The 72,089-nt window shown below is 41.2% G+C and overlaps 2 protein-coding genes and 1 pseudogene across 3 annotated transcripts; all 3 read right to left on the reverse strand.

Moving 5' to 3' along the window:
* The window catches only part of LOC122748218, an 18,693-nt pseudogene extending 13,661 nt beyond the window's left edge, over positions 1–5,032 (reverse strand).
* A 10,295-nt stretch (positions 5,033–15,327) lies between these two features.
* On the reverse strand, positions 15,328–33,695 carry LOC122751038 (cytochrome P450 2B6-like). Its single transcript, XM_043997956.1, has 9 exons — positions 33,519–33,695; positions 23,960–24,122; positions 23,559–23,708; positions 22,642–22,802; positions 22,141–22,317; positions 19,361–19,502; positions 18,692–18,879; positions 17,343–17,484; positions 15,328–16,162 (listed from the first exon to the last, which is right to left on the reverse strand). The coding sequence occupies exons 1-9, from the start codon at positions 33,693–33,695 to the stop codon at positions 15,981–15,983; spliced, it is 1,482 nt and encodes a 493-aa protein (XP_043853891.1). The 3' UTR covers positions 15,328–15,980.
* A 16,332-nt stretch (positions 33,696–50,027) lies between these two features.
* On the reverse strand, positions 50,028–68,672 carry LOC122747857 (cytochrome P450 2B6-like). Of its 2 annotated transcripts, none has more exons than XM_043993668.1 (9): positions 68,554–68,672; positions 62,708–62,870; positions 62,307–62,456; positions 61,572–61,732; positions 61,075–61,251; positions 55,299–55,440; positions 53,983–54,170; positions 52,704–52,845; positions 50,028–51,337 (listed from the first exon to the last, which is right to left on the reverse strand). In XM_043993668.1, the coding sequence occupies exons 2-9, from the start codon at positions 62,733–62,735 to the stop codon at positions 51,156–51,158; spliced, it is 1,170 nt and encodes a 389-aa protein (XP_043849603.1). In that variant the 5' UTR covers positions 62,736–62,870; positions 68,554–68,672; the 3' UTR covers positions 50,028–51,155. The 2 variants fall into 2 exon arrangements, with proteins under 2 accessions (XP_043849603.1, XP_043849602.1); XM_043993667.1 differs by lacking the exon at positions 68,554–68,672 and adding an exon at positions 66,578–66,780.
* Between the last annotated feature and the right edge of the window lie 3,417 nt (positions 68,673–72,089).

Consider the following 72,089-nt stretch of genomic DNA (forward strand, 5'->3'; position numbering starts at 1 on the left):
CTCTCTTCATTTCTGCATCTGTCCCTGCTATCTCCTCTCCTCACCCTAGGATTTCCAGAGCTCCTCAACCAGGCATTGAGCTTCTATCTTTATCTGCTCTTCAATACTCTTCTTTCCCATCCCAAAGTCCCTAAGGGTAGTGATTGAGAATCTTCGAAGTGCCCTCCATTGTTCATTGGTAGATAACCCTGGGGGAGAAAGAAAGGAAGAGAGGATGGGAGGGAGGGAAGGAGCTCCCCCACTCACATAATCAATGTATCCCGTAGACAACCCTTAAGTCCATGCCCTCCAACATATCTTCCCAGATAACTCCTTTTTATTCTTAACACGTTCCTCACCCCCACAATTGTCTTCCCCCATCCCAATGTCCCCTTCTATTCTCTTTTCCCAGGTTACTCTTTTCCAGCTTTCTCTCCTTTTTCTCCTATGTCCCTCCCCCACATGCCTCAAGCACTACATTATTGCTCCATGACTCCCAATCACCCTCCTCCCCTAAGCTTCTCTCCCTAGTATTTTCCTAGATCCTTTCCTGTAGCTCATCTCCCCCAGGTCACTGCTCCCTGAACCTCTCTGACTTCCTCTCCTTCTGTACCTTGAGTCCCAACCTGATGTTGGTCATCATCCCACTGCCTTCCTTCTTTTTTCTTGTTTTTTCTTTCTTTTTTGTGTGTGTTGTAGTTTTCTTTTCTTTTCTTTTTTTGTTGTTTTGGGGGGTTTTGTGGGGTAATGAGGGTTAAGTGACCTACCCAGGGTCACACAGCTAGTGTCAAGTGTCTGAGGCTGGATTTGAACTCAGGTCTTCCTGAATCCAGGGCTGGTGCTTTATCCACTGCACCACCTAGCTGCCCTCCACTACGTCTCTTATTTCCTGATCCTCATTTTCTCCCTTCCCCCCCACATGCACATACATAGTATCCCCACCTCCTGCTCACCATGTCCCTGGAAGACTACATCAGCTATGGCAAGGCTCCCATGGCCACTGAAAACTTTTGCATTCTCCACCACAGCCTCCTTCACAGCCTTTGCTCCACATATGACAACAACTGGCCTGGTACTCATGTAGACAGTAAACATATCCCCACACTTGTCTCAAAACTGTGGGGAAGATCCACCCACTCTGTCATACTCCAGCCACTGATGCAGTCCTGGGTACCCCAGGGTCTCAATTCTCTGGCCACCTCTGCTCTGGGCCCTAGGCCCAGAGCAACATTCCATGACACTCCTTTAAAACTGGTGTCTTAGATAATACGGTCTCTAACTTCTTTCTGGGATTAACGTCCTCTATTCTAAGGTCAGCTAAGTGGTACCATGGATAGAGTGCTGGACCTGGAGTGAGGAAGACTCATCTTCCTGAGCTCAAATCCAGCCTCAGACACTAACTAGCTATGTGACCCTGGGCAAGTCACTTCACTGCATTTGCCTCAGTTTCCCTATCTGTAAAATGAGCTGGAGAAAGAAATGGCACTCCAGTGTCTTTGCCAAGAAAATCCCAAATGAGGTCATGAAGAGTCAGACATAACTGAAAATAAATTCTAAGGTCCCTTCCATTTCTGGCATCCTTTGTTCTATACCCAGAGACTCATAGATCTCATAGATCATTTGGCCCAGAGGTATAAAATTCTTGGCCCACTGGCCAAGAGTGTGGCCTGAACTAGGTTGAAATGTCACTGGGAAATGTTTAATAAAATAAATAGGGGCAGCTAGGTGGCGCAGTGGAAGAGCACTGGCCCTGGAGTCAGGAGGACCTGAGTTCAAATTCGACCTCAGACACTTAACACTTACTAGTTGTGTGACCCTCGGCAAGTCACTTAACCCCAAATGCCTCACTAAAAAAAAAAAAAAAAAAACAAGTAAATTTGCATCACAACAGATAATGTTAATTTGAAGTTTTCTAAGTTAATGTGCACCACACAGGGATCTGTTTCTGTATGAGCCTGACACCATTCATCCAGTCCAACCATATTCCAGATGAGGAAATGAAGGCCCAGATAGGCTGTGATTTTCCCCAAATTACACAGCTGTAAGTCAAGTAAATAAGCACTGATTATGAACCTCCTGTGATCCTGGCACTGAGTGTGTTAAGCCAGATTTGAACTCATGAAGCTGAGTCTTCCTGACACCAAGCCCAGTCGTCTATGCACTATGGTGCCACCTAGCTGCAGAAGGGACCTTGGAAGTCACCTAGTTGATCATCATTTTATAAATGAGGAAACCAAGGCAACTGATTTGCCCAAGGTTGTCTTGGTAATAGGTGGCAGAGCTGGGATTTGAACCCAGCTCTTCCAGATGTCAAGCCCAGTGCCTCTATCTTAAACACCATACTCACTCTTACTTCTAGAGGCCCATTCCTCTGGGGACCTCTCCCCCTTTATCAACAGTCTAATCTCCCACCTCTCCCTCATTAATCAATAATTTCAGAGGACCTAATCCCAGGGAAGCAGACATAAGACCCAAAATTTGGAAGGTATCCAGAGTTCCCCTGCATACTCCTCACCCAGGTTCCCTCCTCTTCAGGAGCATTCCTCTCATCAGGAGAGGAAATAGAGCAAGCAACTCTATCACTATACGGAACCCCAGCACTGCCCTGGCCCAGGGAGGTCCTAGATCCATTCGGTCACCCAGACAAAAAGGCAGCTCACTGCCAAGAAGGATGGGAGAAGGCCACGGCAGGAAATGTGCAGCAAATGCTGCAGAGGCAGAGGTGGGGGCCCCAGAGGGAGGTTGCCTTTTTGGGGTCTCTGGGCTAGAAGCAGAAGGAGCCCCAGGATAACAGCCAGTATCCATGGCCTGTCCTCTGATGGTCCAGTTGACTCCTTCTCCTGCCTGCTGCCTGGCCTAAGCCTTTATTCCAGCCAGGGAAGGCAGCTCTACCACCTCCACTCACAGAATGGTAATTATCATACCTCCAGGACTGGTTCACCCCCTCCCAGATGTCAGGCTGAGACAACAAACTTCCACAGGACCAACCAGTCTTTCCCTGGTCCCATGCCTAGGTAGGAGGTTTCTTTTCCCTTCAGGAGACACCTGGCTCTCCCACGGCTCCTGGCTGACCCTTTTTCTCTTCTTTTCCCAAGAGGACAGTCAAGAGAAGGAGGAGGATGCCTATGTGCCACAGCCTCCCTCAGTCAACCTGTTTCCATTTTCAGTTTGTAGGCCCACCCCACACCCAACGCACATAATGGCTTTACAGGTCCCTTGTTGGTACAGTCATAATGGTTTGAGTGTTTACTAGGTGAGGCTGGAATGGCTCATAATTTTCCCTAGCTGCTAATGGAGGCAGCTAACCTTTTTTTAGAGCTGACCTATGGATCTGGAGGACTGTGGATAAGAGTGAAGCCAGAGCTCAGACCTGAGACAAATGGCTTTGAGGCTGGGGATGTAGAAAGGCCTCACTTCCACCACTTTAGGCTTGGATCCAGCTGCTGTCCAAAGGTTGGATCTGAATGAGTAGTCAGGATAGCATAGGTTTCTTGGGTCCCTATTATAAAAGTATCAATTGAAGGAACTGCAAATACTTAGACTGGAGAAGGAGACTGGTGGGCAGTGACAGAGCATGCGATAGATGTCTTAGAGAATTTAAAGGCCCATCCTATGGAAGAAGCATTTGATGTTTTTTGGTTAGGCCCCAGAGAGACCAATTTCCCTAATGAATATTGATGCAAAATTTTTAAATAAAATACTAGTAAAGAGATGACAGCAATATATCACAAGGATCATATACTATGACCAGGTGGTACTTATACCAGGAAAGCAGGGTTAATTCAATATTAGGAAAACTATCAGCATAATTGACCATACCAAAAACAAAACCAACAGAAATCATATGATTATTACAATAGACGCAAAAAAGCTTTTGACAAAATACAGCACCCATCCTTATTAAAAAACAAAACACTAGAGAGCATAGAAATAAATTGAGCTTACCTTAAAATGATAAATAATATTTATCTAAAACTATTAGCAAGTATTATCTGTAATGAGGACAAGCTAGAAGCCTTCTCAATACAATCAGGGTAAAGTAAGGATGCTCATTATCACCTTTATTATTTAATATTGTGCTACAAATGTTAGCTATAGCAATAGGAAAGAATAAAATAAATTAATAGATTTAGAATAGACAATAGAAAAAACATCATTCTTTGTGGATGATATGATGTTATATTTAGAAAATTCTAGAGAATGAACTGAAAAACAACTTGAAATTATAAGCAAATTTAGCAGGATACAAAATAAATCCATATAAGTTATCAGCATTACTATATATTACCAACAAAATCCAGGAGCAAGAGGTAGAAATAAAAATACCTTTTAAGATAACTGTAGACAACATAAAATGTTTGGGAGTCTACCTGCCAAGACAAACCCAGGAACTATATGAACACAACTATAAAACACTTTTCACACAAATAAAGTGAGATCTAAACAATTGGGGAAATATTAATTGCTCATATAAAATGATAGTTCTACCTAAATTAATCTATTTATTTAGTTCCATATTAAATGATCAAAAAATTATTTTTATAGATCTAGAAAAATGATAACAAAATTCATCTGAAAAAAAAAACAAAAGCTCAAGGATATCAAGGGTATCAATGAAAAAACTCTAAAAGGAGATGGTCTAGTCATACCAGATCTCAAACTGTATTATAAAATAGTAATTATCAAAAGATTCTGGTACTGGTTAAGAAATAGAGTGGTGGGGGCAGCCAGGTGGCGCAATGGATAGAGCACCGGCCCTGGAGTCAGGAGTACCTGAGTTCAAATCCAGCCTCAGACACTTAACTTTTACTAGCTGTGTGACCCTGGGCAAGTCACTTAACCCCAATTGCCTCACTTAAAAAAAAAAAAGAAAGAGAGTGGTGGATCACTAAAATAGATGTGGTGAGTAAAACTATATGTAGTCGCCCTATTATTGTCCCAAGTGTTAGAGAATTTAGCTGGGATTTATAATATATTTGTTACTTAGAAATTAGAAGCTACAGCACCAGTTTGGGGCATTAAACATTTATTAAAGCATATTAAATATTAGTAAAGAGAGTGCACATGGCTCTGAAAGATAGCTAGACATTCCCAAAAAAAGAAAAGGACTTATTTGTGCAAAAATATTTGTAACAGCTCTTTTTGTGGTGGCTAAGAATTGGACATCAAAGGGATAACCATTAATTGGGGAATGGCTAAGCAAGCTGTGGTATATGATTGTAATAAAATATTATTGTATTATAACAAGGAGGATGATTTCAGAAAAACCTGGAAAGACTTATGTGAACTGATTCATAGTGAACAGAACCAAGAGAACATTGTATACAGTAATAGCAATATTGTTTGATCATGAATTGTAAATGACTTAGCTACTGTCAGCAATACAATGATTCAAGACAATGACAAAGTGCTAATGATGAAACATAATATCTAACTCCATAGAAAGAAGTAATAATATTTGAATATAAACTGAAGCATGCTATTTTTCAATTTCTTTCTTTCGTTTTCTTTTGTTCAAGTCTTATCCAAAGTGACTAATACGGAAATGTTTTACATAATTAATTGCACATGTATAACCTATAGCTGATTGCTTACTGTCTGGGGGGGGGGGGGAGTGTGGGATAGAATTTAGAACTCAAAACTTTAGGGCAGCTAGGTGGTGCAGTGGATAGAGCACCAGCCCCAGAGTCAGGAGTACCTGAGTTCAAATCTGGCCTAAGACACTTAACACTTACTAGCTGTGTGACCCTGGGCAAGTCACTTAACCCAATTGCCTCACTTTAAAAAGAATTTTTTTTAAACTTTAAATAATTTTTTGAAAAAGGAACACATCATAACAAGAAATTATAATGAGAAGCACCGGTTGAGTAAGGGAATATTGGGGAGAGTATTTTGACTTGACCACACATTTGCCTACTCCTTCCTCCCCATGATTAAGGATAGTGGCTAATCATTCAGGGAGAAAGTCACTGAGGTCTGACTGGGAGCCCACTGACACACTTTTAAATTTAAAGTGAATCATTAATAGTTCTTAAATCTAGAAAATCAACAAAACAATAAATCAAGTCCTGATTTGAAGCATTTGGCAGTTTCTAAGCTATAAATGCTTATACTGAAATTTTAACAATTAGCTTTCAAGAAGTTGCTCCGGCACATCCCTGGTAGTGAATATAAGGATCAGCTCTTTTCAGGTGATCCTATTGCCCAAATAAGTGTCAATATGGCAGAGACAGAGAAGAAGCAGCTAGGTGGCATAGTAGATAGACTTGAAGTAAGGAAGACCTAACTTCAGATCTTGCCTCAAATATGTAGCTATCAGTATATCAGGAGCTGTGTGAGGTGTCAAATCATTTCTGCCTGCCTCAGTTCCCATCCCCAACAGGGATAATAACAGCATCTTTCTTATAGGGGTGTTACAAAGATCAAATGAAATAGCATATGTTTTATAAACCTTGAAGTGCTGGGGTAGCTAGGTGGTATGGTGGATAAAACACCAGCTCTGGATTCAGGAGGACCTGAGTTCAAATCTGGCCTCAAAGACTTGACACTAGCTGTGTGACCCTGGGACTGTACCTCCTTTTCCATTTGATTTTTCAAGCTGTTGACTTTTTTCTCACGTCTTTCCTGCATCACCCTCATTTCTCTTTCCATTTTTTCCTCTACCTCTCTAACTTTATCTTCAAAGTCCTTTTTGAGCACCTCTATGTCCTGAGACCAATTCTTATTTTTCTCGGAAGCTTTAGATATAGGGGCCCTGATGTTGACATCTTCCTCTGAGGGTGCCCCTTGGTCTTCCTTGTTACTGAAGGAACTTTCTATGGTCCTCACCTTTCTCTGCCGGCTCATCTTGCCTTTCTTTTACTAGACTTTTAGCTCCTTAAAGTGGGGCACTGTTTCCAGGCTACAGTATCCCAAGCTTAAGAAGTCCCAGGTGGTATGATTTAAGGAGAATCAGGTTCTTCACTTGCCTGGCCTGTTTCCTGGTCCTAGATAACCCCAGACCAACTTGCTAATCAACCAGCTTTGTGTGTTGTGGTTGTTAGCTTTAAAGAGCCTGAACCCCTCCCCCACCTGGGCCACTGCTACTTGAGCCTACCTCCTGGTTCTCAGCAGGGGTGTAAAATCCAAGTTCTATCTTAGCACCAGCATAGACCCCTATAGTGTCTCCCCTGCCCAGGGCTCATCCCACTCACCAGACTGTGATCTTAGTTCCAGACAACACCGGTGCTTCAGCTGATTCAGAGACTCTGGGGGTCTCCTTCTCTGGTGAAGACTTCCTGAGACTGGATCTGTGTCAGGGTGACTGTGGGGTTGGTCCCGACTCCTGTATGAGCACAGCAGCTCCCTCCTTCTGACCTTCCAAGCCGTTCTTGGTTAGAAGATGATTTCAGCACATTCTTCTGTGGGTTTTGCTGCTCTGGGCATTTTCCTATGGCGTTATTTGGATGTTTTTTTGGAGTGATCGTGTCATGAGTTCCAACAATTGACTTTCAAATACAAGACCCTAGAGAAGCATAAAAAGGTAAACAGGAAAAAGAAATTAAGAGGGATATTAAAAGGTTAAACTGTTTACATTCCTACACGGGAAGATTATACGTCTAACTCATAAGAACTTTCTCAGTATTAGGGCAGATAATAGAAAAAAAAATTTAGACAGAGGGCACAGGTGGGAATTGATTATGAAGGGATGATATCTGTAAAGTAGTTATTTTTTGTTTATCTTTTTTGTGGGGTGTTTGGAGTTGGATGACATGCCTGAGGTCATGTAGTATGTGAGTGTCTTATGTCTGAGGTTGGATTTGGGCTCCAGTCCTCCTGGGTCCAGGGTGAGTTCTTTGTCCACTGTGTCACCTAGCTGCCCCATGATGACATCTTTAGGATAAAATTGAGGGGTGAGAGGAATGTACTGGGGGAGAGGGAAGGGGAGAGGTAGAATGGGGTTAAATCCCACATGAAAGAAACAGGAAAGGACTTATGGAGTGGGGAGAGAGATGAGGGAGGAGTAGGGCAGTAACCTTATACTCATCAGAATAGGTTCAAAGGGAGGTATTAACATATACACTCAATTTGTCAGAGTAATCTATCTAAACTGGGCAGTAAATGAGCCTTACACTCATCAGAATTGGCTCAAAGACTTTAATCTCATGAGAGATCAAGGAATAACATACACACTAAATTGGTTGGAGTAATCTATCTAACCCTACAGGAAAGTAGGAGGGGAGGGGTAAAAGAAGAGAAGGCATATTGGGGGAGAGGGCAGTCAGAAGCAAAACACTTTTGAGGAAGGATAGGGTGAAAGAAGATAGATAATAGAGTAAATATCATGGGAAAGGGAATAGGATGGACGGAAACACTTCACAATAGTAACTGTGAAAAAGAGAAAAAGAAAAAATTGTACAAAAAATATTTATAGCAACTCTTCATGGTGGCTAAGAATTGGAAATGTCCATCAATTATGGAATGACTGAACAAGCTGTGGTATATGATTGTGATGGAATATTATTGTGCTATAAGAAATGACAAGCAGTATGATTTCAGAAAAACCTGGAAAGACTCATATGAACTGATGTATAGTGAAGTGAGCAGAATCAGAAGAACATTGTGCACAGTGACAGCATTATAGCTCTATAAGCAATTGTGAATGACTTAACTACTCTCAAGAATACAATGATCCAAGACAATCCCAAAGGACTAATGATGAAACATACTATCCACCTGCAGAGAAAGAACTGATATTGATTGAACACAGACTGAAGCATGCTATTTTGTGCTTTCCCTTTTTTTTACTTGAGTCTTTTTTATGTAAAATTACTAATATGGTAATGTTTTACATAATTGCACATGTATAACCTATACTTTTTGCTTTGCAACCTTGAGGAGGAGGGAAGGGAGGGAGGGAGGGAATGAGAGAGGGATAGAATTTGAAACTCAAAATTTAGATAGATGATAGATAAATGAATGAATAAATGAATAGATAAATAGATGAATAAATAAATAGATAATTTTTAATAAAAGTATTTTATTATTTTCTGGTTACATGTAAGGATAATTTTCAAGATTTGTTTTCATAGGATTTCTAGCTCCAAATTTCTCTCCCACCCTCCCTTCCCTCCCCCTCTCCAAGACAGAAAGCAATCCAATATAGTTTATATATGTACAATCACATTAAACATATTTCTGCATTAGTCATATTGTGAAAGAAAAATCAGAGTACAAGGGAAAAACTTCAAAAAAGAAGGGGAAAAAACAAGCTCCAAAGTAGAAACAGGGGGCAGCTAGGTGGCTCAGTGGATAGAGCACTGGCCCTGGAGTCAGGAGAACCTGAGTTCAAATCCGGCCTCAGACACTTGACACTTACTAGCTGTGTGACCCTGGGCAAGTCACTTAACCCCAATTGCCTCACCAAAAAAAAAAAAAAAATTCAAAGTAGAAACAGTATAGTTCAATCCACAGTTGTTTTATCTGGATGTTGAAAACATTTTCTATCATGAGTTCTTTGAAATTGTTTTGGATCATTGCACTGCTGAGAAGAGACAAGTCTATCACCATTGTTCATCATAAAATGTTGCTGTTACTGTGTACAATGTTCTCTTGGTTCTGCTGCTCTCAGTCAGCATCAGTTCATGTAAGTCCTTCCAGGTTTCTCTGACCTCCTACTCATCATTTCTTACAGCACAGTAATATTCCATTACATTTATATACCACAACTTGTTTAGCCATTCCCCAATTGATGGGCATTCCTTCGATTTCCAATTCTTTGCCACCACAAAGAGAGCTGCTATAAATATCGTTGTTCATGTGGGTCCTTTTCCCTCTTCTATGATCTCTTTGGGATACAGACTGAACAATGGTACCATTGGATCAAAGGGGATGAACAGTCCCATATCCCTTTGGGCATAGTTCCAAATTGCTCTCCAGAATGGTTGGATCCATTCACAGCTCCACCAACAATGCATTAGTGTTCCAATTTTTCCACATATTCTCCAACATTTATTATTTTCCTTTTTATATAAAAAATAGGTTTTTATTGAAAATAAATTTTATATAAAAATAAATAGATAGATAGATAAATGGATAAATTTTAAAAAACAATATGTCAATGAGCTTGACTTTGATTCCTAGAATAATTCTAGAACCCATCTTTAAAGGGATGGTTTGTGAGTCTGTTAATTTGGAAAGGGAAGCAGTGAGCCCCAGTGGCTTCATCCACAACAGGTCAGCCCATACTCACTTCATTTCCTCCTGACAGGGTCAACAGACAAGAAAGAGATAACATGGCATGGTGCATAGAAGGCTAGCCTTGAAGACAGGAAGATAAGTTCCTTTACTACCATTGACATGTACACTGAGTGACTTTAAGCAAGTCAAAACTTCTAATCTCTCCCAGACAACCCCTCCCACAGCTGTAAAATCATAAAACAGGACCAAAACAGACCAAATATACTGCCACATCATTGATATTGATATCAGCCAAGTATTTAACCAAGTCTCTCTTGATATCCTCGTGAACATGCTGGAGCATCATGGTGGATTCACAGCTGGCTGAGTAATGGGATCTGGTCACTAGGATCACACAGTGTGGAGTTGTGGAAAAAAAATATTAGATCTGGAGTAAGATGACCTGAGTTCAAATGCTGCTTCTGCACCACACAATCTCTGCCACCTAGGGCAAGGCATCTGACATTTTGGGGCCTTGTAAAAATTAGTGGGTTGGGGAAAACATAAAAATGGAATATTGAGGGCAGCTAGGTGGTGCAGTGGATAAAACACTGGCCCTGGATTCAGGAGGACCTGAGTTCAAAGCCAGCCTCAGACACTTGACACTTATTAGCTGTGTGACCCTGGGCAAGTCACTTAATCCTCATTGCTCTGGGAAAAAAAACTGGAATGTTGAGAAATCACAATCAGGAAGTGTTTAATTAAATACTTCTTCCATTTACCAGTCTCTGTGCTAGACACTGGGGATACAAAGGAGCTTACCTAATGACTAAATGTGGTCTCAGAAAGAGTTATGAGAATATCTCTCCCTCCCTTCTTCATAGAGGAGGGCAACTACGAGTATGGTACAATGAGAGTACTATGAGACTTTGGTTGATGTGCTAGTTAGTTTGATGGAAGTGATTTTTTTTCCCCTTTTCCACTTTGTTATAAGGAATAACTCTCTGGGTAGGGGAAGAGAGGAGGATATATGGGGAAATGCAGGTGATTTTTAAAATAATAATAATAATAATAGTTTTAAAATATCACCTACCAGGGGCAGTTAGATGGCACAGTGGATAAAGCACTGGCCCTGGATTCAGGAGTACCTGAGTTCAAATCCAGCCTCAGACACTTAACACTTACTAGCTGTGTGACCCTGGGCAAGTCACTTAACCCCAATTGCCTCACCAAAAAATATATATATATAGCACTTACCATGAAAATTTAGATTAAGGAAGATAAGAAGGTTGGCCCAAATGTCCCTGATGTCCCCTCAGGCTCTAAATCTATGACTTTACTTAGGTTCTTTGATCACTGGGCCTCAATTTCCTCATCAATAAAATGAAAGTTTGGAATCAATGACATTTAGAGTCCCTTCCAGCATTAGATTTAAGATCTTTTTTTTAACAGAATCAATATGCCATTCAGTATGTTGGGGGGCAAGGTACAGTGTGTCAGACAGTGTCCACAATGTATATATAGCATATATATCATGCACACTATGTATATATAATGTATATATAACAGTGTGCATATACATACATATACATGGATACACAAACATATATATACATATATATGTATGTGTGCATGTGTGTGTGTATGAAACAGACCTAGTAGGGGGTATGTTGGGTGAAGGAGAATAGGCAGTTTAATAACTCTTTGGACATAATACCAGATTGCCTTCCAAAATGGTTTGATCACAGTCCAAAATAATTTTAAAGAACTTCATGTCAGAAAATGTTCTCAACATCCAGAAAAAAGAACTGAAGTTTATGAATGCAGATTGAACCATACTGTTTCTACTTTGGGGCTGGTTTTTTTCTCCTTCTTTTCTGAGGTTTTCCCCTTGTGCTCTGATTCTTCTTTCACAATATGTCTAATGAAGAAATATGTTTAATGTGATTGCAAATATATAACCTATATCAGATTGCTTTCTGTCTTGGGGAGAAGGGAGGGTGGGAGAAAAATTTGTAACTAAAAATCCTATGAAAACAAAAACAAATATATATATGTAATACAAAATGGTTTGATCAATTCACAATTCCCCTAACAATGAATTAGTATCCCAATTTTTCCATATCCACTCCAACATTTTTTCACTTTTGCCTTCCATCATTTTAGCCAATCTGGTAGGTATAAAATGACATCTCAAAGTTGTTTCAGTTTGCATTTATCTAATAAATAATGATTTAGAGCATTTTTTCATATGACCATAAATTGTTTTGATTTCTTCATTGGAAAACTGCCTGTTCATATCCATTGATCATTTATTAATTGGGGAATGACACATATACATAACTTATAATCACGACCCCTATGGAACCATATCAAACTGATTAATACTGATTGGAAGAGAGTAAGGGTTCAAATGAATTCTTTCTCACAGTATAAAATACCTGGCAGTAACCCTACCAAAACGAACCCAGGAACTATGTAAACAAAAGTATAAAAAACACTTTTGTTACAGGTTGGACAATTGGAATCACCACAATACTGTCTAGAATTATTTTACATGGGGTACCTTTTACTATCTCTTCTTGCAGAGTTTGGTTTGTGATGTATAGGAATGCTGATGATTTATGTGCATTTACTATATATCCTGCTATTTTGCCAAAAATATTAATTGTTTCAACTAACTTTCTAGTTGAATCTTTGGTATTTTCCAAGTATATCATCATGTCATCTCTAAAAAGCAATCGTTTTGGGGGAAGCTAGGTGGCATAGTGAAGAAAGCGCCAGCCCTAGATTCAGGAGGACCTGAGTTCAAATCTGGCCTTGGACATTTGACACTTACTAGCTGTGTGACCCTGAGCAAGTCACTTAACCCTAATTGCCCCATTAAAAAAATTTTGAAAAAAAATAAAGAGAAAGTTACAGGTAGAGTTTATTGTCTTTTTAAAAGATAAAGCAAGAGATTTGGGATTTCTATGCAATCCTGTATAACTGTATTATATTGCATAGGAAATATTCATTTCATTATGTGTCAGTTAAATTCAGAAGTTTTTTAAATTAAATTAAAATAATCATGGGATATAATGGTGACCTGAAAGGCCATCTGATATTACCCTCTCCTTTTATAGATGAAACTGAGGTGCAGAAAAGCCAGTGATTTTCCTAAGACAGGGGACAGAAATGGGATTCCAACTCAGGTCTTCTACCTGCCTAGCTAGCATACTTCTTATGATACCCCCATCATCTTCTGGAGCAGCAAGGAGGGTATGCACCAATCTCCTTCCCTTGGGGATGGGCAGTGGGGAGGAAGGGGTGACCAGGGTACAGGAGCAGAATTCTACCCAAGCCTTCAGACAATCTACGAGTTTGAGGGCTTTGCTTATCTTTTTCCTTGGTCATACTCATGGAACATATTGGTTTTATAGGAGGGTTTTCTTTTGCTGTTTTATTTTTTCAGTCGTAGTAGTGAGTTTAAGGGAAGGGGAGGGTTGGTGATAGGGTTGGTTTAAAAAAACACACACAGGAAAAGACCTTGGTTGGGACAAGAAGCCACATTTGGAAATAATGTCCAACTAATTCAGCAATAAATAAACATTATTAAGTGCCTACTATGCGTCAGACACTGTATTTAGTGCTGGGGATACAAAAAGACAATGCCTGCCCTCAAGGAGCTTATAATTTAAAAGACATCAGTAAAACGTTTTAATGTTTTATTTACAGAGCAAAATGTAAAGTTCTTGAGGGCAGTAACTAACTTTCATTCTGTCTTTGTGTGTCTAGAGACTAGCATAGTGCCTTGCATACAGTGGGTGATTAATAAACACTTTTTGAACTATGAATGCTTCTTGCAGTGAAATGAATTGAAGTGAAATCACATCAAGTGAGTATAGTACACTGTCAGGGTGTGCTGGTAAATTGGGGGTGGGGAGAGGGCGGTGTGCCTAGGGCGCACAATTTTAAGTTAAATTATGATTATTAAGATTTGCTCCGTCCTTTTCTGTTGTTGACCATCCACAAAACAAAGACTTAATCCCTGAATTGTGGTATTCACTCTTTCTGAGGCATGAATGCTCACACAGAAAAATTAACAATATGGTTCTCATGAGCCAATTTCAGTTATGTCTAGGACACCTCTGGACCAGGGCATATCTAATAGTCCCTTCCACTGTATAAAGGAGAACACCCTTCCAGTTACTTTACAAAGTCCTTGCTGAACTGAAAAAATAATAATTGACATTTATAAGACATTTAGAGGGTCCACATCACAGAGCAGATACAGAGCTGGCCTAAGAGTCCAGGAGAGCTGAGTTCAAGCCCCACATTGGCTCTTCCAGTATATGGACCGGAGAAGTCACTGAACTCAGATCCAACCCCCTCATTTTACAAATGAGGAAACTGAGGCCTAATACAGTGAAGTTATTCCCTTAAAGTCCCCTAGGGAGTACAAATCAGAAGCCCGACTCAAACCCAGCTCTGCTGACTCCAGAGCCAAGGTTCTTCCCACTGCCCCATATTACCTCCTGGAGAGGAGATGAGGTCATGCACCACTGTCATTTCCTTGGAAAAGCAGAGGACCCTTGGTGTGGAATGTCACAGATATGACCCCTGTGTCTCTTGAATTTGCTTGACTCATTTTCTTTGTTACAAAGAAAAGCTCATGAGAACAGGGGAAGGGGAACAATATTCAGAAATCACTAGGATATAAAAGCAAAAACTAAACATTACAATTTTAAATGTTTTATTTGAAGAGTACAATGTGGGAAGGAAGAATCATCTTTGTAGGTCCAGTGCCTAGCATAGTGTTCTGCATACAGTAGGTGCTTAATGATCACTTTTTAAATCAAAGAAGTGAATCAAAGTCAAGTGAGTAGAGTGGACTAGTTCATTTCTGAAAGGACTTCCCCCACTCCCAATGAACAGAAAACCTTTCAGCATTCTACTTTGCAAGACCCCTTCTGACTCAGAATACTGGAATCTGATGTTTATATAACCCTCTCATAGAAAAACTAGCAGAATGAGAGATGGCCTCAAAGACTCTGGTCTCAAAACCCATCTCTGACCACTCTGGCAGGGTCACTCCAGACAAGTTGCTGGAGCTAAGTTGTTCCTGCACTTCCCTGAGACCATTTGAAACTGAAAGTACCTGCAGACTTGAGGACCATATCAGGTGATGCCTTCAGCCACAAAGTCAAAGGACCCACCAAGAAAAAATCATGATGCTTTTCATGCATAATCACAGTTGAGTTTCAGAACATCCCCATGAGATTGGTACCAATGATATTATTATCTTCCTTTTGCTGAGGTGCAGAAATTGAAGGGACTTCTTTCTCCCTGGCTGCAAGGCTCAGTAAGTCAGGGTCACAGGATGGATTTAAAGCTAGGTCTCCTGACTCCAAACCCAACACTCCATTTCTTTGCCATCATATGGTTTGATTCCCCACTCCTGGCACAAGGGATTCATGATCAACCAGTTGAGACCCAAGAGCAGGAAGGGTGCTTCTGACTCCTTTTATGGGATAGGCTGAATATGCAGCAGGTAAGAAGGAAGTTAGAATACAGGGGGAATATTCGGGGTAAGAGGAAGTTTGAGTCACTTACTAAGAACATCTCCTCTAGATTTGGAAGGGACCTTGGAGGCAACCCATTCATTTTATCAATGAAGAAACCAAAGGTAGTTCTAATCCCATCTTGGCTCAAGTTTCTTTCATCTGAGGGTGGTAAAAGGTGCTATGTCCTCTCCAGTCTCTGCTCAGCCTGGTTGACCTGTGGCATACTATGTTTGGTGACAATAGGGAGATTGGCCCAGTGCCTGCTTTCCCTGGACTTGACCTTGGCCTTGGCTCCCTTCAGCGGGGGAGGAAACGAAGCTGGTAGATGGGAGGCACATTGCCTAACCCACTCTCCCTGGGAGTCAGGTCAATGTCTTCAGGAGCACTGGAGGAACTCAGGGAGAAGTTCTGCAGGATGGTGGTGAAGAAGAGGAAAAGCTCCATCCGGGCAATGCCCTCTCCCAAGCACACTCGCTTCCCTAAGGATGCAGACAGAAGGGTCATGGAGGTCATTGCTAAGAGGACCCCACCTCCCAAGGACCACTTTGGAAGTGCACAAAATACTGTCTTCACAACCACCAAGTGAGATCAGTAATGTAAGTGTGTTCTCCCAGGCTCCCAGGATCAGAGGGTGAGACCTCAAAAGGACCTCAGCAGCCATCTAGTCCAAGCCCAGCATCTTACAAAGGAGGAAACTGAGACCCAAGGAAGTGAAGTGATTTAGGATCACAGTTCTTCAGCTGGAAGGCACCTCAGACATCATCTGGGTCAAGTGAAAGAACTGAGGCTGAGAGAAAGGAAATGCTTTGCACACGGTCATTTCAGAGGAGGGGGAGGAAGATGAGAAGACTGGAACTTAGGCCAGCAAGAAAGCAAGAGGGAGCGAGAGATCCCAATACAAGGAAGCAAATTTTGATCTCATGGGGACACTAAGGCTTAGAGAGGAGAAATGCATGGCCAAAATTGTGATATCAGACTGGCAAACTCTTATGATAGGAGTCAGAAAATAAAGGAGAGACTCAGGGTGGAGGGCATTTGGGTGAAGATCAACAGAAAGAAAAAGAAATATTGTTTCCTCTGCAAAATTCTTCCTTTTTCTACCTTGATTAAAGGTTGGGATTGGTTGTTGTCCTTCATGCTCAAAGAGGACCAAAATGTAGTCATTATGTTGGGAACAAGGTATAGTATGTCAGACTGTGGCTGATCTGGCTACAGATAGGGCACAAATAGTCCATGTGAACATCTGGAGTGGAGATATCTCTAAATTTGTACATCACATGTTTCTTTTGAGCTACTCCAATTCTGCTTTCCTCATAGAGACATGATAAAGGAATATAAATATAAAGAGATATTTATATTACATGTATTACATGATGTATAATATACAGGCTTAATATGTTGTATAATATAAATTATATACATCAGATATATTTATACATAAAAAGAAGCACAGTCTATATGGAGGGAACATCTGTGGACCTTGAGGTTCCAGATAATCCAATATCCCCCATCTTTACCAATGGCCCCATAGCCCCTGGATCAGCCTAAAATTTTTGAAAGACTATAAACAGAGAAAGCCTAGGACTTCTTCTCTTTAACTGGCCCTTGAGGGAAGGGCTCCCAAGGAGAGTCTTTTTGGGTCTTTGGGACACTACTTACCTGAAGAGAAGGGAATAAAGGCCTCGTTCTTCTTCAAAGATCCCTGAGCATCCAAGAAATGATTGGGGTCAAAGGCATCAGGTTTCTTAAAATACCTGGGATCATGCAGCACTGTGCTCAGGAAAGGGAACACTTCAGTGCCCTGCCACAAGAGAGGAGTATCAACAGAAGTGGAAAGTGAGCTCTACTAAATCTTCCCCATCATCCAAGGACCAACCATCAGAACCTTCCAGAGCCAGGTCAAAGCCTGAGCAAGCAGAATCAAGCCAAGGCAAGGCACATGTAGCTTGGCTTAGAGCCAAGGGCACATGAGGGCTGAGATTTGCAGAGATGCTGGGCCAAGCCACAAGGGACTGTAGGCACCAGGAAGGCAGATCACCCTGAGGCACAACAGAGCTTAGACCCTTGGGGAAGGAGGCAGGGACAAGAAGACTGCCTGATTTTCCACTTTTCCCACTGTTTCCTCAGTTTCCACTGACCAACAATGGTTGGAGTCTGGGATTGTAAAATCGTAGGCATAGTGCTTATCTAAATCCAACAACTCTATTGTCGAGATGAGGCAACAGAGACATAGAGAGGTAACATCTGTGTCACTGGATTCTGCTTTGTCTACCCTTCTAATATTCTGTGTTTAAAACCTAAATTCTGGCTCTGGCTCTTGCAGTAACATTCTATATATATATATATAAATATAAACATACATACATATCTATATACACATACATACAAATATATATGCATATAAAACATAACAACCAATTACAATAAAATATATAATCTATTACATCACAAAAGATATAATATTATAAGACAAAATATTATATAATAATATATCTATATTAAACCAATGAGAGAAAGCAGTTTTTAAATGGATACAATCTTACTGTTAAATTCTCTTCCCTCCAGAATTCAATTTCTTCCCCTATAAAATGAATGCCACGGAATGGATCTCCAGGATTCCCAGCAGTATCAACATTCTATCTTTTCTTCTTTATGAGTTCTCAGAATGCCAACATTCTATTTTCAATGAGCTTTCTAACTCTGGAAATCTATATACTCAATAACTAAAGAACTCTCCAGATTCTAGCATTCTCTTTCTTTGTTCTAAGTTTCCTTTCAGCTCTGCCATCTTCTGTTCTATCTTCTCAGAGCCCTTAGAATTCTAATATCCTATTTTCTGTGTCCTAAGCATCCTTCCAGGTTTGACATTTTGTGTTCTAAGGGACACAGACAGGCCCCCTCAACCTAGGATGGAGTCCTTTAACCATGGTTTCCATGGGATCTTGAGTTCCTTTATAAGAGTTAGAAGTGAATAGCTCAAAAGATCCTGAGGATGCTATTGGTCTCACCTTGGGAATGAAGTAGCCCCTGAAGGAGGTGTCCTGTGTCACACAATGGGGCACACTCAGAGGGAGGAGGTCACTGAATCTCTGGACCTCGTGGATCACAGCATCTGTGTAGGGCATTTTGGCTCGATCCTTGAGTTCTGGAGGACGGTCCTTCCCAATGACCTGGTCAATCTCCTCCTGGACTTTCTCTGGGGCAGAGGAAGAGACATATAAAGGCAATTCATAGGAAGGGCCCCAGAAGGAAAACTACATATGTGTGTGTCTGTATATGTATATGCACACACATGTGTGTGTGTCTGTGTGTGTGTATGCATTACATAACAGTGAATTTATCCATTTAGATGGGGGCCCAAATAGCTGTAAGGAATCCTTAAATGATACTTTCCCATGGGGGAGATTGAGCTGATGAAAATTATTCATAGCACAAGAGAACAATCAGGGAAAGTGACCATATATCACTCACCCCTTGACTCATTCCTCAGAGTCCTTTGCCAGAGATAGAAGCTTAGGAACTGCACCTGAAGAAAAGTCCTCTCTGGCCTATCTCCTTGTTACCAATTACAACAGGCTCCTTCCTTCCATCTGATCTCCACCTTCACCCAAAGGCTTTGCTTGGATACAATCTCTGGGCAGAAGGACCACTCCCTGGAGCTGCCCCCATTTACCCACCTGCCACCCAGGGGTATTTGAGGAGCAGGAGGTAGCCATAGCGCAAGGTGGTACTGGTTGTCTCAGTGCCCGCAAAGAACAGTGACAAGACAGTGAGGATGAGGTTTTTGTAGTGGAACTCAGTGCTAGCAACTCCCTTTTCCTAGGGAAAAGAAGGAGGAAGGCAAGGAGAAAGATAGTTAGAGGAGCAGGAGACTACAGATTGTCCTCAGAGCCTCTCCTTCCATATGCCTGAGTCTCCCTGTCTCTTCTCATCTATCACTAAAGCTCAGTCTCTAGATATTTTGATCTCTCTAAATCCCCCCATCTTGGTCTCTGTCTCTTTCTCTCCTTTTTTCTTCCAATCTCCTCCTCCTTCTTTCCCCCTCTTTGTAACCTCTTCCTTTGTCTCCATCCATCTGTCTCTCTGATCCTTTATTTTTACCTCGTTCTGACTCTTGGGTTCTCCTTTGCTGTCTACACACACACACACACACACACACACACACATACATACATACATACACATACACCATGTCCCTCTCTGCCTCTTCTCTGTTTTCCGCTCCTTATGCCTTTTCATCTCCCATTGTGTTCATCTTTCCCTGGCTCCCTCCTTTTCTGTCTCTTTGCCCCCACCTGTGGCCCCTTTATTTCTAGTCCATAGGTACTAAGCAAGAAAGAACCTTAGAGGGCACTTAGTCCCAATCCCTCAGCTTACATGTGACAAAACTGAGGCCCAGAGAACCAAAAGGACTTCTCTTTGCTTACACAGGTAGTAAATGATAAAGGTGGAATTTTAATCCACATCCAATGCTCTTTTCAGGGAACCACACTGCTTCTCTCTCTCAATTGAATTCAAGTAGCATGAATTGTGCTCAAAAAGTAGTGAAAGACATCATGTCAGATGCTGAGAATATCAAGACAAAAACAAAACAACCTCCTTGGGGAGTTTAGATTCCACTTGGGGATAAGAAGGATAGAACACAGACACAAATAAATAAAAACAAAGTCTATATACAAAGTACTATGAAGTAATTTCAAGAAGGAGGTAGCATAAACAACTAGGGATGGAAGGCAATCCCTCAAGTAAGAATTAGCATCTGAACAGGGCTATGAAGCTAACTAAGGCAGAGGAACAGAGAGAAGGCATTCCTGGCATGGTGGACAGCTTGAGCAAAAGCAAGGAGGCAGGATATGGAATCTGCTGTGAGCATGAAGAGGAGAGTTTGAAGGTCAGGTTGACTGGAATAGGAAGTTCAAAGGGGGAAAACGTAAGAGAAAACTGAAAAGAGAGCCAGGCTGTGTAGGGATTTAGGTGCCAGACTGAGGGTTGTGGTTTGTTTGTTTTTTGATGTTTGGGTTTTTTTTTACTTTATTCTAATGTCGATAGGAAGCCCATGAAGGTTTTTGTAGAGAGAACAGAGTCAGATCTGTTTTAGGAATATCAGTTTAGCAGCTGTGAAGGTCCATTAAATGGCAAGCTCCTTGCGAACAAGTATTATATTTTTGCCTCTTTTTGTATCCCCTGTGCTTAGCACAGTGCCTAACATAGAGTAGGTACTTAATAAATATTTATTGACCACTGACTGGAGGCTAGATTAGAGAGATGGGAAATTAGGAGTAGGGAGGCTAATTAAGCAGTCATTGAACTAAACCAGATAAGAGGTGCTAAGGACTTGAACTAGAGTAGAGACCATGTGAGTGGAACTTAGTACTTAGTTGCCATTGAGGGTGAAATGACCAGACTTGGAACCTGATTGAACAAGAGGTGCAAGGAAGAATTAAGGGTCAAGGCTAACTCTAACACTGGAAACAGGGATAGCTGGAAAGTGATGATGCCATCCATAGAAATACTAGAGATTGGAGGATGGATAGGTTGGGAAGAGAGAATCCAGGATGTGAAGTCCTTTTTTGATATCTTCATTCTTTTATTGAATAAACATTTATCAAGCACCTACTATGTGCCAGGCACTGTACTAAGCACTAGGGATACTAAAAGAGGCAGAAGACAGTCCCTGCCCTCAAGGTGCTTACAATCTAGTTGAGGAGCTTACACTCTGAAGTGCCTATGGGATCATAGCTGCAGAAAGAGCTGTCCAGCAGGCACTTGGAAATGTGGCGCTGGAGCTCAGAAGAGATTCTCTATGAAGAAGTGGTCATTTAACCTTGGGACAGTAATAGAGCAGTTAATTAAAGCACTGAGGAGGAAAGGGAGAGGAGGAGAAAGGTGAGAGAGGGTGACTCAGAACAGAAAGATCCTTGGGAAAACCCTCTGTCTGTCTTTTTCCCTCACTGCATTTATCCCTTCTTCCTTTTCTCATCTCTGTTGCTCATTCTCTGTCTTCCTTTCCTTCTATAGCTCCCATTCTTTCTTTTTTTGTGATGCAATAGGGGTTAAGTGACTTGCCTAGGGTCACACAGCTAGTAAGTGTCAAGTGTCTGAGGCCAGATTTGAACTCAGGTACTCCAGATTCCAGAGCCTGTGCTCTATCCACTGTGCCACCTAGCTGCCCCTCTCCCATTCCTTCTATCAAAATCTTTTCACCTCTCTCCTTCTCTCTGTCCCTACTCCACAAGGAGAAGGGGTAGTGGCCACCAAATTTCACCAAGAAAACATTCAGATTTCATTTTCTCCCTATCCCTCCCTCACCCCCCATTCTCTTCTCTCTCTCTCTCTCTCTCTCTCTCTCTCTCTCTCTCTCTCTCTCTCTCTCTCTCTCTCTCTCTCACACACACACACACACACACACACACACACACACACAGAGTACTTGGAGGGGAGGGAAGGGATTGCTCACCTTCTCCATACGGAGCAGGTAGACATCAATGAAGTCTCGAGGGGCATTGGGGTCCAAGCTCTCTTTGTGCTTCTCCACATTGGCAGCAATGTAGGCATTGATGAATGTCAGGTTGTTGTGGGCCCGCTGATGGGGACCAGGAATGAACTTCAGGAAACCTGAGAACAGCTCAAACAGCTGATGTGGGGGAAGAGGGAAAGATAGAATAGAATGAACCCCCACCCTGACTTCCACAGGCCCTGAGCCACCCTCCCTCTGTTACTCCTGAAATGTACCTGCTCCCTATGTCTTCCCCCTCCCTATTTGCTTGTTCCCCCTCCTTCCTGTATCCCTAACATCTGTTTCCCTGTTTTCCTTCCCCTGTGTCCTCCCTCCCTGTGTCCCTTCTCCATGTCCCTGTGCTCTAATGCCCTCAAAGGCCCTCTATTCTTCTGTGTCTCTTCCTGGGTCCTCCTCTCTCTCTCCCCAGTGTCAGCCTCTCCCTGGGGCCCCAAGCCCCACCTGGCCCCAGGCAGAGCTTGCAAGGGCAAATGTATCATTGAGCTTTTCCAACAGCATCTGGAACTGGTCATCATGATATGAGAAGCGTTCACCAAACACAATGGAGCAGATGATGTTGGCCGTGATGGAGTGGTAGAGGAAGGTGGGGTCCAATAGGGATCCTGGGGAAAGAAGAGAACAGAATAGAATGGAGGTGGGGCAGCTAGGTGGCACAGTGGATAAAGTGCTGGCCCTGGATTCAGGAGGACCTGAGTTCAAATCGAGCCTCAGACACTTGATACTTACTAGCTGTGTGACCCTGGGCAAGTCACTTAACCCTCATTGCCCCACCCAAAAAAAAAAATTTCAAATAGAATGGAAGGAATGGGAGAGGAGTGGAGGGAAGAGGTTCAGGGGGACAGTGAGAAGCTCCTGTGTCTCCAGTGTCTCTGCTTCCTCTCTGTTTCCTATTTCTTCCTTTTTCCATGTTTCCACCTCTGTATATTTGCTATGCTTCTAAGATTGTGCCAGCCACTACCACCACCACCACAATCACCCCCACTCAGCATCTGGGGAAAGGAAGTTCCTTCCCTCCCCCAGGGTCCAGCCCCAATCCTTTATGCTTCCCTGGTGGTCAGGTTCTGTTTTGTTCTTTTATTCAACTTTTCTCTCTGGGCCAATCCCTGCTGCTCTCATTATGTCTCTCTGGATGTTTCTCTCTCTCTCTCTCTCTCTCTCTCTCTCTCTCTCTCTAGTCTCTTTGACTATCTCTATGTCTGTCTGTGTGTGTGTGTGTGTGTGTGTGTATGTCTGGCTATTCCTGACTGTCTCTGTCTCAGTCTCGGTCTCAGTCTCTCTCTCTCTCTCTCTCTCTCTCTCTCTCTCTCTCTCTCTCTCTCTCTCTCTCTTTCTACTTGTCCCTGCATCCTTTTTCTCACCCTGGGAACTCCGGAGCTCCTCAACCAAGCACTGGGCCTCCTCTTGAATCCGTTCTTCAATGCTTCTCTTCCCCATTCCAAAATCCCGAAGAGTGGCCAGGGAGAATCGACGCAAGGTCTTCCATGTATCACCATTGGCAAAGACAACCCCTAAAGGCAAAAGGAGATGGAGTTTGGAACCCTGCCCTTCTCACACCCTTCCTTCCTCAAATCTCTCTTCCCTTATTCTCATTCCTCTACATTCTAATCTTCCTCCTCAGCCTACCCTGATCCTCCTCTCTTTATCTTCAGCCCCTACCTATCTCCTTCTCTGATCCTCAGAGTCTGAAGTCCCCCTTCCCTGAGCCTTACCACCACCTTGTCCCTCTTCCCCAACCCCTGTCATGGCCTGGCCTACTCACCATGCCCCTGGAAGACTGAATGAACTATGGCAACTGGTCCTCGGCCACTGAACTCCTCAGCCTTCTCCACCAGGGCCTCCTTCACAGCCTCAGGCCCACATAGCACAACCACAGGTCGGGAGCCCAGGTAGACAGTAAAAACATCCCCGTACTTGTCCCGAAACTGTGGAAAAACCCCAACCCATTAGATCCCAGTTGACATAATGCATTCCCCCACTGTATAAGAGGGGTATATATTTAAAATAGAACCTGTATAAGGCCCCTTTTAGCTCTAAACTTCTAAGTTCTATGTTCTAAGGTCCCTCCCAGATCTCACATTCCATGTCTTAACATCCCTCCCAATTCCTGACATTGTTTGAGCCAAGGTCTCATCCAGCTCTGAAATTCTATTATCTACCTTCAAAGGGCCCTTCTACATCTGGCATTCTATGTTTCAAAGGCCCTTCTAGCTCTGATTTTCTATGCTTCTAAGATTACCCTTGAATAACACCCCTAGCTCCACCCCACCCTGCCAACTGAGCATCAGTGGCAGCCTTCCCCAGGCTCTAGCCCAATGCTTCACTGGTAGTCAGGTAAATTGTTGATATCTGGTCAGACTTATAGGAGGAGTTCCTCAAAAAGTAGGATAATCTTCCTTCCCTCCATCCCTGGCAGCTCATATCTTCTCCTAACACATAAGACTCCAATCTCCCATTTGCTTTGATTTCACTTCCTTAGGAAATGACAGTGACATTAAGAAAGAGACAGGGCTCAGTTAATATAATAAAAATGACAATTGTACTTAAACTTAACTCCTTATTCAGTATCATTCTGATTAAACTATAAAAAAGGATTTTGTTGAACTAGAAAATATAGCAAAACTTATTTGGAAGAACAAAAGTTTAATAATACCAAAGGAATTAATGAAAAATGCAAAAGAAGGAGTACAAGGCATTAAACTGTATTTTAAGGTGACAATTATCAAAACTATCAGGTACTGGCTAAAAAATAGAATGACAGATACTGGAATAGGTTAGGCATACAATACAAGCTAATAAATATCTTGTAAAATAAACTTTGAAAAACATAAAGAACTAAGATTTGGGGATAAGAACTCAGTACTTGGCACAAAGTTGCTGAGAAACCTGGAAAGCAATTAGGCAGAAACTAGGTATAGACAAATGTCTTACACCATTTACCAGGTTGAAGTCAAAGTGAATACATGACCTAGCCATAAAAGGAGCTATCATAACAAAACTAGAAGAGCATAGAACATATTACCTATTAGATTTATGTATAAGGGGAAAATATGAACAAACAAGAGATAGAGATCATTATGGGGTGTAAAATGGATCATTCTGTTTACATTAAATTAAAAAATGTTTTGTATAAACAAAACCATGTGGCCAAGAGTAGAAGGAAAGCAGAAAATTGGGAGGGGGGAGATTTATAGCCAATTTCTCAGATAAAAGCAGGAATCAGTCAAGCAGAATCAAAAGAATGAAAAAATAGAAGAAAAGTGAAATACCTCATTGGAAAGACAACTGATCTGGAAAACAGATCCAGGAGAGACAATTTGAGAATCATTGGACTGCCTGAAAGCCATGATCAGAAAAAGAGTCTAGACACCATATTTCAGGAAATTATTAAGGAGAACTGCCCTGATATAGAATCAGAGAATAAAATTGTCATTGAAAGAATCCACCGATCACCTCCTGAAAGAGACCCCAAAAGGAAAACTCCAAGGAATATTGTAGCCCACTTCCAGAATTATCAGGTGAAGGAGAAAATACTCCAAGCAGCCAGAAAGAAGCAATTTAAATATAATGAAGCCACAGTCAGGATTGCTCAGGACCTAGCAACTTCAACATTAAAGGATCTCAAGGTTTGGAAAATGATATTCCAGAAGGCAAAGGAGCTTGGATTGCAGCCAAGAATCTATTACCCACTAAAACTGAGCATTCTCTTTCAGAGGAAAAGATGGACAGTGGGGGCTTTCAAGGTTTCCTGATGAAAAGACCAGATCTGAATAGAAAATTTGATCTTAACATACAAGACTCAAGAGAAGTTTAAAAAGGTAAACAGGGGGAAAAAAGGTTTCTCAATTGGGTAAAACTGTTTACATCCCTACACAGGAACATAATGCTTATAATTCTTGAGAACTGTATATGTATTTGGGCAGACAGAAGGATTATACACAGAGGGTGTAAATATAAATTGTCTTTGATGTGATGACATAAAGGAAATTAAGGGGTTAAAAGGGGAGTTTATAGGGAGAAGTGGAAAGGGGAGGTGAAATGGGGTGAATTACATCATATGAAGAGATAAAAAAAAACCTACTACAATAGAGGGAAAGAAAGGAGGGGTGAACATTGTTTCAAACCTACTCTCATTAGATTTGATTCAAGGAGGGAATAACATATACGTTCATTTGGATAAAGAAACTTAGGCTATTCTTTAGGGAAGTAAAAGGAGAAAAGGAAGGGGGGACTGATAGAAGGGAGGGGAAAAGCAAGGGAGAAAAGGGTAAAGAAAAGGGAGGGGGTGATAAAAAGGGAGGGCAGATTGGGGGAGGCAGGGGTAAGTAGCAAAACGTTGGTTAGGAGGAATAGGGTGAAAGAAGAGGGGGAGTACAAAGGGGGTAAATAGAATGGAGGGGAATAGACAATAATAATAACTGTGAATGTGAATGGGATGAACTCTGCCATAAAACGGAAGCGAATAGCAGAGTGGATTAAAAACCAGAATTCTACAATATGCTGTTTACAAGAAATACATTTAAAGCAGAGAGATACACACAGAATAAAAGTAAAAGGCTGGAGCGGAATATATTATGCTTCAGCTAAAGTAAAAAAAAAAAAAGCAGAGGTAGCAATCCTTATCTCAGACAAAGCACAGGCAAAAATAGATCTCATTAAAAGAGATAAGGAAGGGGCAGCTAGGTGGCACAGTGGATAGAGCACCGGCCCTGGAGTCAGGAGTACCTGAGTTCAAATCCGGCCTCAGACACTTAACACTTACTAGCTGTGTGACCCTGGGCAAGTCACTTAACCCCAATTGCCTCACTTTAAAAAAAAAAACAGATAAGGAAGGAAACTACATCTTGCTAAAAGGTACTATAGATAATGAAGCAATATCAATATTAAATATGTATGCACCAAGTGGTATAGCATCCAAATTCTTAGAGGGGAGAAGTTAAATGAGTTACAAGAGGAAATAGACAGTAATACTATACTAGTGGGGGATCTGAATCTTCCCCTCTCAAAATTAGATAAATCTAGCCACAAAATAAAGCAGAAAGAAGTGAAAGAGGTGAATAGAATACTAGAAAAGTTAGACATGATAGATGTCTAGAGAAAATTGAATGGAGATAGAAAGGAATATACCTTTTTCTCCTCAGTACATGGCACATTTTCAAAAATTGACCATGTATTAAGGCACAAAAACATCATAGTCAAATGTAGAAAGGCAGAAATAGTAAATGCATCCTTCTCAGATCATGATGCAATAAAAATTACATGTAAGAAAGAGCCATGGTAAAGTAGATTGAAAATCAATTGGAAACTAAATAATTTCATTCTAAAGAATGAATGTGGGGGCAGCTTGGTGACGCAGTGGATAGAGCCCTGGATTCAGGAGGACCTGAGTTCAAATCCAGCCTAAGACACTTGACAGTTACTAGCTGTGTGATCCTGGACAAGTCACTTAACCCCAATTGCCTTTTAAAAAAAAAGAATGAATGGGTCAAACAACAAATCATAGAAACAATCAATAACTTTATCCAGGAGAATGACAATAATGAGACAACATACCAAAATCTATGGGATGCAGCCAAAGCAGTTCTTAGGGGAAAATTTATAGCTCTAACTGCTTACATGAATAAAAAAGAGAAAGAGGAGATCAATGAATTGGGCATGCAACTTAAAAAGCTATAAAAAGAACAAATTAGAAATCCCTAATTAGATACTAAACTAGAAATCCTGAAAATTAAAGGAAAAATTAATAAAATTGAAAGTAAGAAAACTATTGAATTAATCAATAAAATTAAGAGCTGGTTTTATGAAAAAACTAATAAAATAAATAAAATATTGGTTAATTTGATTTAAAAAAAAGAACAGAGAAAACCAAATTACAAGTATCAAAAATGAAAGGGGTGATGTTACCACCAATGAAGTAGAAATTAAATCAATAATTAGGAATTATTTTGCCTAACTGTATACCAATAAATTTGACAATCTAAATGAAATGGATAAATACTTACAAAAATACAAACTGCCCAGGTTAACTGAAGAGGAAATAAATCCTTAAATAAGCCCATATTAGAAAAAGAAATTGAACAAGCCATTAATGAACTCCCTAAGAAAAAATCCCAGGGCCAGATGGGTTTACAGGTGAATTCTACCAAACATTTAAAGAACAATTAATAGGGGCATCTAGGTGGCACAGTGGATAGAGCACTGGCCCTGGATTCAGGAGGACCTGAGTTCAAATCCAGCCTCATACCCTTGACACTTACTAGCTGTGTGACCCATGGCAAGTCACTTAACCCCAACTGCCTCACACACACACAAAAATTTCTTTAAAAAAAAGAACAATTAATTCCAATATTATACAAATTATTTGGAAAAATAAGTGAAGGAGTCCTACCAAATTCGTTTTATGACACAAATATGGTGGTGATACCCAAACCAGGCAGAGCCAAAACAGAGAAAGAAAATTATAGACCAATTTCCCTAATGAATATATTGATGCTAAAATCTTAAATAAGATATTAGTAAGGAGATTACAGCAAGTGATCACCAGGATAATACATTATGACCAGGTGGAATTTATACCAGGAATGCAGGGCTAGTTCCACATTAGGAAAACTATCAACATAATCAACCATATCAGTAACAAAACTAACCAAAATCATATGATTATCTCAATAGATGCAAAGAAAGCTTTTGACAAAATACAGCACCCATTCCTAATAAAAACACTAGAGAGCTTAGGAATAGGTGGAGCTTTCCTTAAAATAATAAGCAGTATCTACCTAAAACCATCATCAAGCATTATATGTAATGGAGATAAGTTAGAGGCCTTTCCAATAAGATAAGGGGTGAAACACGGATGTCCATTATCATCTCTATTATTCAATATTGTACTAGAAATGTTAGTATTAGCAATCAGAGAAGAAAAAGGAATTAAAGGAATTAGAATAGGCAAGGAGGAAACAAAACTATCACTCTTGAGGCAGCTAGGTAGCGCAGTGGATAAAGAACCGGCCCTGGATTCAGGAGTACCTGAGTTCAAATGCAGCCTCAGACACTTGACACTTACTAGCTGTGTGACCCTGGGCAAGTCACTTAACCCTCATTGCCCCTCAAAAAAAAAAACACAACAACAACAAACTATCACTCTTTGCAGATGATATGATGGTATACTTAGAGAATCCTAGAGAATCAACTCAAAAATTACTTGAAATAATTAACAACTTTAGCAAAGTAGCAGGATATAAAATAAATCCACATAAAACAACAGTATTTCTATCCATGACCAACAAAGTCTAGCAGCAAGAGATAGAAAGAGAAATTCCATTTCAAGTAATGGTAGATAATATAAAATACTTGGGAGTCTACTTGCCAAGGCAAACCCAGGAACTCTATGAACACAATTACCAAACACTTTTCACACAAATCAAATCAGATCTAAATAATTGGAAAGATATCAATTGTTCATGGATAGGCAGAGCTAATATAGTAAAAATGACAATTCTACCTCAATTAATGTACTTATTCAGTGCCATACCAATCAGACTACCTAAAAATTATTTTATAGAGCTAGAAAAAATAATTACAAAATTCATCTGGAAAAACAAAAAGTCAAGAATATGAAGGGAAATAATGAAAAAAATCACAGGAAGGTGGGTTAGCTATACCAAATCTGGAGCTTTACTATAAAGCAGCAGTCATCAAAACTATCTGGTACTGGCTAAGAAATAGAGTGGAGGACCAATGGAATAGGCTAGGCACAGGAGACACAGTAGTAAATGACATTACTAATGTAGTGTTTAATAAACCCAAAGACTCCAGCTTCTGGGATAGGAACTCAATATTTGACAAAATCTGCTGGGAAAACTGGAAGGAAGTTTGGCAGAAATTAGGCATAGACCAACATCTTACATCTTATACTAAAATAAGGTCAAAATGGGTACATGATTTAGACATAAGAGGTAAAACCATAGGTAAATTAGGAGAAAAAGGAATAGTCTACCTTTCAGATCTTTGGAAAGGAGAGCAGTTTATGACCAAACAAGAGATAGAGAATTTTATGAAATGCAAAATGGATGACTTTGATTACGTAAAATTAAAAAGTTTTTGTACAAACAGAAGCAATGCATCCAAAATTAGAAGGGATGCAGAAAGCTGGGAAACAATTTTTATGGCCAATACTTCTTTTTTTTTCTTTTTTTTTTGTGAGGCAATTGGGGTTAAGTGACTTGCCTAGGGTCACACAGCTAGTAAGTATAGAGTTTCTGAGGCCAGATTTGAACTCAGGTCCTCCTGAATCCGGGGCCGGTGCTCTATCCACTGTGCCACCTAGCTGCCCAGGCCAGTACTTCTGATAAAGGTCTCATTTCTAAAATATATAGGGAACTAAATCTAATTTAAATGAATCCAAGTCATTCCCCAATTGAGAAATGGTCTTTCTGGTGAAGAAATCAAAGCTATCTATCCTCATATGAAAAAATGCTCTAAATCACTATTGATTAGAGAGATGCAAATTAAAACAACTCTGAGGTACCACCGGACACCTATCAGATTGGCTAATATGACAAAAAAGGAAAATAATAAATGTTGGAGAAGCTGTGGGAAAATTGGAACACTAATGCATTGTTGGTGGAGCTGTGAACTGATCCAACCATTCTGGAGAGCAATTTGGAATTGTGCCCAAAGGACTATAAAGCTGTGCATACCCTTTGACCCAGAAATACCACTATTGGGTCTTTTTCGCAAAGAGATCATAAAAAAGGAAAAGGACCCACATATACAAAAATATTTATAGCTGCTCTTTTTGTGGGGGCAAGGAATTGGAAATTGAGGGGTTGCACATCAATTGGGGAATGACTGAACAAGTTGTGATAAGAAATGATGAGCAGGAGGAGTTCAGAGAAACCTGGAAGGACTTGCATGAACTGATGATGAGTGAGATGAGCAGAACCAGACGAACATTGTTCACAGTATCATCAACATTGTCTGTTAATCAACTGTGATGGACTAGATTCTTCTCACCAATGCAATGGTACAGGAGAGTTCCAGGGTACTCATGATGGAAGGGGATCTCCAAATCCAGGGGGAAAAAAGAACTGTGGAGTATAGATGCTGATTGAACCATACGATTTCTTTTGTTTTGGGTGCTGTTGTTTTTCTATTTTGAGGTTTTTCCTCATTGCTCTTATTCTTCTCTTATAACATGACTAATACAGAAATATGTTTAATGTTATTATAAATATAACCTATATCAGATTACCTGCTATCTAGGGGAGGGGAGGGGAGGAGAGGGAGGGAGAAAAATCTGAAATTGGAAAGCTTTTATAAACAAATGTTGAGAACTATCTTTACATGTAACTGAAAAAAATAAAATACTTTTTTCAGAAAAAATAAAAAGAAAATTAGAAAAGCATAGAACATATTACATATTAGATTTATGAATAAAGGGGAAAATATGAACAGACAAGAGTTAGATATCATTATGAGGTGTAAAGGGGATCATTCTGTTTACATTACATTTTAAAAGGTTTTCTATTAACAAAACCATATGGCCAAGAGTAGAAGGAAAGCAGAAAATTGGGGATTGGGGGAAATTTATAGCCAGTTTCTCAGATAAAAGCTTCATATCTCAAACGTTGGGTGAAATTATAAGAAGTTGAGTCAGTCCCCAATTGAGAAGTGGTCAAATGATATGAACACGTAGTTTTTGGAAGAAGAAATCACATGTGGTCATATCACATTGGCTAAAACAACAAAAGGGCAAAATGACAAATGTTGGAAGGGATGTGGGAAAATTGAGTACTGATGCAATTGGTGGAACTATGAACTGATCCAACCACTTTGGAAAGCAATCTGGGATTATACCCCAAAATTGTGTATATCCTTTGACCCCAGCAATACCACTATTAGGTCTGCTTTCCAAGGTGATTAGGAAAAAGAGAAAAGAGTCTCTTTATTCTAAAATATTTATAGCCACTCTCTTTGTTGTGACAAAGCACTGGAAACTGAAGGAATGTCCCTCATTTGGGGAATAGCTGAATAAGTTGTGGGAAGTGATTGTGACAGAATACCACTGTGCTGTAAGAAATGACAAGCAAGCTGGTTTTAGAAAAACATGGAAAGACTTGCATGAACTAATACAGAGTGAAATGAACAGAACCAAGAGAACAGTGTATATAGTGACAGCAACATTGTTTGAACAGTAACAGCAAATGACTAAGCTATTTTGAGTGATGTGATCTTTCCTATAAAGGGCTTACGAAGGAAAATGCAACATATATAGACATATGCTATATATACATATATGCTAAATATATACATTTAGAGTTGATCTTCTCTAATGTGTTGGGAGGAAGGGAGGGAGACAATTCAGAACTCAAAAATGTAGCAAAATTAATAAATATTAAGAGAATCAATAAAGCATTTAAAAAGAGAAGAAAAAAGAGAGATTGAAGGCTCTCTTCCCCTCCCTACATTTTCCTTCAAACTACCTTGTTCCTGGATCCCCCAACAAGGACTCTGGTTGGGGTGGAAGGACAGAGCTCTAGGGACCATCCCTGGTGGACAGTGGGAGGGATGATGTGGAATCCAGATGTCACTATGTCCATCCCCACAACACCCCCCCTCCCATCCCTATGGAAGGCACAGCTGGAAGTCTTGTAGACAATGCTTCTAACTTTCCCCAGAAGCAGCAGGTAGTGCAGATACCCTCCACCCTCCCTTGAAAAGCTCATAGAAACATAGACCCTGATTTCCCTTCCCTCTGAAAGGGAAAATGCACCCACATTTGGTTTCATTTTGTTTTAAGAAGCAAGAACAGGGAAACTGAAGAAGAGAATGAATAGGACTCTCCTCTTCACACACACCCCAATAAAAACTCTCTTCCAATTCCAATACCCACATACCACTCTGAATGATAGAACTCAAAGTGTTTATCCCTCACCAAAGAGCAGGTAAAAAAGAAAACAGGAGTGATTCAATTCTCTACCCACTTTACTTCCCCACTTCTAGAGGGTCTGTTCCCTCCAGAAAGAACCTTACCCTTCCTTCCCACAATTACTGAACTTTTCCCCACATTTCCAATCATGAGTGATCTCAGAGCATGTATTCCAAAAAAAAAAAAAGGGAGTTAGGAAGGACACTTCCCTCAGACCCCAGGGAAGGCACTAGTTCATTACACTCTCCCCTACTTCTTTTCCAGTGAGTGATTTCCAAGCACACATCTCTCATTATGGAGAGATGTTAAGGAAACTGAGGCAGACAGCATCACTCCAACCTCCAAGTGCTCACCCAGGCATGCCCAACCACATAGTTCTGTTGGTCCTCACCGCCAGAAAGGATTTCAGGAGGCCATGATGATCCAACTGCAGCAAGTTGCCCAGTAAAGGTAAGGGTCTTGGCCCTGGGGGGAGGTGGCCTCTCCGGGAAGCAGCACGATCCCATGCCAGGAGAAGCAGGAGCCCCAGGAGGGCGGCCAGAAGAAGAAGGAGCCACCCGGAATCCATGGCTCTAGCTGTGACTGGCATTGTGCCCTAAGTCTTTAAAGCTGGTCCAGGAGAGAGACTCCGCCCTAGTTTGTCCTCTTCACACACCGACTCCTGCCCGGTGACAGCAGTTCCGCCCTCCCCCCAGGTAAGTGACCTCTCTCCCCATTTCGGTCCCTCCCTGGTCCCCTGACCTCCTTCCACCTCCTACCCTTGGCATGTGAAGCATCACCATGTAATAGGATCCAGGAGCCTCAGCAACTGTCTCTATCACACCCCCACTACACCTGCCCTTGTTCCTGCCCAATTCTGGGACAATAACTGCCACTGTCTCTCCTCTCTGTCAGTCTGTCTGCCTGTGTCTCTTCCTGTCTCCTTTACCCTTCTCTAACTCTGTCTCTCTTATTGTCTCTCTTTGTCCCTTCTCCACCACTCCCTCATTCTCTGTTTCTTCTTTGTCATGCCTTGGATAGAGATCTATAAAAAGTAAGCTGATAACAGCTACACTCCCTACACTCTATCTGATTCTTAGAGTCACAGGAATCCATGACAGGTCAACTATGGGCAGGAGGAACCTTCCTAACCCAAATGGAGCCCTGCCCTCACCTCCTTTTGCAGCATTCTGTTGTGTGTGTAGCAAGGTGGATCATCCTCTCTGGGACCCATCTATACCTCAAGCCTTCCTCCCTCCCCCTAGGCCTGTCCTAGTACAGCCTTCCCCTAAAGCTTCCACACAGAAAATAGACAAAGGGAGACACAGAGAAGGGGGGAAGTGGGAGACAGAAACATATCCAGAATATGACAGGACTTAGAGAAGCAGAGGTGGAAAGGAAGGGAAAGGGGAGAGGGAGAGCAGGAGGATGGGGAGAAATATTTGGGGGTACAGAGAGAGAAATAAGGACCAGAAGAGACCAAGAGGGACACTGAAAAAAAGACAAAGTGACACAGACGTCCAGAATCACAGATTTAGAGCTGGGAGAAGCCTGGGAAGTCATCTAGTCTAACCATCTCTTGTTACAGAAGAGAAAAAGAAGTCCAGGGCAGTCGAATGACTTTCCCAGAGTCACATAGGTAAGTGGCAGAACTCAGATGGGAACCTGAGTCCTCTCACTCCCAAATTCAGCACTGTACATTGAACTACACTGCCAAGAAAGAGTAAGAGAGAGAAAAGCAGGAGGAAGGGAAGGGGGAAAGAGGAGGATAAAGACATGGGGGAAAGAGAATGGAAAAGAGAAGTAAGGAAGAGAAATTCAAAGAGGGGTAGTATAGAAAGGGAGAAAGAGAGGGGAAAAGGAGCAAAAGAATAAGGAAGGAGAGAAAAAGGAAATCAGGCTGAAAAAAGGACAGAGAGAGATCAAGTGGAAGAGAGAAAGGAGAGATGAAAGAGACAGATGGAAAAGGAAACAGAGAAAAAAAGACAAATAAAGAGGAGCAGAGAGGCTGAAAAGGGGGAAAAAACAGAAATGAAATACTACTTTTCCTTGGAGGCTTGGAGACAATAGTGAGTTCCCAGCTGCAGCCCATGGAAAGATACACAGATAGGCAAACAGGTTGGAGGAAGGCTAAAGATAGAAAAGAATATCTTCCAGGGGCACCAGGATAGATTTCAGACAGACTTTGTCTCTTCTGCCTATCAAGAGGCTAGGTTGGGGGCAGCTTGGTGGTGCAGTGGATAGAGTACTGGCCCTGGATTCAGGAGGACCTGAGTTAAAATCCAGCCTCAGACACTTGCCACTTACTAGCTGTGTGACCCTGGGCAAGTCACTTAACTCTCACTGCCCCTCAAAAAAAAAGAAAAGAAAAGAAAAGAAAAGAAAAGAAAAGAAAAGAAAAGAAAAGAAAAGAAAAGAAAAGAAAAGAAAAGAAAAGAAAAGAAAAGAAAAGAAAAGAGGCTAGGTCTACCATACCTTTGAAGAACACTTTATTTCTTTTTTTTTTTTTAAGTGAGGCAATTGAGGTTAAGTGACTTGCCCAGGGTCACACAGCTAGTGAGTGTCAAGTGTCTGGGGCTGAATTTGAACTCAGGTACTCCTGAATCCAGGGCCAGTGGTCTATCCACTGCACCACCTAGCTGCCCCCAAAGAACAGTTCATTTCAATACTTTATAAACTATTTGGGGAAATAGGTGAAAAAGGAGTCCTACCAAAGTCTTCTTATGACACAAATATGGTATTGATACCTAAAGCAAGAAGAGCCAAAACAACAGGAAAATATAGACCCATTTTCCTAATGAATATTGATGCAAAACTTTTAAATAAAATACTAGCAAAGAGAATACACAGCAATACATGACAAGGATCATCCACTATGACCACGTGGGATTTATAGCAGGAATGCATGTCTAGTTCAATATTAGGAAACCTAATAACAAATAACAATAACAAAACCAACAAATCATATGACTATCTCAATAGATGCAGAAAAAGCCTTTGACAAATATAGCACCCATTTCTATTAAAAACACGAGAAATGGCAAAATGTATGGCACCTGCTTTGCTGGACTATTGTGAAGAAAATTCTTTGTCAAGTTTAAGGTACTATATAAAAGTTATGATGAACAGGATGCTATCAGAAAAACCTAAAAAGACCTACATGAACTGAAGCTGAGCGAAATGTACTATATACAAAATAACAGCAATAGTATAAGATGATCTACTGGGAAGCACGTGGTTCTTTTCAGCAATGCAATTATCCAATATAACTCTGAAGGACTTATGAAAATTGAAATCCATCTACAGAGAAAAAAACTGATGGTATCTGAAAACAGATTGAAGCATAATTTTTTTAGACAGCTCCTTAATATGAAGTTTTGTTTTTGCCTGTTTTCTCTCACGACCTAGCTAACGGAAATGTCTACCATGACTACTCATGTATCTTGAATTGCTTGAGTTCTTGGGGTGGGGTGGGAAGGGAAGGAGGAAGAGAAGTTGGAACACAAAGTTTTAAAAAATTGATGTCAAAATTTGTTTTTACATGCAAATTGGGAAACAAAATTCTAAACAGAAAAAACACGAGAGAGCATAGGAATGGAACTTGGCTTAAAATGATAAGTAATATTTGTCTAAAACCATAAGCAGCCATTATCTGTAATGGGGATATGGTAAAAAATTATTTGTGGTAAAGATATATCAGAAGTTTTAGCTGAATCATTTGAGAGATTGCATAAGGGTTATTGAACCCTATTGCTTGATCAATCAATGAACATATTGAATATTGAATCTTGCTGAAGATGAGTGTCTGCACCAAGGAGGTGGTTGTGGGAGTGGAAAGAAAGGGACTTATACAGGAGATATTGTGAAAATGGAAATGACGGGGCGGCTAGGTGGCGCAGTGGATAGAGCACCGGCCCTGGAGTCAGGAGGACCTGAGTTCAAATCCGGCCTCAGACACTTAACACTTACTAGCTGTGTGACCCTGGGCAAGTCACTTAACCCTCATTGCCCCACAAAAAAAAAATTAAAAAAAAAAAAAAGAAAATGGAAATGATGAGATTTAACACGAGATTAGATGGAAGGGCAAGCAAGAGAGATTGCAAAATCCAGGAAGACACCTAGACTATGAAGCTAGTTGACTGGAAGGATAGTAATTGGGAAGAATTGAGGACTGAATGAAAAGAGAATGGAGGCAATTTCAGTTGAACGTTGAGGCTGAATACGAGAATGGAGAAGCTTTAGAATTCAGTGAGAGAAAAGAAAGTAGGAGCACCTAATGGAGATGGCTTCTTGGAGGTTGGCCAGGAAAGGGAGATGAGATGTAGAATGATAACTAGCAGGAATGGTCAGAGCAAATGAGAATTTTTCTTTTTAAAGAATGGGGGGGAAAAAGAATGGGGGAGAGGGGCAGCTAGGTGGCACAGTGGATAAAGCAGTGGCCCTGGATTCAGGAGGACCTGAGTTCAAATCTAGCCTCAGACACTTAACACTTACTAGCTGTGTGACCCTGGACAAGTCACTTAACCCCAATTACCTCACCAAAAAAAAAAGAATGGGGGAGAGATGAGCATGTTTGTAGGTAGCAGGAAAGCATCAAATGGATTGAACGACACAGGAGATTGGAAAAGAAATGGGATGATAGAAGGGGCGATCTGCTAGAGAATATGAGATGGAATGGGTGGAAGAATGTATACAGAGGAAGGTGCTTTAGCAAGGAGTAGGGCCATCTCTTCAGGTGAGGCAAGGGTGAAGAAGATATTGGGGGAAGACATTTAAGTAATGGGAAATGGGGAAGAAGGAGTTCTCCAAGAATAGCATCAATTTTTTTATGAAGTTGCATGAGGAAAAATCCTCAGGTCAGAGAGGGGAAGAGATGCCATGGGAGGCTTGAGGAAGGATGAAAAGGCTTGGAGTAGTCATTGTGGTTAATTGGATAGCAAATCCTCAGGGAGCTGTAACTGGTTGTGCCCCAGTGAGGGCTCAGTTCAGATTATTTAACATAAATTTGTAAAGAACCCAATCGACACAATTGTGTGATTTTTTTTTTTGTCTTTCTTCAGCAACATATGAATAGGAGAGAATGCAACAGATCCTGTGATCCAAGGCTAGGGTGTGTCAAGGCATGCTCAACAACAGGATGAGGGAGCAGGAGATTCAAGTGTAGGGAATAATGTAGAGTTTACTGATTCACCAAAGACTCAAGATAGGGAAGGTAGGAAACCATAACGAGCGCTGGGGATGGGATCTGGGAAGGAACTGTGGAGTGCTGGAATTGGAAGTCAAGGTAAGGATGAAGAACAAGGTTAGGGGTCATGAAGCAGAAAAAGCAGAAGGCAGATAAAGGATTTCAGAGTTCATGAACTCTGTGGAAGTGGAGCACCTACACTTGTGTGTAATGGCAAGATCAAGGGATAAGCAACTTTCTGTATAGCTGAGTAGAATGAAAAACCAAGAAGTTAGTGTTTGACAGAGCATTAAGATGTATATGGAGATTCTCTAATAGGAGGGCAGTGCTTGGGGAGGAGAGACAGACAATAAGCCAGGCACTCAACTCACTAAGGAAGGAAGAAGAACCTCCTGAGAGCCAGGAGACAACAGCCACCAGAATTTCAATTGAAAGAGAAAAATGGATTGAATGAACTTTGAAAGAGGAGAGATTAGTGAGTGATGATAGCTGAAGGAGAGCCTGGAAGTGGCAATGGGGAGGGAGAGGAATTCCAACTGTCCTACCATGACCAATGAGGCAGGTATTAGGACTGAAAGGACAAACATACAGGAAAAGGGAATCAGAACCTCTTTGTCATCAGGATGTAATCAGGGTTTGGCGAATGCCAAAAGGTGAAGAGAGTGGGAAACAACTTAATGGAAGAAGAAAACAAGTTTGTTAATCATGGCATCCAACTTCCAGAGAGCACAGTGGAAGTGGGGTGGTGGGTAGAGTTAGAGTGGGATATCAGTGTGCTAGGGTTGGGGAAGGAAAGAAGCAGCCCTTGAAGAGAACCCAATCTAAAGAAGATATTCGGTCCAGCCCTGGGGGAGCCCCAACCCGCACCCCATCTGAGAACAATTCTTGTCATTTCTGCACAACTTGGCTTCAAAAACAAACAATACAGAATCATGATTGATTGGAAACGGTTTTTTTTTCTGACTTCTCCTCTCCTCCTTCCCCTCCCTCATCAGCCCAACAGTTACATGGAAGAAGGGGGTTGTTAAGGTTTCAAAGGGTACAGCTCAGAAATCTACCTGGGCAGGAAACCAGGGGCACATAGCCCTGTCCCATAGCTCAGTCCCATAGCAGGGACTTAGAAGGTAGATGCCAAGCTGGCACATGGAGAATCAGGGACAGCAACTGAGTTGGACCTCATCAGAGACTCAGAACTGTGGAGGAGGGACACAGATACCAGGTTCTCTGCCCAGAGGGATTGGAGATACCTGGAGCTAAGAGTCAGAAGTCCCAGACTCTAGCCTTGGTTCTTTTTTTAAAAATAAAAGTATTTTATTATTTTCCAGTTACATGTAGAAATAGTTTTCAACATTTGTTTATATAAGATTTCCAATTTCAAATTTTTCTCCCTCCCTACCCTCCTTCCCCCCCTCCCCTAGACAACAGGCAATCTGATATAGGATATATATACATAATAACATTAAACATATTTCTGCATTAGTCATGTTATACGAGAAGGATCAGAACACAAAGGAAAAACCTCAAATCAGAAAACCAACAGCATCAAAAACAAAAGAAATAGTATGGTCCGATCAGCATCCATATTCCACAGTTCCTTTTTTTTCTGGATTTGGAGAGACTTTTCCATCATGAGTCCTCTGGAACATTCTTGTTCTGTTGGATTGGTGAGAAGAATCTAGTCTATCATCATTGATCAACACATAATGTTGATGATACTGTGTTTAATGTTCTTCTGGTTCTGCTCATCTCACTCATCATCAGTTCATGCAAGTCCTTCCAGGTTTCTCTGAACTCCACCTGCTCATTGTTTCTTACAGCACAATAGAATTCCATTACATTCATATACCACAACTTGTTCGACCATTCCCCAATTGATGGACATCCCCTCAATTTCCAATTCCTTGCCACCACAAAAAAGAGCAGCTATAAATATTTTTGTACATGTGGGTCCTTTTCCTTTTTTTATGATCTCTTTGGGGAAAAGACCCGAGTGGTATTGCTGGGTCAAAGGGTATGCACAGCTTTATTGCCCTTTGGGTGAATTATGCCCAAAATTGCTCTCCAGAATGGTTGGATCAATTCACAGCTCCATCAACAATGCATTAGTGTTCCAATATTTCCACAGCTTCTCCAACATTATTTTCCTTTTTTGTCATCTTAGCCAATCTGATAGGTGTCAGGTGGTACCTTAAGAGTTGTTTTAATTTGCATCTTTCTAATCAATAGTGATTTAGACCATTTTTTCATATGACAATAGATAGCTTTAATTTCTTCATCAGAAAACTGCCTGCTGGCGGGGGGGGGGGGGGGGGGGGGAGGGGCGGGGCAGAGCCAAGATTGCAGAGGAAAGATATTAAACCCACAAGGCTCCTGATACAATCACCCCAAAAATAGCAATAAAAGAACCTTTGGGGCAGAAAAACACACAAGAATATGGGCTGAGAGTTTTCTCCAGCTATAGATAGATTTCAGGGCGCCATGCTGGGCCACAAATGAAGCCTAACCTCACAATCGGGCTGACACAACAGAAACCTGCCAGAGGAATTTTTCCCAGTGACTCTGAACTGGCTGCAGCACCAGCTTCTTCTGAAACCGAGCACACGGTCAGGCTGAATGGCTGGCCCAGGCAGGGTAAGTGCAGGGGTACCTGTGGACTGGGGCAAAGGATTCGACTGTCCCACCCCAGCGGGCAACCAGGAAGAAATCCTGAACAGAGGGAGAGCCAGGTGGGGGAGGGGAGCAGGGGAGCTGTCTTATCAGAAGCTGAGAACCACACCACAGAAAGCTTTGCTCGTTGGTTGCTTAGTAAATTGGCCTGAGGTTATCTCCAGACCTGAGAACAGGCCAGGTGAGATTAAAGCCTGCCCCCCCTCAACCCAAAACACCTGGGACCCTCTGAAGCTGAGAACAGGAGTAGAGCTGAGAAGCACCCCCCCACCCCACCCCCAGTAGAGAGTTTAAAATCAAATGAAAGCAAGGCCAGGCAGGCTGAGAAGAAGCCCAACCATCCCCCTGGGCCACGCTGTAGCTTGAACAGTGTGTCCTGGAAGCAGCGCCACACTTTAAGAAGCAGTTAAAAGCCAAGAAATAGTAAGCTAGGATGAGTAGACAGAGAAAGCAGAAGACCATCAAAAACTTCTTTGGGGGCAAGGTAGACCACAATACAACCTCAGAAGGAGAAGAAGATAATAACAGGGTCAAAGCTCCAACATCCAAAGCTTCAAAGAAAAATATAAACTGGTCTCAGGTCATGGAAGCTCTCAAAAGGGACTTTGAAGAGAAAGTAGGAGAAATAGAAAGAAGATGTAGAGAAAAGGAGGAAAGAATGGAAAGGGAAATGAGAGGGATTCAGGAGAGTCATGAGAAAAAAGTCAATAGTTTGAAAAGCCAAATGGAAAAGGAGATTTAAAAACTGCCTGATGAAAATAACTGCCTAAGAATTAGGATTGAACAAATGGAAGCTAGTGACCTTATGAGAAACAAAGACACAGTAAAGCAAATCCAATTGAATGAAAAAATAGAGGGCAATGTGAAATATCTCCTTGGAAAAACAGCTGACCAAGAAAATAAATCTAGGAGAGATAATTTGAAAATCATGGGACTACCTGAAAACCATGACCAAAACAAAAATTTAGACACCATCCTCCAAGAGACTGTGAGGGAAAATTGCCCTGATATTCTAGAAACAGAAGCTAAAATAGAAATTGAAAGAATCCACCGATCACCTCCTGAAAGAGATACCAAAAGGAAAACCTCCGGGAATATTGTAGCCAAATTCCAGAGCTCCCAGGTCAAGGAGAAAATACTGCAAGCAGCTAGAAAAAAGGAATTCAAATACTGTGGAGCTCCAATAAGGATAAAACAAGATCTAGCAGCTTCTACATTAAAGGACCAAAGGGAATGGAATATAATATTCCAGAGGGCAAAGGAACTGGAACTTCAGACAAAAATCACCTACCCAGCAAAACTGAGTATCATTTTTCAGAGGCAAAAATGGGGTTTCAATGAGAAAGAGGTCTTTCAGGCATTTGTGATGAAAAGACCTGAACTGAATAGAAAATTTGACTTCCAAATACAAGATCCTGGAGAAGCATAAAAAGATAAACAGGAAAAAGACTTCATGAGGGATATTAAAAGATCAAACGGTTTACATTCCTACATGGGAAGATAATACTTTGAAATCATAAGAACTATCTCAGTAAGAAATTCACAGAAGGCAGGGCTGAACTGAATATGAAGGGATGATATCTGTAAAGCATTTATGTTTTATTCTTCGTAGGGCAGACAGGGTGGGATGTCTTATGTCTAGGGCTGGATTTGGGCTTGGGGCCTCCTGGATCCAGGGCTGGTGCTTTGTCCACTGTGCCACCTAACTAATCCATGATAACATCATTAAAATAGGGTTGAGGTGTAGGAGGAATAAACTGGGGGAGGGAGAAGGGGAGAGATGGTCTGGAGAGAGGTAGTTTACATGAAGGAAACAAGAAGAAAGCTTATGGAGGAGAGTAGAAGAGGGGGAAGGAATTGGGGAGTGAGTGAACCTTAATATCATCAGAGTTGGCTCAAAGAAGGACTAACATACATACTTAAGTCAGTATAGTAATATATTTTTGCCCTGAGGGGGAGGGAGAAAAGGGGGGGAGGAGAAGGGAAGGAGGAAAGGGCAGATTGGGGGAGAGAGCAGTAAAAAGCAAAACACTTTCAAGGAAAATGAAGATGTTCTGCATTACTGCACCTGTATGACATACTGAATTGCTTGATCTCATAGGGAGGGTTGAGGAGGGAGGGAGGAAGAAATATTTAGAACACAGAATTAGCTCAGGGACCCTGATCTCATTGGAGTGGGCTCATGGAGGGAATAGCTTTCATACCCAATTGGGAAGAGCAATCTATTTAACCCTGCAGGAAAATAGGAGGGGAAGAGGATAAGGAAGGAAGGGTAAAAAAAGGGAGTGTAGAGTGAGGGAGTGGATAGTCAGAAGTAAAACACCTCTGAGGAGGAATAGGTAAAAAGAAGATAGAGTAAATGTCATGGGAAGGGAGTGGGATGGAGGGAAATAGTTATGATGATTGATTATAATGGCAAAATGTATGGTACCTACTTTGCTGGACTTTTATGAAGAAAATTCTCTGTCAAGCTTAAGGTACTATATACAGGTTATGATGAACAGGATACTATCAGAAAAACCTGGAAAGACCTACATGAACTGAAGCATAGTGAAATGTACTGTATACAAAATAACAGCAGTAGTGAGGGATGATCTGCTGGGAAGCATGTGGTTATTTTCAGCAAGGCAATGATCCAATATAACCCTGAAAGACTTATGAAGATTGCAGCCCATCTGCAGAGAAAGAACTGATAGTATCTGAAAACAAATGGAAAAATTTTAAATGTTTTTCTTTTCTTCTTTGACAATTCCTTAGTCTGAAGTTTTGGTTTTTTTGACTGTTTTCTCTCACAACTAGCTAATATAGGAATTTTTCCATGACTACTCATGGATAGATTATTTTGAATTGCTTGAGTTCTTGTGGTTAGGGGGTGTGAGTGGAGGGGGGAAAGAGAAGTTGGAACACAAAGCTTTTTAAAAATTGATGTTAAAATTTTGTTTTTTACATATATTTTGTAAAATAAAATTCTATTCAAAATTATTTTCATGATAATAATATTAATATGTTATTTGCCTATTAAGATTCTCTTCTCTTGTCCAACCACATATCTGTGTGAGGTTGGATTTCTTCATATACCTCCACCAGAACAACATATCCCATTAGATTGAATGCAGAAACCAATAAAAGAATCCAGTTGTTGTCTATTAAACTAGATATTAAAGAGATTTGCAAAAATTAAAAAAAAATTTTAAACTGCCTGTTTATATCCTTTGACCATTTCTCAATTGGGGAATGACTTGGATTCATATAAATTTGATTTAGTTCCCTATATTTTGAGAAATGAGGCCTTTATCAGAGGTACTGGCCATAAAAATTGTTTCCCTTCTAATTTTGGATGTATTACTTCTGTTTGTACAAAAACTTTTTAATTTTATGAAATCAAAGTCATCCATTTTGCATTTAATAATGTTCTCTACCTCTTGTTTGGTCATAAACTGCTTTCCAAAGAGCTCTCCTAATTTACCTATGGTATCACCTCTTATGTCTAAATCATGTACCCATTTTGACCTTATTTTGGTATAAGGTGTAAGATGCTGGTCTATGCCTAATTTCTGCAATACTTTCTTCCAGTTTTCCCAGCAATTTTTGTCAAATACTGAATTCCTATCCCAGAAGCTAGGGTCTTTGGGTTTATCAAACAGTACATTACTAACATCATTTACTACTGTGTCTCCTGTGCCTAGCCTATTCCATTGGTCTTCCACTCTATTGCTTAGCCAGTACCAGATAGTTTTGATGACTGCTGCTTCATAGTAAAGCTCCAGATTTGGTATAGCTAACCCACCTTCCTGTGCATTTTTTATTATTTCCCTTAATATTCTTGACTTTTTGTTTTTCCAGATGAATTCTATTTTTTTTTCTAGCTCTATAAAATAATTTTTAGGTAGTCTGATTGGTATGGCACTGAATAAGTACATTAATTTAGGTAGAATTGTCATTTTTATTATATTAGCTCAGCCTATCCAAGAGCAGTTGATATATTTCCAATTTTTAGATCTGATTTGATTTGTGTGAAAAGTGTTTGGTAATTGTGTTCATAGAGTTCCTGGGTTTGCCTTGGCAAGTATACTCCCAAGTATTTTCTATTATCTACCATTACTTTAAATGGAATTTCTCTTTCTATCTCTTGCCGCTGGACTTTGTTGGTCATGTATAGAAATGCTATTGTTTTATGTGGATTTCTTTTATATCCTGCTACTTTGCTAAAGTTATTAATTGTTTCAAGTAATTTTTGAGTAGATTCTCTAGGATTCTCTACGTATACCATCATATCATCTGCAAAGAGTGATAGTTTTGTTTCCTCCTTGCCTATTTTAATACCTTTAATTCCTTTCTCTTCTCTGATTGCTAAAGCTAACATTTCTAGTACACTATTAAATAATAGGGGTGATAATGGACATCCCTGTTTCACCCCTGATCTTATTGGGAAGACCTCTAATTTATCTCCATTGCATATAATACTTGCTGATGGCTTTAGGTAGATACTGCTTATTATTTTAAGGAAAGCTCCACCTATTCCTAAGTTCTCTAGTGTTTTTATTAGGAATGGGTGCTTTGTTTTGTCAAAAGCTTTCTCTGCATCTATTGAGATAATCATATGATTTTGGTTGGTTTTCTTATTGATATGGTTGATTATGTTGATAGTTTTCCTAATGTTGAACCAGCCCTGAATTCCTGAAATAAATCCCACCTGGTCATAGTGTATTATCCTGGTGATCACTTGCTGTAATCTCCTTGCTAATATCTTATTTAAGATTTGAGCATCAATATTTATTAAGGAAATTGGTCTATAATTTTCTTTCTCTGTTTTGGCCCTGCCTGGTTTTGATATCACCACCATATTTGTGTCATAAAACGAATTTGGTAGGACTCCTTCTTCACCTATTTTTCCAAATAATTTGTATAATATTGGAATTCATTGTACTTTAAATGTTTGGTAGAATTCACCTGTAAACTTGTCTGGCCCTGGGGATTTTTTCTTAGGCAGTTCATTAATGGCTTGTTCAATTTCTTTTTCTAATATGGGCTTATTTAAGGATTTTATTTCCTCTTCAGTTAACCTGGGCAGTTTGTATTTTTGTAAATATTTATCCATTCCATTTATATTGTCAAATTTATTGGCATACAGTTGGGAAAAATAGTTCCTAATTATTGCTGCTATTTCAATTTCATTGGTGGTAAGATCACCCTTTTCATTTTTGATTTGGTTTTCTTCTTTCTTTTTTTTAATCAAATTAACCAGTGGTTTATCTATTGTATTAGTTTTTTCATAAAAGCAGCTCTTAGTTTTATCAATTAATTCAATAGTTATATTGCTTTCAATTTTATTAATTTCTCCTTTAATTTTCAGGATTTCTAATTTAGTATTTAATTGGGAATTTCTAATTTGTTCTTTTTCTAGCTTTTTAAGTTGCATGCCCAATTCATTGATCTCCTCTTTCTCTTTTTATTCATGTAAGCAGTTAGAGATATAAAATTTCCCCTAAGTACTGCTTTGACTGTATCCCATAGATTTTGGTATGTTGTCTCCTTATCGTCATTCTTTTGGATAAAGTTATTGATTGTTTCTATGATTTGTTGTTTGACCCACTCATTTTTTAGAATGAAATTATTTAGTTTCCAATTGATTTTCCATGTACCTTTCCATAGCTCTTTATTACATGTAATTTTTATTGCATCATGATCTGAGAAGGATGCATTTACTGTTTCTGCCTTTCTACATTTGACTAGGATGTTTTTGTGCCCTAATAAATGGTCAATTTTTGAAAATGTGCCATGTACTGCTGAGAAAAAGGTATATTCCTTTCTATCCCCATTCAATTTTCTCCAGACATCTATCATGTCCAAATTTTCCAGGATTCTATTCACCTCTTTCACTTCTTTCTTCTTTATATTGTGGCTAGATTTATCTAATTCTGAGAGGGAAAGATTCAGATCCACCACTAGTATAGTATTACTATTTCCTCTTGTAACTCATTTAACTTCTCCTCTAAGAATTTGGATGCTATACCATTTGGTGCATACATGTTTAATATTGATATTACTTCATTACCTATAGTACCTTTTAGCAAGATGTAGTTTCCTTCCTTATCTCTTTTAATTAGATCTATTTTTGCCTTTTCTTTGTCTGAGATAAGGATTGCTACCCCTGCTTTTTTTACTTTAGCTGATGCATAATATATCCTGTCCAGCCTTTTACGTTTACTCTGTGTGTATCTCTCTGCTTCAAATATGTTTCTTGTAAACAGCATATTGTAGGATTCTGGTTATTTATCCACACTGCAATTCACTTCTGTTTTATGGGAGAGCTCATCCCATTCACATTCACAGTTAAAATTATCAACTGTTTATTTCCCTCCATCTTCTTTTCCCCTTTGTACTCTTTTTTCCCCTTCTTTCCCCCTATTCCCCTTGACCAATGTTTTGCTTCTGACCACTGCCTCCCTCAATCTGCCCTCCCTTTTATCAGCTGCCCTTCTTTTTCTTGCCCCTTTTTCCCCCACTTGTGCCCTCCCTTCTATCAATACCACCCGTTTTCCCCTTCCCCTTTTGTTTCCTTAAAGAGTAAGCTAAGGGGCAGCTAGATGGCGCAGTGGATAGAGCACCGGCCCTGGAGTCAGGAGTACCTGAGTTCAAATCCAGCCTCAGACACTTAACACTTACTAGCTCTGTGACCCTGGGCAAGTAACTTAACCCCAATTGCCTCACAAAAACAAACAAACAAACAAAAAAGAGTAAGCTAAGTTTCTTTATAGAAATGGGAGTATATTTTATTCCCTCCCTGAACCAAGTCTGATGAGAGTAAGGTTGCAACAATGCCCACCCCTCCCTTCTTTCCCTCTGTTGTAATGGGTTCTTTTTGTGCCTCCTCCTTTGATATAATTAACCCCTTTCCACCTTTCCCTTCCTCTCCTCCCCCTAGTCTTCTTTGATTCTGTCCCTTAAGTTTCTTTATATCATCACATCAAAATTGCTTTAATAACAATACCTTTACAGAGATACAGATCTCAAGAGTTAAAAGTATTATCCTCCATCATATGGACTCAAACAGTTTAACATCATTGAACAACCCTTTTCTACCCCTTGTTTACCTCTTTATATTTCTCTAGAGTCTTGTATTTGGAGACCAAATTTTCTGTTCATTTCTGGTCTTTTTTCTCAGGAAGCCTTGGAAGTCCCCTAGTTCATTGAATGTCCATCTTTTCTTCTGAAAGAGAATGTTCAGTTTTGCTGGGTAGTTGATCCTGGGTTGTAGTCTAAGCTCCTTTCCCTCCTGTATATCATATTCCAAGCCCTGCAATCCTTTAATGTTGAAGCTGCCAGGTCTTCTGCAATCCTGACTGTGGCTACATGGTATTTAAATGGTTTCTTTCTGGCTGCTTGGAGTATTTTCTCCTTCACCTGATAATTCTGGAGTTTAGCTACTACATTCCTTGAGGTGTTCCTTTTGGGGTCTCTTTCAGGAGATGTTCAGTGGATTCTTTCAATGATGATTTTATCCTCTGATTCTAAAATTTCAGGGCAGTTCTCCATAATAATTTTCTGGAATATGGTGTCTAGACTCATTTCTTGATCATGGCTTTCAGGTAGTCCAATAATTCTCAGATTATCTCTCCTGGACCTATTTTCCTGGTCAGTTGTTTTTCCAATGAGGTATTTCACATTTTCTTCTATTTTTTCAGTCTTTTGATTCTGCTCATCAGATTCTTGTTGTCTTGTGGAGTTATCTGGTTCCATCTTAATTTTTTATTTTTAATTTTAATTTTTAAGGCCATATTTTCCACAGTAAGCTTTTGCACTTCTTTTTCTGTTTGGCTAATTTTTTCTCTCATTTGGCCAATTGTGTTTTTTAAGGAATTGTTTTCCTCAGTCATTTCTTGTGCTTCTTTTTGCAGTGTAACTCTCATTTCTCTTATTTCTTTTTCCATTTTCCCTTCTACCTCTCTTATTTGATTTTTTAAAGCCTTTTTGAGCTCCTCAAAGATGATTTGAGACAAGATCATCTTCCCTCTTGAGTCTTCAGTTGTGGGCATTTTGACTAACTCATCTGTGTTTGAATTTTGGCCTTCCCTTTCAGCATAGAAGTTGTCAGTGGTAAGAGTCCTTTTTTGTTTCTTGCTCATGTTTTAGGCTATTTTTAAACTTATGAAGTTGAAGTCTGCTCCTGGGGCACAGGGTTCATGGTTGCAAGCTTCTTACTGCTCTCAGCTGCCCCACTCTCAGCTGTGTCAAGTTGCAACAGTGTTGAGCTGCCCACGGAGCCGAGCTTTTCTGAGGTGATCGGCCAGCTGAGACGAGTGGTGCTAAGCCACACTGAGCTGAGCTTTGCTGAGGTGAGCTGCCCTCCCTTTTTACCCCAGGTGAGACAGACCCTTTCTGAAGTCTTCTAAATTATCTCATGTAGCAGGATTTTGTCTCTCTTTTTATAGGTTCTGCAGTTCCAGAATCTGTTTAGAGGCTTGATTTAATGTTGTTTTTGAAGGAAATATGGGAAAGCTCAGGAAAGTTCCTAGCTTCTCCCCACCATCTTGGCTCTGCCCCCAGAAGTCTAGCCTTGGTTCTGACCCACAAGGCTAAGGACTGACCTTAAACAAGAAAACACTTTCCCCTCACTGGTCATATTTCCCCATTTCCTGAAAATGTAGAACCATAGATCCCATGTGATGAATCCTTAGACCTAAAGCTGAAAGGGACCTTGAGGTCCCTCTGGGCCAACCCCCTCGTTGTACAGATGAGGAAACTGTGGCCTAATAAAGTGAAGTGATTCCCCTTAAGTCCCCAAGGCAGCACAGATCAGATGCCTGATACAAACCCAGCTCTCCTGACTCCAGAGCCAAGGTTCTTCCCACTGCCCCATATCACCTCCTGGAAAGGAGATGAGGACATGCACCACTGTCATTTCCTTGGAAAAGCAGAGGACCCTTGGTGTGGAATGTCACAGATATGACCCCTGTGTCTCTTGAATTTGCTTGACTGATTTTCTTTGTTACAAAGAAAAGCTCATGAGAACAGGGGAAGGGGAACAATATTCAGAAATCACTAGGTTATAAAAGCAAACACTATACATTACAATTTTAAATGTTTTATTTGAAGAGTACAATGTAGAAATGAAGAATCATCTTTGTAGGTCCAGTGCCTAGCATAGTGTTCTGCATACAGTAGGTGCTTAATGATCACTTTTTAAAGTGAAGAAGTGAATCAAAATCAAGTGAGTAGAGTGGACTTGTTCATTTCTGAAGGGACTTCCCCCACTCCCAATGAACAGAAAACCCTTCAGCATTCTACTTTGCAAGGCCCCTTCTGACTCAGAATGCTGGAATCTGATGTTTACAAAACACTCTGATAGACTAACTAGTGAATGATTACAGAGATGGCCTCAAAGACTCTGGTCTCAAAACCCATCTCTGACCACCCTGGCAGGATCACCCTAGACAAGTTGCTGTAGCTAATTGCTCCTGCACTTCCCTGAGACCATTTGAAACTGAAAGTACCTGCAGACTTGAGGACCATATCAGGTGTTGCCTCCAGCCACAAAGTCAAAGAACCCACCAAGAAAAATTCATGATACTTTTCATGCATAATCACAGTTGAGTTTCAGAACATCCCCATGAGATTGGTACCAATGATATTATTATCTTCCTTTTGCTGAGGTGCAGAAATTGAAGGGACTTCTTTCTCCCTGTTTGCAAGGCCCAGTAAGTCAGGGTCACAGGAAGGATTTAAAGCCAGGTCTGCTGACTCCAAACCCAACACTCCATTTCTTTGCCATCATATGGTTTGATTCCCCTCTCCCGGGACAAGGGATTCATGATCAACCAGTTGAGACCCAAGAGCAGGAAGGGTGCTTCTGACTCCTTTTATGGGATAGGCTGAATATGCAGCAGGTAAGAAGGAGGTTAGAATACAGGGGGAATATTCGGGGTAAGAGGAAGTTTGGGTCACTTACTAAGAACATCTCCTCTAGATTTGGAAGGGACCTTGGAGGCAACCCATTCATTTTATCAATGAAGAAACCAAAGGTAGTTCTAATCCCATCTTGGCTCAAGTTTCTTTCATCTGAGGGTGGTAAAAGGTGCTATGTCCTCTCCAGTCTCTGCTCAGCCTGGTTGACCTGTGGCATACTATGTTTGGTGACAATAGGGAGATTGGCCCAGTGCCTGCTTTCCCTGGACTTGACCTTGGCCTTGGCTCCCTTCAGCGGGGGAGGAAACGAAGCTGGTAGATGGGAGGCACATTGCCAATTCCACTCTCCCTGGGAGTCAGGTCAATGTCTTCAGGAGCCATGGAGGAGCTCAGGGAAAAGTTCTGCAGGATGGTGGTGAAGAAGAGGAAAAGCTCCATCCGGGCAATGCCCTCTCCCAAGCACACTCGCTTCCCTAAGGATGCAGACAGAAGTGTCATGGAGGTCATTGCTAAGAGGACCCCACCTCCCAAGGACCACTTTGGAAGTGCACAAAATACTGTCTTCACAACCACCAAGTGAGATCAGTAATGTGTGTTCTCCCAGGCTCCCAGGATCAGAGGGTGAGACCTCAAAAGGACCTCAGCAGCCATCTAGTCCAAGCCCAGGATCTTTTTTTATTTTTTTTATTTTTAGTGAGGCAATTGGGGGGTGTTAAGTGACTTGCCCAGAGTCACACAGCTAGTAAGTGTTAAGTGTCTGAGGCTGGATTTGAACTCAAGTACTCCTGACTCGAGGGCCGGTGTTCTATCCACTGTACCACATAGCTGCCCCCAAGCCCAGCATCTTACAAAGGAGGAAACTGTGACCCGACCCAAGGAAATGAAGTGATTTAGGATCACAGTTCTCCAGCTGGAAGGCACATCAGACATCATCTGAGTCAAGTGAAGGAACTGAGACTGAGAGAAAGGAAATGCTTTGCCCAGGGTCATTGGTGTGAAAGGAAGATGAGAAGACTGGAACTTAGACCAGCAACAAAGCCCATGGCATCTACTAGGTCTATATAATAATCTACCATGGGTGAGAAAGCAAGAGAGAGCCAGAGATCCCAATACAAAGAGGCAAATTTTGATCTCATGGGGACACTAAGGCTTAGAGAGGAGAAATGCATGGCCAGAAAGGTAAATTCATATGAAAGTAGTCAAGAAATAAAGTAGAGACTCAGGTTGGAGAGCATTTGGGTAAAGATCAACAGAAAGAAAAAGAAATATTGGTTCCTCTGCAAAATTCTGCCTTTTTCTACCTTGTTTAAGGTTGGGTTTGGTTGTTGTCCTTCATGTTCAAAGAGGACCAAAATGCAGTCACTATGTTGGGGACAAGGTATAGTATGTCAGACTGGCTGATCTGGCTACAGATATGGCACAAATAGTCCATGTGAACATTTGGAGTGGAGATATCTCTAAATTTGTGCATCTCCTGTTTCTTTTGAGCTACTCCAATTCTGCTTTCCTCATAGAGATATGATAAAGGAATATAAATATAAAGAGATATTTATATTACATGTATTATATGATGTATAATATGCAAGCTTAATATGTTATATAATATAAATTATATACATCAGATATATTTATACATAAAAAGAGGCACAGTCTATATGGAGGGAACATCTGTGGACTTTGAGATTCCAGATAATTCAATATCCCCCATCTTTCCCTGAATCTGCCTAAAGTTTTTGAAACACTATAAACAGAGAAAGCATAGGACTTCTTCTCCTTAACTGGCCCTTGAGGGAAGGGCTCCCAGGGAGAGTCTTTTGGGGTCTTTGGGACACTACTTACCTGAAGAGAAGGGAATAAAGGCCTCACTCTTCTTCAAACATCCCTGAGCATCCAAGAAATGGTTTGGGTCAAAAGCATCAGGTTTCTTAAAGTACCTGGGATCATGCAACACTGTGCTCAGGAGAGGGTACACTTCAGTGCCCTGCCACAAGAGAGGAGTATCACCAGAAGTAGAAAGTGAGCTCTACTAAATCTTCCCCATCATCCAAGGACCAACCATCAGGACTCTCCAGAGCCAGGTCAAAGCCTGAGCAAGCAGAATCAAGCCAAGGCAAGGCACATGTAGCTTGGCCTAGACCCAAGGGCACATGAGAGCTGAGATGCTGGGCCAAGCCACAAGGGACTGTAGGCACCAGGAAGGCAGATCACCCTGAGGCACAGCAGAGCTTAGACCCTTGGGGAATGAGGCAGGGATAAGAAGACTGCCTCATTTTCCAGTTTTCCCACTGTTTCCTCAGTTTCCACTGACCAACAATGGTTGGAGTCTGGGATTGTAAAATCATAGGCATAGGGCTTATCTAAATCCAACAACTCTATTGTCGAGATGAGGCAACAGAGGCATAGAGAGGTAACATCTGTGTCACTGTACTCTGCTCTGTCTAACCCTCTAGTATTCTGTGTTTAAAATCAAATTCTGTCTCTGGCTCTTTCAGGGATATTCTATCTACAAATAAACAAACATACATACATAATACATATACACATGTACATGCTTATTATAATATAATATACTTTGTAATACATATTATATTATGTAATAATATATCTATATTAAACCAATGAGAGAAAGCAGTTTTTAAATGGATACAATCTTATTGTTAAATTCTCTTCTTTCCGTATTTTGATTTCTTCCCCTATAAAATGTGTGCCTTGGAATGGATCTCCAGGATCCCCGGCAGTATCAACATTCTATCTTTTCTTCTTTATGAGTTCTCAGAATGCCAATATTCTATTTTCAATGAGCTTTCTAACTCTGGAAATCTATACTCAATAACTAAAGAACTCTCCAGATTCTAGCATTCTCTTTCTTTGTTCTAAGATTCCTTTCAGCTCTGCCATCTTCTGTTCTATCTTCTCAGAGCCCTTAGAATTCTAATATCCTATTTTCTATGTTCTAAGCATCCTTCCAGGTTTGACATTTTGTGTTCTAAGGAACACAGACAGGCCCCCTCAACCTAGGATGGAGTCCTTTAACCATGGTTTCCATGGGATCTTGAGTTCCTTTATAAGAGTTAGAAGTGAATAGCTCAAAAGATCCTGCGGATGCTATTGGTCTCACCTTGGGAATGAAGTAGCCCCTGAAGGAGGTGTCCTGTGTCACACAATGGGGCACACTCAGAGGGAGGAGGTCACTGAATCTCTGGACCTCGTGGATCACAGCATCTGTGTAGGGCATTTTGGCTCGATCCTTGAGTTCTGGAGGACGGTCCTTCCCAATGACCTGGTCAATCTCCTCCTGGACTTTCTCTGGGGCAGAGGAAGAGACATATAAAGGCAATTCATAGGAAGGGCCCCAGAAGGAAAATTGCACATGTGTGTGCATATGTATATACACACGTTTATATGGGTATGTATATGTGTGTATATGTATATATTTTTTAACATAACAGTGAATTTATCTATTTAGATGAGAGCTAGAATAGCTGTGAGGAATCCTTGTGATACTTGGGGGAGTATGAGCTGATGAAAATTATTCATAGTGAGAAGTGATTGATGATGATGATGACAAAATGTATTGTACTTTGCTGAGCTATGGTGAAGAACATTCTTTGTCAGGTTTAAGGTACAATATAAATGTTATCTATTACTGTTGTTGCAATAATCAACAGGTTTATTGTAAGGAAATCTCTATTTAAAGTACTATATAAATGTAGTTTACTATGAAAAATGATAAGTAGCATGCTATCAGAAAAACCTGGAAATACCTACATGAGCTGATGCAGAGTGAAATGTACTGTATACAAAATAACAGCAATATTGTAAAATGATCTGCTTGAAGGACTTGGTTATTTTCAGCAGTGCAATGATCCAAGACAATTCTGAAGGACTTATGGAAAATGTAATCCATATACAGAGAAAGAACTGATAGTATCTGAATACAGATTGAAGCATAATGTTTTTTGTTAGTTCCTTTATGTAAAGTTTTGTTTTTGTCTGTTTTCTTTCACAACCTGGTTAATGTGAAAATATTTTGCATGACTACTTATGTATAACTTATATTGAAATGCTTGAGTTCTTGGACAGGGTAGGAAGATAATTTGGAACACAAAGTTTTCTTTTAAGTGATTGTCAAATTTTTTTACATGAAATTTGGGAAAATAAAAATTCTAAATGAAAATTATTCATAGCACAGGAGGACAGTCAGGGAAAGTGACCATATATCACTCACCCCTTGACTCATTCCTCAGAGTCCTTTGCCAGAGATAGAAGCTTAGGAACTGCACCTGAAGAAAAGTTCTCTCTGGCCTATCTCCTTGTTACCAATTACAACAGGCTCCTTCCTTCCATCTGATCTCCACCTTCACCCAAAGGCTTTGCTTGGATACGATCTCTGGGCAGAAGGACCACTCCCTGGAGCTGCCCCCATTTACTCACCTGCCACCCAGGGGTATTTGAGAAGCAGGAGGCAGCCATAACGCAAGGTGGTGCTCGTTGTCTCAGTGCCCGCAAAGAACAGTGACAAGACAGTGAGGATGAGGTTTTTGTAGTGGAACTCAGTGCTAGCAACTCCCTTTTCCTAGGGAAAAGAAGGAGGAAGGCAGGGAGAAAGATAGTTAGAGGAGCAGGAGACCACAGATTGTCCTCAGAGCCTCTCCTTCCATATGCCTGAGTCTCCCTGTCTCTTTACATCTATCACTAAGGCTCAGTCTCTAGATATTTTGGGCTCTCTAAATCCCTCCATCTTGGTCTCTTTCTCTCCTTCTCCTTTTTTCTTGCTATCTCCTCTTCCTTCTTTCCCCCTCTTTGTATTCTCTTCCTTTATCTCCCTCTCTCTGACTTTTTATTTCTACCTCTTTCTGACTCTTGGGTTCTCCTTTGCTGTCTACACACACACACACACACACACACACACACACACACCATGTCTCTCTCTGCCTCTTCTCTGTTTTTCGCTCCTTATGCCTTTTCATCTCCCATTGTCTTCATCTTTCCCTGGCTCCCTCCTTTTCTGTCTCTTTGCCCCCACCTGTGGCCCCTTTATTTCTAGCCCAAGAAAGGACCTTAGAGGGCATTGAGTCCCAATCCCTCAGCTTCCACATGAGGAAGCTGAGGCCCAGAGAACATAAAGAACTTCTCTTTGGTTACACAGGTAGTAAATGATAAAGATGGAATTTGAATCTAGATCCAATGCTCTTTTCACTGAACCATACTGCCTCTCTCTCTCTCTCTCTCTCAATTGAATTCAAGTAGCATGAATTGTGCTCAAAAAGTAGTGAAAGACATCATGTCAGATGCTGAGAATATCAAGACAAAAACAAAACAGCCACTTTGGGGAGTGTAGATTCCACTTGGGGATAAAGGGGATAGAACACAAACACAAATAAATAAAATCAAAGTCTACATACAAAGTACTGTATGAAGTAATTTCAGGAAGGAGGTAGCATGAACAACTGGGACAGTAGGAAATCCCTCAAGTAGAAAGTGGCACCTGAACTTGGCTCTTAAGCAAACTAAGGATTCTTTGAGACAGAGGAACAGAGGGAAGGCATTCCTGGCATGGTGCACAGCTTGAGCAAAAAGCAAGGAGGCAGGACATGGAATCTCCTGTGAGCATGAAGAGGAGAGTTTGAAGGTCAGGTTGACTGGAATAGGAAGTTCAAAGGGGAAAAATGTAAGAGAAAACTGAAAAGAGAGCCAGGCTGTGTAGGGGTTTAGGTGCCAGACTGAGGGTTGTGGTTTGTTTGGGTTTTTTTTTTTTTTTACTTTATTCTAAGGTCGATAGGAAGCCCATGAAGGCTTTTGAAGAGAGAAGAGAAATAGTCAGATCTGTTTTAGGAATATCAATTTAGCAGCTGTAAGGGTCCATTAGATGGCAAGCTCCTTGAGAATGAGGATTATATTTTTGCCTCTTTTTGTATCCCCTGTGCTTAGCACAGTGCCTGGAATACACTTTTAATAACTATTTATTGAAGGACATAAAAACCTCACAACCAAATGCAGAAAAGCAGAAATAGTAAATGCATCTTTTCAGATCATGATGCAATAAAAATTACATTCAATAATGGCCAATTGAGAGATTAAAAATTAATTGGAAGTTAAATAATCTGATCTTAAAAAACAAGTGAATGAAAGAACAAATCCTAGGAACAATCAATGATTTCATTAAAGAAAATGACAATTACAAGACAACATTTCAGAATTTATGGGATGTAGTCAAAGTAGTAGTTAGGAGAAAAGTTATATCCTTAACTGCTCACATCAATAAAATAGAGGAAAAGCAGATCAATAAATTTGGTATGCACCTGAAAAAACTAGAAAGTAAACAAATTTTAAATCCTCAATTAAACACCAAGTTGGAAATCCTGAGTATCAAAGGAGAGATTAATAAAACTGAAAGTAAGAAAACCATTGAAGTAATAAATAAAACTAGAAGCTGGTCTTTTTTAAAAAATAAAATAGATAGGGGCGGCTAGGTGGCACAGTGGATAAAGCACCAGTCCTGGATTCAGAAGTACCTGAGTTCAAATCCGGCCTCAGACACTTGAAACTTACTAGCTGTGTGACCCTGGGCAACTCACTTAACCCTCATTGCCCCACCCAAAAAAAAAATAGTAGAGAGCATAGGAATAAATGGAGTTTACCTTAAAATGATAAGTAATATTTATCTAAAGCCATTAGTGACTATTATCTGTAATGGAGATAACCTACAAGCCTTCACAATACAACCAGGGGTGAAACAAGGATACCCATTATCACCTCTATTATTTAATATTGTACAAATGTTAACTATAGCAATATAAGAAGAAAAAGAAATTAAAGGAATTAGAATAGGTAATGATGAAATAAAACTATCACTCTTTTCAGATAATATGGTGTTATACTTAGAAAATCCTAGAGAATCAACTAAAAGACTACTTTTAATTATTAACAATTTTGGCAAATTTGCAGGATATGAAAAAAACCTACATCAATGATCTATATATTACTAACATTCTATATATTTTATATCTACATATATAATTCTATATATTCCCAACAAAGTCCAGCAGCAAAAGCTGGAGAGAGAAATTCCATTTAAAATAACTGTAGACAAGATAGAATATGTGGGAGTCTACCTGCCAAGACAAACCTAGGAACTATATGAACAAAACTATAAAATACTTTTCACACAGATAAAGTCAGATCTAAACAACTGGAAAAATATTAATTGCTCATGGGTAGGCCAAGCCAAAATAAGAAAAATGACAATTCCACCTAAATTAATCTTTTTATTCATTACAATCAAATTATCAAAAAATATTTTATAGAGTTAGAAAATATAAAACAAAATTCACCTGGAAGAGCAAAAGCTCAAGGATACCAACAGTATCAAAGAAAAAATGTGAAAGAACATGGTCTACAGGGTGACCCTGGGCAAGTCACTTAATCCTCATTGCTCCAGAAAAAAAAAAAGGAAGAAACAAAGAAACAAACAAAGAAAAAGAAAAAAGAAACAAAGATCGTGGTCTAGCAGTACCAGATCTCAAAGTGTATTATTAATTAATTGATAATTAGCAAAACAATCTGGTACTGGCTAAGAAATAGGTGGATCAATGGAATAGAATATGTACAAATTATACCATAATAAAAGACTAAAGTAATCTAGTATATGATAAACCCAGAAATACAAGCTTTTGGAACAAAAACTCATTATTTGACAAAAACAGCTGGCAAAAAAAAAAGTATGACAGAAACTAGGTATAGACAAACATCTCACACATATACTAAAATAATATGAATATAATTACACTATTTACACATAAAGGGTGATACCATAAGCAAATTAAGAGAGCATGGGATAGTTTATCTGTCAGATTTATAGACAGAGAAAGAATTTAGGACCAAAGAAGATATAGAGATCATTACAAAATGCAAAATAGATCATTTTGATTACATAAAATTAAAAAGGTTTTGCACAAACAAAACTAATGTTACCAGGGTTATAAGGAAAGTAGAAAACTGGGAAGAATTTTTTAAACAAGTATCTCTAATAAAGTCCTCATTTCTCAAATGTATAGAGAACCAAGTCAAATTTATAAAAGTATAAGTCATTCCTCAATTGATCGATGGTCAAAGGATATGAACAGGCAGTTTTCAGACAAAAAAAAATCAAAGCTATCTATAGTCATATAAAAATGCTCTAAATCACTATTGATCAGAGAAATGCAAATTAAAACAATTCTGAGGTATCACCTCATACCTATCAGAGTGGCAAAATAACAAAAAAGGAAAATATTGGATGTTGGAGGGGATGTGGGAAAACTGGGACACTAATCCACTGTTGATGGAGTTGTGAACTGATCCAACCATTCTGGAGAACAATTTGGAATTATGCCCAAAGGTCTATAAAACTGTGCATATTCTTTGATCCAGCAATACCACTGGTAGGTTTATATCCAAAAGACATCTCCCAAAAAAGAAAAAGACCTATTTGTACAAAAATATTTATAACAGCTCTTTTTGTGGTAAGAATTGGAAATTAAAGGAATACCCATCAATAGGAAATGACTAAACAAGCTGTGGTATATAATTGTGATGGAATATTATTGTGCTATAAGAAATGACAAACAGGACAATTTCAGAAAGGCTGAGAAAGAATTACATGATCTGATGTATAGTGAAGTGAGCAGAACCAGGAGAATGTTGTGTACAATGACAGGAATATTGTTTGATGAAGAACAGTGAGACTTAACTATTCTCTGCAATACAATTAGCCAAGACAATCCCAAAGGACCAATGATAAAGCATACTATCTACCTCCATAGAAAGAACTGATATTAATTGAACACAGACTGAAGAATGCTATTTTAAACTTTCTTTCATTTTTCTTTCATTCAAATTTTCTTATATAAAATGACTAATATAATAATGTGTTACATAACTGAACATGTATAACCTATTTCCTTACCACCTCAGAGACAGGAGAGGGGAGGGAGGGAAGGAGGGATAGAATTTGGAACTCAAAGCCTTAAATAAAAATGTTTATTATTTTTTTAAAGAAAAGGAAATGTTTGTTTACTGACTGACTGACTGGAAGGTAGATTAGAGAGGGGAAAAATAAGAAGTAGGAAGACTAATTAAGCAGTCATTGCACTAAACCAGATAAGGGGTGCTAAGCACTTGAACTAGAGACCATGAGAGTGGATCTTAGTATTTAATTGATATTGAGGGTGAAATGATAAGACTTGGAACCTGACTGGACAAGGGGTGCAAGGAAGAATTAAGAGTCAAGGCTAGGGGCAGCTAGGGGCACCTGAGTTCAAATCCAACCTCAGATACTTGACACTTACTAGCTGTGTGACCATGGGCAAGTCACTTAACTCCAATTGCCTCACCAAAAAAAAAAAAAAAAAGAGTCAAGGCTAACTCAGACATTGCAAACATATAACTGGAAAGTGGTGGTGCCATCCATAGAAACACTAGAGATTGTAGGATGGATAGGATGGGAAGAGGGAGGTCAGGATATGAGGTCCTTCTTTGATATCTTCATTCTTTTATTGAATAAACATCTATCAAGCACCTACTATGTGCTAGGCACTGTGCTAAGCACTAAGGATACAAAAAGAGGCAGAAGACAGTCCCTGCCCTCAAGGTGCTCACAATCTAGTTGAGAAGCTTACACTGAGTTCCCTATGGGATCATAGCTGCAGAAAGAGCTGTCCAGCAGGCACTTGGAAATGTGATGCTGGAGCTCAGAAGAGAAATGAGGGCTGGCTCTGTACATTTGCCTCCCATCTCTATGAAGAAGTGGTCATTTAACCTGGGGACAGTAATAGAGCAGTTAATGAAAGCACTAAGGGGGAAAGGGAGAGGAAGAGAGAGAAAGATGAGAGAGGGTGACCCAGAATGGATAGATCCTTGGGAAAACCCTTTCTGTCTCTCTTCTTTCCTCAATGTATTTATCCCTCCTTCCATTTCTCTCACACTCTCTGCATCTCTCTCTCTCATTCTCTGTCTTCCTTTCCTTATATACCTCCCTGCCTTTTTGTCAAAATCTTTTGCCTTTTCTTCTTTTATCTGCCCCTGCCCCACAAGGAGAAGAGGTGATGGCCACCAAATTTCACCAGGAAAACATTCAGACTTCATTTTCCCTCTCTCTTTCCCTCCCTTCCTCTCCCCCCCACCCCCTACACACACAGAGTACTTGGAAGGGAGGGAAGGGATTGCTCACCTTCTCCATACGGAGCAGGTAGACATCAATGAAGTCTCGGGGGGCATCAGGGTCCAGGCTCTCTTTGTGCTTCTCCACGTTGGCAGCAATGTAGGTATTGACCAATGTCAGATTGTTGTGGGCCCGCCGATGGGGACCAGGAAAGAATTTCAGGAAACCTGAGAACAGCTCAAACAGCTATAGGGGAAGGGGAAAAGATAGATTGACTACCATAGGTTCCAGAAGTACTCCAAGCCTGGGCCACCCTTCCTCTGTTACTCCTGAAATGTACCTGCTCCCTATGTCCTCCCCCTCCCTATTTGCTTGTTCCCTCTCCTTCCTGTATCCCTAACATCTGTTTCCCTGTTTTCCTTCCCCTGTGTCCTCCCTCCCTGTGTCCCTTCTCCATGTCCCTGTGCTCTAATGCCCTCCAAGGCCCTCTATTCTTCTGTGTCTCCTCCTGGGTCCTCCTCTCTCTCTCCCCACTGTCAGCCTCTTCCTGGGGCCCCAAGCCCCACCTGGCCCCAGGCAGAGCTTGCAAGGGCAAATGTATCATTGAGCTTTTCCAACAGCATCTGGAACTGGTCATCATGATATGAGAAGCGTTCACCAAACACAATAGAGCAGATGATGTTGGCCGTAATGGAGTGGTAGAGGAAGGTGGGGTCCAGCAGGGCTCCTGGGGAAAGAAGAGAACAGAAAAGAATGGAGGAGATGGGAGAGGAGTGGAGGGAAGAGGTTCAGGGGGTCAGTAAGAAGTTTCTGTGTCTCCAGTGTCTCTGCTTCCTCCTCTGTATATTTGCTATGCTTCTAAGATTGTGCCAGCCACTACCACCAGCACCATAAACACCCCCACTCAGCATCTGGGGAAAGGAAGTTCCTTCCCTCCCCCAGGGTCCAACCCCAATCCTTTATGCTTCCCTGGTGGTTGGGTTCTCTTTTGTTCCCTTTTTCAACTTTTGTCTCTGGGCCAATCCCTGCTGCTCTCAGTATGTCTATTTGGATGTTTCTCTCTCTCTCTCTCTCTCTCTCTCTCTCTCTCTCTCTCTCTCTCTCTCTCTCTCTCTCTGTGTCTCTCTGTCTGTCTGTCTCTTTCTCTCTCTGTTTCCCTAACTCTCTCTGCCTCTCTCTGCCTCTCTCTGTCTCTGTCTCTGTCTGTCTCTGTTTCTCTGTCTGTCTGTATCTGTGTGTGTGTGTGTGTGTGTGTGTGTGTGTGTGTGTGTTTCTAATTATGCCTGCATCCTTTTTCTCACCCTGGGAACTCCGGAGCTCCTCAACCAAGCACTGGGCCTCCTCTTGAATCCGTTCTTCAATGCTTCTCTTCCCCATTCCAAAATCCCGAAGAGTGGCCAGGGAGAATCGACGCAAGGTCTTCCATGTATCACCATTGGCAAAGACAACCCCTAAAGGCAAAAGGAGATGGAGTTTGGAACTCTGCCCTTCTCACACCCTTCCTTCCTCAAATCTCTCTTCCTTTATTCTCATTCCTCTACATTCTAATCTGCCTCCTCTGCCCACCCTGATCCTCCTCTCTTTATCTTCAGCCCCTACCTGTCTCCTTCTCTGATCCTCAGAGTCTGAAGTCCCCCTTCCTTGAGCCTTCCCACCACCTTGTCCCTCTTCCCCAACCCCTGCCATGGCCTGGCCTACTCACCATGCCCCTGAAAGATTGAATGAACCATGGCAACTGGTCCTCGGCCACTGAACTCCTCAGCCTTCTCCACCAGGGCCTCCTTCACAGCCTCAGGCCCACATAGCACAACCACAGGTCGGGAGCCCAGGTAGATGGTAAACACATCCCCGTACTTGTCCCGAAACTATGGAAAAGCCCCACTCCATTAGATCCCGGTTGGCATAATGCATTCCCCCACTGTATAATAGAGGGGTATATATTTTAAATAGAACCTGTATAAGGCCCCTTTTAGCTCTAAACTTCTAAGTTTTGTGTTCTAAGGTCCCTCCCAGATCTGACATTCCATGTCTTAAGATCCTTCCCAGGGGTGGCTAGGTGGTACAGTGGATAGAGCACCGGCCCTGGAGTCAGGAGTACCTGAGTTCAAATCCGGCCTCAGACACTTAACACTTACTAGCTCTGTGACCCTGGGCAAGTCACTTAAGCCCAGTTGCCTCACTTAAAAAAAAAAAAAAGATCCTTCCCAATTCCTGACATTGTTTGAGCCAAGGTCTCGTCCAGCTCTGGCATTCTATGATCTGCCTTCAAAGGGCCCTTCTACATCTGGCATTCTATGTTTCAAAGGCCCTTCTAGCTCTGATTTTCTATACTTCTAAGATTACCCTTGAACCACACCCCTAACCCCACCTCACCCTACCAATTCAGCATCAATGGCAGCCTTCCCCAGGCTCTAGCCCAATGCTTCACTAGTAATCAGGTCAGATATATTAGATATATTAGAGGACTTGCTCAAAGGACAAAATTATCTTCCTCCCCTCCATCCCTGGTAGCTCGTATCTTCTCCTAACACATAAGGTTCCAATCTTCCCATTTGCTTTTATATCCTTGTTTGGGAAGTTACAACAATGAAAGAGACAGGGCTGAGCCAATATAATAAAAATGACAATTCTACTTAAGCTAATCTACTTATTCAGCATCATTCCAGTTAAACTACCAAAAATAATTTTATTAAGCTAGAAAAATAATCACAAAATTTGTTTGGAAGAACAAAATGTTTAAAATGTCAAAGAAATTAAATAAAAATGCAAAAGAAGTACTACATATTAAACTGTGTTTTAAGGTGGCAATTATCAAAACTACCAGGTACTGGCTAAAAAATATAGAATGGTGGTCAGTGGAATAGGGTAGGCATACAATACACACTAGTAAATGACTTTGTAAAATAACCTTTGATAAACCTAAAGATCTAAGTTTTGGGGATAAGAACTCACTAGTTGGTAAAAATTGCTGGGAAACCTGGAAAGAAACTAGGTATAGACCAGTATTTTACACCATTTACCAAGATAAGGTCAAAATAGATGCATGACCTAGGCATAAAGGGAGAAATCACAAGAAAATTAGAAGAGCATGGAACATATTACCTATTAGATTTATGACTGAGAGAAGAAATTATGAATAAACAGGAGATATGGAGCATTGTGGGATGTAAAATAGATCATTCTGGTTACATTAAATTAAAAAAGGGTTGTATAAATAAAAACCAATGTAGCCGGGGCAGCTAGATGGCACAGTGGATAGAGCACTGGCCCTGGAGTCAGGAGTACCTTTGTTCAAATCCGGCCTCAGACACTTAACACTTACTAGCTGTGTGACCCTGGGCAAGTCATTTAACCCCAATTGCCTCACTAAAAAAAAAACCAAAAACAAAAAAAAAAAAACCAATGTAGCCAAGAATAGATGGAAAGCAGAAAATTGGGGACTGGGTGAAATTTATAACCAGTTTCTCAGATAAAGGCATCATATCTCAAATGCTGAGTCAACTTATAAGAATCTGAGTCAGTACCCAATTGAGAAATGGTCAAATGGTATGAACAGCTATTATTTGGAAGAAAAAAAAATTGCTTACATGTAGTCATATGAAACAATGCTCTAAATTACTATTGATTCAAGAAATGCAAATTAAAACAACTTTGAGATATCATCTTACATTGGTTAAAATAATAGAAGAGCAAAATGACAAATGTTGTAGGGGAGATGGAAAAATTGGAAGAGAGAGAGATGCACTTGGTGGAAATATCAATTGATCCAACAATTTTGAAGAGCAATCTGGAATTATACCCAAAAACTTTGTATATCCTTTGAACCAGCAATACCACTATTAGGTCTGCTTCCCAAGGTGATCAGAGAAAAGAGTCCATATGTTCTAAAATATTTATAGCACCTCTCTTTGTGGTGGCAAAGCACTGGAAAATGAGGGGATGTCCCTCAATTGGGGAATGGCTGAATAAGTTGTAGTATATGATTGTGATAGAATACTACTGTTCTGTAAGAAATGACAAGCAGGCTGGTTTCAGAAAAACCTGGAAAGAATTACATTCATTCAGATTCAATTCAAATCATTCAGAGTGAAATGAGCAGAACCAAGAGAACAGTGTATATAGTGACAGCAACATTGTTTGAACAGTAACAGCAAATGACTAAGTTATTCTGAGTAATGTGATCATTCATATCAACTATGAAGGGCTTATGAAGGAAAATGCTACATATATAGACATATGCTATATATACATATATGCTAAATATATACATTTAGAGTTGATCTCTAATGTGTTGGGAGGAAGGGAGGGAGACAATTCAAAACTCAAAAAGGTAACAAAATAAATAAATATTAAGAGAATCAATAAAGCCTTTAAAAAAAGAAGAAAAAAAGAGAGATTGAAGGCTCCCTTCCCCTCCCTGCATTTTCCTTCAAACTACCTTGTTCCTGGATCCCCCAACAAGGACTCTGGTTGGGGTGGAAGGACAGAGCTCTAGGGACCATCCCTGGTGTACAGTGGGAGGGATGATGTGGAATCCAGATGTCACTATGTCCATCCACACAACACCCCCCCCATCCCTATGGAAGGCACAGCTGGAGGTCTTGTAGACAATACTTCTAACTTCCCCCCACCCTTTACCTCCTTCCCCAGAAGCAGCAGGTACTGCAGATACCCTCCACTCCACCCCCCTTGAAAAACTCAGAGAAACACAGACCCTGATTTCCCTTCCCTCTGAAAGGGAAAATGCACCCACGTTTGGTTTCATTTTGTTTTCTTTTTCTTTTCTTTCTTTTTTTTTTTTGTGGAGCAATGGGGGTTAAGTGACTTGCCCAGGATCACACAGCTAGTAAGCATCAAGTCTCTGAGGCCGGATTTGAACTCAGGTCCTCCTGAATCCAGGGTTGGTGCTTTATCCACTGAGCCATCTAGCTGCCCCCTCTCATTTTGTTTTAAGAAGCAAGAACAGGGAAACTGAAGAAGAGAATGAATATGACTCTCCTCTTCACACACACCCCAATAAAAACTTTCTTCCAATTCCAATACCCACATACCACTCTGTATGATAGATCCCAAAGTGTTTATCCCTCACCAAAGAGCAGGTAAAAAAGAAAATAGGAGTGATTCAATTCTCTACCCATTCTACTTCCCCACTTCGAGAGGGTCTGTTCCCTCCAGAAAGAACCTTACCCCTCCCTCCCACAATTACTGAACTTTTCCCCACATTTCCAATCATGAGTGATCTCAAAGCATTTATTCCTAGAGAATAACCAGGAGGGAAACTGAGTTGGAAAGCATCCCGCAGGAGCTGAGGAGGGGCCCAGAAATCCCTCCCAGTGAACGATCTCAGAGCATGTATTCCAAAACAGGGGGGTTAGGAAGGAAACTTCCCTCAGACCCCAGGGAAGGCACGAGAAGCTCATGACACTCTCTCTACTTCCTTTCCAGTGGGTGATCTCCAAGCACGCATCTCTCATTATGGAGAGATCTTAGGGAAATTGAGGCAGGCAGCATCACTCCAACCTCCAAGTGCTCACCCAGGCATACCCAACCACACAGTTCTGCCGGTCCTCACCGCCAGAAAGGATTTCAGGAGGCCATGACGATCCATCTGCAGCAAGTTGCCCAGTAAAGGCAAGGGTCGCGGCCCTGGGGGGAGGCGGCCTCTCCGGGAATCAGCGGGACCCCGTGCCAGGAGAAGCAGGAGCCCTAGGAAGGCGGCCAGAAGAAGAAGCCACCCGGCATCCATGGCTCGAGCTCTGACTGGCTTTGCGCCCCGACTAAGTCTTTAAGCCTGGTCCAGGAGAGAGGCTCCGCCCTAGCTCGGCCTCTTCACACACCGGCTCCTGCGGGGTGACAGCAGCTCCGCCCCCAGGTAAGTGACCTCTCTGCCCAACCCGGTACCTCCCTGATCCCCCGACCTCAACGCAACCTCTCTCCACCTCCTGCCCTTGGCATGCGGGTCATCTCGGTGTAATAGGATCTGAGAGTCTCAGCAAGTGTCTCCACCACACCCCCGTTACACCTTCCCTTGTTCCTACTCAACCCTGGGATACTAATTGCCACTCTCTCTCCTCTTTGTCTGTCTTTGTCTCTTCCTTTCTCCTCTCCCCACCTCTATCTCTGTCTCTCTTACTGTCTCTCTCTCTCCCTTTATCCCCTCCCCCTTCCCGCCACCCCTCCTGTTTTTTTTCTGTCATACCTATGATCGAGAGCTATAAAAAATAAACTGATAACAGCTACACTCCCTACACTCTGATTCCTGGAGTCACAGGAGTCCATGACAGGTCAACCTGGGGCAGGAAGAACCTTCCTGACCCAATGGATCCCTGACCTGAGTGGTAGGAACCTTCCTGACCCAATAGAGCCCTGACCTGGGCAGTAGGAACCTTCCTGACCTAATGGATCCCTGACCTGAGTGGTAGGAACCTTCCTGACCCAATGGAGCCCTGACCTGAGCAGTAGGAACCTTCCTGACCCAATGGAGCCCTGACCTGGGAAGTAGGAACCTTCCTGACCCAAAATGAGCCCTGCCCTCACCTCCTTTTGCAGCATTCTGTTGTGTGTATAGCAAGGTGGATCACCCTCTCTGAGCCCCTTCTATACCTCCAGTCTTCTTCCCTCCCCCACCCCAGCCCTGCCCTAGTGCAGCCTTCCCCTAAAGCTTCCACACAGAAAATAGACAAGGGAGATACAGAGATGGGGGGAAATGGGAGACAGAAACATCCCCAGAATATGACAGACAGGACTTGGAGAAGCAGAGGTGGAAAGGCAGGTATAGGGGAGGGGGAGAGCAGGAAAATGGGAAGAAATACTTGGGGGTGCAAAGAGAGAAATAAGGACAAGTAAAGACCAAGAGGGTTACTAAGAAGGAAGACAAAGCAACCCAGAGGTCCAGAATCATAGATTAAGAGCTGAGAAGAACCTTAGACACCATCTCTTGTTACTGAAGAAAAAATGAGGCCCAAGGCAGTCAGATAACTTTCTCGGTAAAAGAGGCCAAGATAGAGGAGGGGAGAGGAGACACCTTTTCCACACAGGTAAGTGGCAGAACTCAGATGGGAACCTGAGTTATCTGACCTCCAATTCCAGCACCATACCCTGAACTACACTGCCAAGGAGTGAGAAAGACAGACAGAGTGAAGGAGAAGGGAAGGAAGAAAAGCAGAAGGAGGGGGAAAGGAAGAGAAAAGGATAAAGACATGGAGGAAAGAGAATAGAAAAGAGAGGAGTAAGGAAGAGAAAGAAGAGAGGGGTAGGATAGAAAGGGGAGAAAGAGAGAGGAAAAGGAGAAAAAGAACAGGAAAGGAGAGAAAGAGATTAAAAAAAGACAGACAGAGCAAGTGGGAGAGAGACAAAGGAGAAGTGAAAGATACACGGAAAAGGAGACAGAGAAGAAAGACAGATAAAAGGGAGCAGAGAGGCTGAGGATAGAGAGAAATTAAATGCCAGTATCCCTTGGAGACTTGGAGACAACACCAGCTTCAACCCTTGGGAAAATACACAGACAGGACAAAAGGTTGGGGGAAGGCTAGAGATAGAGGGGAGTACCTTCTTCCAGGGGCACTAGGATGGATTTCAAGCCAACTTTGCCTCTTCTGCCCATCAAGAGTCTAGGTCTATAGATAGGACCCTGCTCCTCTGACTTCCTCTGTTATCTGTTCTTTCCATCCCTTCCAAATCTTCCATGCACTCTGGCCCATTCCCCTCCTGCCCCTCCCAGTCTCTCTCTAGCCTGATCCCATTGCCTCTGGCCCTGAGCCCTGCCTTTCTTGGCTCTAGGTATAGCCTTGAATGTCTAGCTGAAGAGACCCAAGCATTCCTAGCCTCCCAGCCCACTTTGTTCTAGAAGGAAACTAGGTGAAGTGATTCGGAGGCTGAAGTAATGCCTAGAATGAGGGACTGGCAGTGAGAAAGACAAAGATGCAGAAACACACAGAGGCCAAGAGAGGATCACAGAGACCAAAAGGGTAAGAGAGAAGACACAACACACACACACACACACACACACACACACAATGACAGAGACAAATAGAAACACATAATCACAGGCTCTCAGAGTGGAGAGGTAACCTTACTCACTGTATGGATGGTAAAACTGAGGCTATCAGTCAAACAAACATTTATTAAGCACCTATTATGTAGCAGAAACTTTCCTAAGTGCCGATTAATGGAGGAAAGAACCATTAACAGTGATTCCCCTCTCCCCTGCCCCATGCCCCACTCCATCCCTATGCCCGAGAGTCTAGGCAGGTTTCATTTTACCCCTCTCTTAAGGTTCTCCAGAACTCCAGGGAGTTTGTGGGGGTGTCTAATCTCTATGGACATTGCCTCTACCTCCTACAATGGTATTTCCCCAGTTTGAGGGGTTTTCTGAACCACAAGTCCATAACTGCTCCCTGAGACACCGGAAAAGGATGCAGGTCATCTGACTTACTCTGTAAATCATCTTTCCAGTATAGGAAAGATCTTGCTTTCCAAGACCCCAACCCCCACCTCTCCAGGCCAGCCTTTTTCCAATGAGGAAACACACACACACACACACACACACACACACACACATATCCCTCCCAAACTTCCTATTGGTACAAAATCAGCTGCACAGTTGTCCATGACTAGCTCAGCCTGCCAGCTCCAATTTTAAAACAGTTCTCTAGCCTCATGAGCAAATGTTTTAACAGTCATGGTAAGGCTTGGACTGTTGTTTGTCCTTCATTCTGGAAGAGGACCATGAAATCAGGAGGTGATGTCATGACTTGCAGGGAATTGGATTTAAGTGAAGAAGGGCTGTGCAAAATCACCAGCCTCACTCTCTTATCCAAAGTCATCTGAGTCCAGTGGCAAAATATACATCAATGGCAACTGGAGATGACACCAGGTATTATTTAAGGCAATTGGTGTTAAGTGACTTGCCCAGGATCACATAGGTAATAAGTGCCTGAGTTGAGATTTGAGCTCAGATCCTCCCAACTTCAGGGCCAGTGCTCTATCCACTGTGCCACCTAGATGCCCCAAGGCTTGAACTGGTGGCTTTACAAAAAGATCTAAATCAGCAAAGATCCTGAAAGTTGTGTTCTTTCCAGTTCAGAAAGAGGAGAAGCTAACCCAAGCTCATGAACAGGGAATGACCAAGATTTCTACCAGAGTTTTAAAACTCTACAGGGGAAGGAGCAGCTAGGTGGCGCAGTGGATAGAGCACCAGCCCTGGAGTCAGGAGTATCTGAGTTCAAATCCAGCCTCAGACACTTAACACTTACTAGCTGTGTGACCCTGGGCAAGTCACTTAACCCCAATTGCCTCACTGAAAAAAACAAAAAAGGGAGCAAGAGGAGAGATGAGGAGAGGAAAGAGGAAAAGGGAGGGGAGGAGGAGTAGAGTGGAAGGGAGAGAATAAAGAGGAAAGGGGAGGAGGGAAGAGAAGATCACCCAAGCCTCCTCCAAGGAGAATGAGAAGGTAAAAGCTAAAGTGGTGAGATATGAGATGGATTTTGTTTGTTTGGTTTTTGCTGTTGTTGTTTTAACCAAAGGTGCTCACTCAGGGAGTTAGAACCCTGAGGGAAAAAAACATACATCCCCTTCTCCCACCTGAATTGATCTGGGTGAACCAAGCACCTGTTTCTAAGTGTTCTTATATACTATTTGGTGGGGGGGGGGTATTTTTGTGACGCAATTGGGGTTAAGTGACTTGCCTAAGGTCACACAGCTAGTAAGTGTTAAGTGTCTGAGGCTGGATTTGAACTCAGGTCCTCCTGAATCCAGAGACAGTGCTCTATCCACTGTGCCACCTGGCTGCCCCCTACCACACTTTTTAAAGTCAGATGAAGTCTTTAATAGTATATAAGAGGGGAAGTTAGGGTTAGGTATAAGCAAAGAAGAACTGCAGTAGCTCAAAAGAAGTGTGAGATGTTCAAATTTAGAAACATCTCCACTCCCATTGTTTATATGGGTTATTGGTGCTTGACCTATGATAAAGCCCTCTGAGTTCATATGGTTTGATCAGCCACAATCAGACACACTGTACCTTGACCCCAACATTGTGATGTCATGTTGGTCCTCTTTGAGTATAAAGGAAACAGCTAATATTGCATAAGCTTCAGACCTTTTCCCCCTCTTTCCTTTTCATTTTTTACATCTTTTAAAAATTCTGTTTGTTATGTGGGATGGCTCTCTGGAAAGATGACGGTGAGATATACTGGAGATAAGCATGATGGAAAAAGTAAAAGACATCAATAAAAATTTATTTTTTAAAAAGACTGCATTTCATAGATCAAAGCCTATTTCTCCCAAACATATTTGGTTGCGCCCTGTCATTGGCATTTCCTTGTGCCCTTTTCTTCAAGGGGTGAGGGTTCAGGACAGCTCTGGGGGCCACATGGAGAGAGTGGCATTGCCTCATGCAGTCTGGGATCCTAGCCCATTGTGAGAGGGTTCCCATCTCTAACTGTGGAGTGGGGGCATCATCTCAAACTGTCTGAATGTTTCACAGCTTCACTTCCAAGAACAGAATTGCTCTGAATTGGGACCATGACCTTAACCTGTTGCAACTCTCTAATGCTAACAAGTTAATGAATGAGAACAGAATTTATTAAGCACTTATTCTCAGCCAGGAATTGGGATAGGGAGAAAGGAAGAGGCCAGAGAGAGGGCAAGAGACAAAAAGAAAGCTTCAGAGGAAGAGAAGAAGAAAAGAAAGAAAACAAATAGAGAGAAGGGAGAGAAACAAAATTAAATGAGAGACAGAGAAACCCTGGTAGCTTTGAACCTATAGTGAATTTCCAGCTTCAACCCATGAGAAACAGCTACATAGCCAGCCAAGAAGATTGACCTCCAAGTGGGGAAGGTCTGCAGTATGGGGTACCCTCTGGAGAAAGCATCTTAGGTTTGGGATGAACCTGCTACCTCCCTGCCTCTCAGGGCTCTTGGTAGACTTGCTCCTCAGACTTGCTTCTCTTTCTCTTCATCTCTTTCATCTCCTCCCTTTCTTCTGCCCCCATCCCCACACACCCTTCCATCCTTCTGCTACCATTATCTTTTCTCTCTGACTCTGTCTTCCTTCTGACCTGGCTGTCACCTGCTGTTTTGAATAT

Source organism: Dromiciops gliroides, chromosome 3, assembly GCF_019393635.1.
Source record: "Dromiciops gliroides isolate mDroGli1 chromosome 3, mDroGli1.pri, whole genome shotgun sequence".
NCBI classification, from domain to species: domain Eukaryota; kingdom Metazoa; phylum Chordata; class Mammalia; order Microbiotheria; family Microbiotheriidae; genus Dromiciops; species Dromiciops gliroides.

Bases quoted from the DNA above. Each gene is read 5' to 3' on its own strand.
- LOC122751038 (XM_043997956.1), bottom strand. From the start codon at position 33,695: ATGGATTCCGGGTGGCTCCTTCTTCTTCTGGCCGCCCTCCTGGGGCTC. The intron at 22,803-23,558 runs GTGAGAAAAAGG...TTCTTTCCCCAG, and splicing joins GGAGCTCCGGAGTTCCCAGG to GATCCCTATTGGACCCCACC. The intron at 17,485-18,691 runs GTGAGACCAATA...CTCTTGTGGCAG, and splicing joins GGGGCTACTTCATTCCCAAG to GGCACTGAAGTGTTCCCTTT.
- LOC122747857 (XM_043993667.1), bottom strand. From the start codon at position 66,751: ATGGATGCCGGGTGGCTTCTTCTTCTGGCCGCCTTCCTAGGGCTCCTG. The intron at 62,871-66,577 runs GTGAGGACCGGC...GCTTTTCCATAG, and splicing joins TCCTGAAATCCTTTCTGGCG to TTTCGGGACAAGTACGGGGA. The intron at 55,441-61,074 runs GTGAGCAATCCC...TCTTTTCCCTAG, and splicing joins ACCTGCTCCGTATGGAGAAG to GAAAAGGGAGTTGCTAGCAC.